Below are 72,089 nucleotides of genomic sequence, written 5' to 3'. Positions count from 1 at the left end.
GATATAAACAGGATGCTGTTAGGTTGATATAAACAGGATGCTGTTAGGTTGATGATATAAACAGGATGCTGTTAGGTTGATATAAACAGGATGCTGTTAGGTTGATATAAACAGGATGCTGTTAGGTTGATATAAACAGGATGCTGTTAGGTTGATATAACACAGGATGCTGTTAGGTTGATATAAACAGGATGTTGTTAGGTTGATATCAACATAGTGTTGTTAGGTTGATATAAACAGGATGCTGTTAGGTTGATATCAACAGGATGCTGTTAGGTTGATATCAACATAGTGTTGTTAGGTTGATATAAACAGGATGCTTTTAGGTTGATATCAACAGGATGCTGTTAGGTTGATATAAACAGGATGCTGTTAGGGTTGATATCAACATAGTGTTGTTAGGTTGATATAAACAGGATGCTGTTAGGTTGATATCAACAGGATGCTGTTAGGTTGATATCAACAGGATGCTGTTAGGTTGATATCAACAGGATGCTGTTAGGTTGATATAAACAACAGGATGCTGTTAGGTTGATATCAACAGGATGCTGTTAGGTTGATATAAACAGGATGCTGTTAGGTTGATATCAACATAGTGTTGTTAGGTTGATATAAACAGGATGCTGTTAGGTTGATATCAACAGGATGTTGTTAGGTTGATATAAACAGGATGCTGTTAGGTTGATATAAACATAGTGTTGTTAGGTTGATATAAACAGGATGCTGTTAGGTTGATATCAACAGGATGTTGTTAGGTTGATATCAACAGGATGCTGTTAGGTTGATATAAACAGGATGCTGTTAGGTTGATATAAACAGGATGCTGTTAGGTTGATATAAACAGGATGCTGTTAGGTTGATATCAACATAGTGTTGTTAGGTTGATATCAACAGGCTGTTAGGTTGATATCAACAGGATGCTGTTAGGTTGATATCAACAGGATGCTGTTAGGTTGATATCAACAGGATGTTGTTAGGTTGATATAAACAGGATGTTGTTAGGTTGAACAGGATGCTGTTAGGTTGATATAAACATAGTGTTGTTAGGTTGATATAAACAGGATGCTGTTAGGTTGATATCAACAGGATGCTGTTAGGTTGATATAAACAGGATGCTGTTAGGTTGATATCAACATAGTGTTGTTAGGTTGATATAAACAGGATGCTGTTAGGTTGATATCAACAGGATGCTGTTAGGTTGATATCAACAGGATGCTGTTAGGTTGATATCAACAGGATGCTGTTAGGTTGATATAAACAGGATGTTGTTAGGTTGATATAAACATAGTGTTATCAAAACAGGATGCTGTTAGGTTGATATAAACAGGTTGATATCAAACAGGATGTTGTTAGGTTGATATCAACAGGATGCTGTTAGGTTGATATAAACAGGATGCTGTTAGGTTGATATAAACATAGTGTTGTTAGGTTGATATCAACATAGTGTTGTTAGGTTGATATAAACAGGATGCTGTTAGGTTGATATAAACAGGATGCTGTTAGGTTGATATAAACATAGTGTTGTTAGGTTGATATAAACAGGATGCTGTTAGGTTGATATCAACAGGATGTTGTTAGGTTGATATCAACATAGTGTTGTTAGGTTGATATAAACAGGATGTTGTTAGGTTGATATCAACAGGATGTTGTTAGGTTGATATAAACAGGATGCTGTTAGGTTGATATAAACATAGTGTTGTTAGGTTGATATAAACAGGATGTGTTAGATATAAACAGGATTGATATATCAACAGGATGCTGTTAGGTTGATATCAACAGGATGCTGTTAGGTTGATATCAACAGGATGTTGTTAGGTTGATATAAACATAGTGTTGTTAGGTTGATATAAACAGGATGCTGTTAGGTTGATATCAACAGGATGTTGTTAGGTTGATATAAACATAGTGTTGTTAGGTTGATATAAACATAGTGTTGTTAGGTTGATATAAACAGGATGCTGTTAGGTTGATATAAACAGGATGCTGTTAGGTTGATATCAACAGGATGCTGTTAGGTTGATATAAACAGGATGCTGTTAGGTTGATATCAACAGGATGCTGTTAGGTTGATATAAACAGGATGTTGTTAGGTTGATATCAACAGGATGCTGTTAGGTTGATATAAACAGGATGCTGTTAGGTTGATATCAACATAGTGTTGTTAGGTTGATATCAACATAGTGTTGTTAGGTTGATATAAACAGGATGCTGTTAGGTTGATATAAACAGGATGCTGTTAGGTTGATATAAACATAGTGTTGTTAGGTTGATATAAACAGGATGCTGTTAGGTTGATATCAACAGGATGTTGTTAGGTTGATATCAACATAGTTGATTGATATAACAGGATGTTGTTAGGTTGATATCAACAGGATGTTGTTAGGTTGATATAAACATAGTGTTGTTAGGTTGATATAAACATAGTGTTGTTAGGTTGATATAAACAGGATGCTGTTAGGTTGATATCAACAGGATGTTGTTAGGTTGATATCAACAGGATGCTGTTAGGTTGATATAAACAGGATGCTGTTAGGTTGATATCAACAGGATGCTGTTAGGTTGATATAAACAGGATGTTGTTAGGTTGATATAAACATAGTGTTGTTAGGTTGATATAAACATAGTGTTGTTAGGTTGATATAAACAGGATGCTGTTAGGTTGATATAAACAGGATGCTGTTAGGTTGATATCAACAGGATGCTGTTAGGTTGATATAAACAGGATGCTGTTAGGTTGATATAAACAGGTATAAACAGGATGCTGTTAGGTTGATATAAACAGGATGCTGTTAGGTTGATATCAACAGGATGCTGTTAGGTTGATATCAACAGGATGCTGTTAGGTTGATATAAACAGGATGCTGTTAGGTTGATATCAACAGGATGTTGTTATAAACATAGGTTGAATATAACAGGATGTTGTTAGGTTGATATAAACAGGATGTTGTTAGGTTGATATAAACAGGATGCTGTTAGGTTGATATCAACAGGATGCTGTTAGGTTGATATCAACAGGATGCTGTTAGGTTGATATAAACATAGTGTTGTTAGGTTGATATAAACAGGATGCTGTTAGGTTGATATCAACAGGATGCTGTTAGGTTGATATAAACAGGATGTTGTTAGGTTGATATCAACAGGATGCTGTTAGGTTGATATCAACAGGATGCTGTTAGGGTTGATATCAACATAGTGTTGTTAGGTTGATATCAACAGGATGCTGTTAGGTTGATATCAACAGGATGTTGTTAGGTTGATATCAACAGGATTGATATAAACAGGATGCTGTTAGGTTGATATAAACAGGATGCTGTTAGGTTGATATAAACAGGATGCTGTTAGGTTGATATCAACAGGATGCTGTTAGGTTGATATAAACAGGATGCTGTTAGGTTGATATAAACAGGATGCTGTTAGGTTGATATAAACAGGATGCTGTTAGGTTGATATAAACATAGTGTTGTTAGGTTGATATAAACATAGTGTTGTTAGGTTGATATCAACAGGATGCTGTTAGGTTGATATCAACAGGATGCTGTTAGGTTGATATCAACAGGATGCTGTTAGGTTGATATAAACAGGATGCTGTTAGGTTGATATCAACAGGATGTTGTTAGGTTGATATCAACAGGATGCTGTTAGGTTGATATAAACAGGATGCTGTTAGGTTGATATCAACAGGATGCTGTTAGGTTGATATCAACAGGATGCTGTTAGGTTGATATCAACAGGATGCTGTTAGGTTGATATAAACAGGATGCTGTTAGGTTGATATAAACAGGATGCTGTTAGGTTGATATAAACAGGATGCTGTTAGGTTGATATAAACAGGATGTTGTTAGGTTGATATAAACAGGATGCTGTTAGGTTGATATAAACAGGATGTTGTTAGGTTGATATAAACAGGATGATATAAACAGGATGTTTAGGTTGATATAAACAGGATGCTGTTAGGTTGATATAAACAGGATGCTGTTAGTTGATATAAACAGGATGCTGTTAGGTTGATATCAACAGGATGCTGTTAGGTTGATATAAACAGGATGCTGTTAAACAGGTTGATATATCAACAGGATGCTGTTAGTGTTGATATAAACAGGATGCTGTTAGGTTGATATCAACATAGGATTGTTAGGTTGATATAAACAGGATGCTGTTAGGTTGATATAAACAGGATGCTGTTAGGTTGATATAAACATAGGATTGTTAGGTTGATATCAACAGGATGTTGTTAGGTTGATATCAACAGGATGCTGTTAGGTTGATATCAACAGGATGCTGTTAGGTTGATATAAACAGGATGTTGTTAGGTTGATATAAACATAGTGTTGTTAGGTTGATATAAACAGGATGCTGTTAGGTTGATATCAACAGGATGCTGTTAGGTTGATATCAACAGGATGCTTAGTTGATATCAACAGGATGCTGTTAGGTTGATATCAACAGGATGCTGTTAGGTTGATATAAACATAGTGTTGTTAGGTTGATATAAACAGGATGCTGTTAGGTTGATATCAACAGGATGTTGTTAGGTTGATATAAACAGGATGCTGTTAGGTTGATATCAACAGGATGCTGTTAGGTTGATATCAACAGGATGCTGTTAGTTGATATAAACAGGATGCTGTTGATATAAACAGGATGCTGTTAGGTTGATATAAACAGGATGTTGTTAGGTTGATATAAACAGGATGCTGTTAGGTTGATATAAACAGGATGCTGTTAGGTTGATATAAACAGGATGCAATATAAACAGGATGCTGTTAGGTTGATATCAACAGGATGATATATAAACAATGTTGTTAGGTTGATATAAACAGGATGATTGTTAGGTTGATATAAACAGGATGCTGTTAGGTTGATATCAACAGGATGCTGTTAGGTTGATATAAACAGGATGTTGATATCAACAGGATGCTGTTAGGTTGATATCAACAGGATGCTGTTAGGTTGATATAAACAGGATGCTTGTTAACAGGTTGATATATATCAACAGGATGTTGTTAGGTTGATATCAACAGGATGCTGTTAGGTTGATATAAACATATGTTGTTAGGTTGATATAAACAGGATGCTGTTAGGTTGATATAAACAGGATTGTTATATATCAACAGGATGCTGTTAGGTTGATATCAACATAGGTTGTTATGATATAAACATAGTTTGATATAGGTTGATATAAACAGGATGCTGTTAGGTTGATATCAACAGGATGCTGTTAGGTTGATATAAACAGGATGTGTTGTTAGGTTGATATAAACAGGATGCTGTTAGGTTGATATCAACAGGATGCTGTTAGGTTGATATCAACAGGATGTGTTAGGTTGATATCAACAGGATGCTGTTAGGTTGATATAAACAGGATGCTGTTAGGTTGATATAAACATAGGATGCTGTTAGGTTGATATCAAACAGGATGCTGTTAGGTTGATATCAACATAGATGTTGTTAGGTTGATATAAACAGGATGCTGTTAGGTTGATATCAACAGGATGCTGTTATGATATGTTAGGTTGATATAAACAGGATGTTGTTAGGTTGATATCAACAGGATGCTGTTAGGTTGATATAAACATGTGTTAGGTTGATATAAACAGGATGCTGTTAGGTTGATATATCAACAGGATGTGTTGTTAGGTTGATATCAACAGGATGCAGGTTGATGTGTTGTTAGGTTGATATAAACAGGATGCTGTTAGGTTGATATCAACAGGATGCTGTTAGGTTGATATAAACAGGATGCTGTTAGGTTGATATAAAGAGGATGTTGTTAGGTTGATATAAACAGGATGTTGTTAGGTTGATATAAACAGGATGCTGTTAGGTTGATATAAACAGGATGCTGTTAGGTTGATATAAACAGGATGCTGTTAGGTTGATATAAACAGGATGCTGTTAGGTTGATATCAACAGGATGCTGTTAGGTTGATATAAACAGGATGCTGTTAGGTTGATATCAACAGGATGCTGTTAGGTTGATATCAACAGGATGCTGTTAGGTTGATATAAACATAGTGTTGTTAGGTTGATATAAACAGGATGCTGTTAGGTTGATATCAACATAGTGTTGTTAGGTTGATATCAACAGGATGCTGTTAGGTTGATATCAACAGGATGCTGTTAGTTGATATAAACAGGATAGGTTGATATAAACAACAGTGTTGTTAGGTTGATATAAACAGGATGTTGTTAGGTTGATATAAACAGGATGTTGTTAGGTTGATATAAACAGGATGCTGTTAGGTTGATATCAACAGGATGCTGTTAGGTTGATATCAACAGGATGCTGTTAGGTTGATATCAACAGGATGTTGTTAGGTTGATATAAACATAGTGTTGTTAGGTTGATATAAACAGGATGCTGTTAGGTTGATATCAACCGGATGCTGTTAGGTTGATATAAACAGGATGCTGTTAGGTTGATATAAACAACAGGATGCTGGATGCTGTTAGGTTGATATCAACAGGATGCTGTTAGGTTGATATCAACAGGATGCTGTTAGGTTGATATCAACAGGATGCTGTTAGGTTGATATCAACAGGATGCTGTTAGGTTGATATAAACAGGATGCTGTTAGGTTGATATCAACAGGATGCTGTTAGGTTGATATCAACAGGATATCAACATATGCTGTTAGGTTGATATCAACAGGATGCTGTTAGGTTGATATAAACAGGATGCTGTTAGGTTGATATCAACAGGATGCTGTTAGGTTGATATAAACAGGATGCTGTTGATATCAACAGGATGCTGTGATATATCAACAGGATGCTGTTAGGTTGATATAAACATAGTGTTGTTAGGTTGATATAAACAGGATGCTGTTAGGTTGATATAAACAGGATGCTGTTAGGTTGATATCAACAGGATGCTGTTAGGTTGATATAAACATAGTGTTGTTAGGTTGATATAAACATAGTGTTGTTAGGTTGATATAAACAGGATGCTGTTAGGTTGATATCAACAGGATGCTGTTAGGTTGATATAAACAGGATGCTGTTAGGTTGATATCAACAGGATGCTGTTAGGTTGATATCAACAGGATGTTGTTAGGTTGATATCAACAGGATGCTGTTAGGTTGATATCAACAGGATGCTGTTAGGTTGATATCAACAGGATGCTGTTAGGTTGATATAAACATAGTGTTGTTAGGTTGATATCAACAGGATGCTGTTAGGTTGATATAAACAGGATGTTGTTAGGTTGATATCAACAGGATGTTGTTAGGTTGATATAAACAACAGGATGCTGTTAGGTTGATATCAACAGGATTGTTAGGTTGATCAACAGGATGTGTTGTTAGGTTGATATCAAACATAGTGTTGTTAGGTTGATATCAACAGGATGCTGTTAGGTTGATATCAACAGGATGCTGTTAGGTTGATATCAAACAGGATGCTGTTAGGTTGATATAAACAGGATGCTGTTAGGTTGATATAAACAGGATGTTGTTAGGTTGATATAAACAACAGGATGATATAAACATGTTTGTTAGGTTGATATAAACAGGATGCTGTTAGGTTGATATAAACAGTGTTGTTAGGTTGATATCAACAGGATGCTGTTAGGTTGATATAAACAGGAGTGTTGTTAGGTTGATATAAACAGGATGCTGTTAGGTTGATATAAACAGGATGTTGTTAGGTTGATATAAACAGGATGCTGTTAGGTTGATATAAACAGGATGCTGTTAGGTTGATATAAACAGGATGCTGTTAGGTTGATATCAACAGGATGCTGTTAGGTTGATATCAACAGGATGCTGATATAAACAGGATGCTGTTAGGTTGATATCAACAGGATGCTGTTAGGTTGATATCAACAGGATGCTGTTAGGTTGATATAAACAGGATGTTGTTAGGTTGATATAAACAGGATGCTGTTAGGTTGATATAAACAGGATGTTGTTAGGTTATTGATATAAACAGGATGCTGTTAGGTTGATATCAACAGGATGTTGTTAGGTTGATATAAACAGGATGCTGTTGATATCAGGTTGATATCAACAGGATGCTGTTAGGTTGATATAAACAGGATGCTGTTAGGTTGATATCAACAGGATGCTGTTAGGTTGATATCAACATGCTGTTAGGTTGATATAAACAGGATGCTGTTAGGTTGATATAAACAGGTTGATATCAACAGGATGTTGATATAAACATAGTGGATGTTGGTTGATATCAACAGGATGCTGTTAGGTTGATATAAACAGGATGTTGTTAGGTTGATATAAACAGGATGTTGTTAGGTTGATATAAACAGGATGCTGTAGGTTGATATATCAACAGGATGTTGTTAGGTTGATATCAACAGGATGCTGTTAGGTTGATATAAACAGGATGTTGTTAGGTTGATATAAACATAGTGTTGTTAGGTTGATATAAACAGGATGCTGTTAGGTTGATATAAACAGGATGCTGTTAGGTTGATATCAACAGGATGCTGTTAGGTTGATATAAACAGGATGTTGTTGATATAAACATATGTTGATATAAACAGGATGTTGTTAGGTTGATATAAACAGGATGTTGTTAGGTTGATATCAACAGGATGCTGTTAGGTTGTATAAACAGGATGCTGTTAGGTTGATATAAACAGGATGCTGTTAGGTTGATATAAACAGGATGCTGTTAGGTTGATATAAACAGGATGCTGTTAGGTTGATATAAACAGGATGCATGTTTGTTAGGTTGATATAAACAGGATGCTGTTAGGTTGATATAAACAGGATGCTGTTAGGTTGATATCAACAGGATGCTTTTAGGTTAGGTTGATATAAACAGGATGCTGTTAGGTTGATATCAACAGGATGCTGTTAGGTTGATATAAACAGGATGATATGGATGCTGTTAGGTTGATATCAACAGGATGCTGTTAGGTTGATATAAACAGGATGCTGTTAGGTTGATATCAACATAGTGATGTTAGGTTGATATCAAACAGGATGCTGTTAGGTTGATATCAACAGGATGCTGTTAGGTTGATATCAACAGGATGCTGTTTGTTATATATCAACAGGATGCTGTTAGGTTGATATAAACAGGATGCTGTTAGGTTGATATCAACAGGATGCTGTTAGGTTGATATAAACAACAGGATGCTGTTAGGTTGATATCAACAGGATGCTGTTAGGTTGATATAAACAGGATGCTGTTAGGTTGATATCAACAGGATGTTAGGTTGATATCAACAGGATGCTTGTTAGGTTGATATAAACATAGTGTTGTTAGGTTGATATAAACAGGATGCTGTTAGGTTGATATCAACAGGATGCTGTTAGGTTGATATCAACAGGATGCTGTTAGGTTGATATAAACAGGATGCTGTTAGATATAAACAGCTGTTAGGTTGATATCAACAGGATGTTGTTAGGTTGATATCAACAGGATGCTGTTAGGTTGATATAAACATATGTTGTTAGGTTGATATCAACAGGATGCTGTTAGGTTGATATGATATCATATAAACAGGATGTTGTTAGGTTGATATAAACAGGATGTGTTAGGTTGATATCAACAGGATGCTGTTAGGTTGATATCAACAGGATGCTGTTAGGTTGATATAAACATAGGATGCTGTTAGGTTGATATCAAAGGATGTTGTTAGGTTGATATCAACAGGATGCTGTTAGGTTGATATCAACATGATGTTGTTAGGTTGATATAAACAGGATGTTGTTAGGTTGATATCAACAGGATGCTGTTATCAGGTTGATATAAACAGGATGTTGTTAGGTTGATATCAACAGGATGCTGTTAGGTTGATATAAACATAGTGTTGTTAGGTTGATATAAACAGGATGTTGTTAGGTTGATATAAACAGGATGCTGTTAGATGATATGTTAGGTTGATATCAACAGGATGCTGTTAGGTTGATATAAACACATAGGTTGATATAAACAGGATTGTTAGGTTGATATCAACAGGATGCTGTTAGGTTGATATAAACAGGATGCTGTTAGGTTGATATAAACAGGATGCTGTTAGGTTGATATAAACAGGATGCTGTTAGGTTGATATATAAACAGGATGCTGTTAGGTTGATATAAACAGGATGTTGTTAGGTTGATATAAACAGGATGCTGTTAGGTTGATATCAACAGGATGTTGTTAGGTTGATATAAACAGGATGCTGTTAGGTTGATATCAACAGGATGCTGTTAGGTTGATATAAACATAGTGTTGTTAGGTTGATATAAACAGGATGCTGTTAGGTTGATATCAACAGGATGCTGTTAGGTTGATATCAACAGGATGTTGTTAGGTTGATATAAACATAGTGTTGTTAGGTTGATATAAACAGGATGCAGGATGTGTTAGGTTGATATAAACAGGATGCTGTTAACAACATGTTGTTAGGTTGATATCAACAGGATGCTGTTAGGTTGATATAAACAGGATGCTGTTAGGTTGATATAAACAGGATGCTGTTAGGTTGATATCAACAGGATGTTGTTAGGTTGATATAAACATAGGTTGTTAGGTTGATTATAAACATAGAGGTTGATATCAACAGGATGCTGTTAGGTTGATATAAACAGGATGCTAGGTTGATATCAACAGGATGCTGTTAGGTTGATATAAACAGGATGCAACAGGATGTTTAGGTTGATATAAACAGGATGCTGTTAGGTTGATATCAACAGGATGCTGTTAGGTTGATATCAACAGGATGCTGTTAGGTTGATATAAACAGGATGATATCAACTGTTTAGGTTGATATAAACAGGATTGCTGTTAGGTTGATATAAACAGGATGCTGTTAGGTTGATATCAACAGGATGCTTGTTAGGTTGATATAAACAGGATGCTGTTAGGTTGATATAAACAGGATGCTGTTAGGTTGATATCAAACAGGATGTTGTTAGGTTGATATAAACAGGATGCTGTTAGGTTGATATAAACAGGATAGTGGATTGTTAGGTTGATATAAACAGGATGCTGTTAGGTTGTTAACAGGTTGATATAAACATAGGATGTTGTTAGGTTGATATCAACAGGATGCTGTTAGGTTGATATCAACAGGATGCTGTTAGGTTGATATAAACAGGATGCTGTTAGGTTGATATCAACAGGATGCTGTTAGGTTGATATAAACAGGATGTTGTTAGGTTGATATCAACATAGTGTTGTTAGGTTGATATAAACAGGATGCTGTTAGGTTGATATCAACAGGATGTTGTTAGGTTGATATAAACATAGTGTTGTTAGGTTGATATAAACATAGTGTTGTTAGGTTGATATAAACAGGATGTTGTTAGGTTGATATCAACAGGATGCTGTTAGGTTGATATAAACAGGATGCTGTTAGGTTGATATAAACAGGATGCTGTTAGGTTGATATCAACAGGATGCTGTTAGGTTGATATAAACAGGATGCTGTTAGGTTGATATAAACAGGAGTGTTGTTAGTTGATATCAACAGTTAGGTTGATATAAACATAGTGTTGTTAGGTTGATATCAACAGGATGCTGTTAGGTTGATATCAACAGGATGCTGTTAGGTTGATATCAACAGGATGCTGTTAGGTTGATATAAACAGGATGCTGTTAGGTTGATATCAACAGGATGTTGTTAGGTTGATATAAACAGGATGCTGTTAGGTTGATATAAACAGGATGCTGTTAGGTTGATATCAACAGGATGTTGTTAGGTTGATATCAACAGGATGCTGTTAGGTTGATATAAACAGGATGCTTGTTGATATCAACAGGTTGATATCAACAGGATGCTGTTAGGTTGATATCAACAGGATGCTGTTAGGTTGATATAAACAGGATGAGGTTGATATAAACATAGATGCTGTTAGGTTGATATCAAAGGATGCAGGTTGATATAAACAGGATGCTGTTAGGTTGATATATCAACAGGATGCTGTTAGGTTGATATCAACAGGATGCTGTTAGGTTGATATCAACAGGAGTGTTGTTAGGTTGATATCAACAGGATGCTGTTAGGTTGATATAAACATAGGATGTTGTTAGGTTGATATCAACAGGATGTGATGATAAAACATAGTGTTGTTAGGTTGATATCAACAGGATGCTGTTAGGTTGATATCAACAGGATGCTGTTAGGTTGATATCAACAGGATGCTGTTAGGTTGATATAAACATAGTGTTGTTAGGTTGATATAAACAGGATGTTGTTAGGTTGATATAAACAGGATGTTGTTAGGTTGATATAAACAGGATGCTGTTAGGTGATATAAACAGGATGTGTTAGGTTGATATCAAACAGGATGCTGTTAGGTTGATATCAACAGGTTATGATATCAACTGTTAGGTTGATATCAACAGGATGCTGTTAGGTTGATATAAACAGGATGTTGTTAGGTTGATATCAACAGGATGCTGTTAGGTTGATATCAACATGGATGATATAAACTGTTTGTTAGTTGATATAACAGGTTGATATAAACAGGATGCTGTTAGGTTGATATCAACAGGATGCTGTTAGGTTGATATCAACATAGTGTTGTTAGGTTGATATAAACTGTTAGGTTGATATCAACAGGATGCTGTTAGGTTGATATAAACATAGATGCTGTTAGGTTGATATCAACAGGATGCTGTTAGGTTGATATAAACATAGTTGATATCAACATAGGATGTTGTTAGGTTGATATAAACAGGATGCTGTTAGGTTGATATCAACATAGTGTTGTTAGGTTGATATAAACATATGTTGTTAGGTTGATATCAACAGGATGTTGTTAGGTTGATATAAACAGGATGTTGTTATATCAACAGGTTGATATATCAACAGGATGCTGTTAGGTTGATATCAACAGGATGCTGTTAGGTTGATATCAACAGGATGTTGTTAGGTTGATATAAACATAGTGTTGTTAGGTTGATATAAACAGGATGCTGTTAGGTTGATATAAACATATGGATTGTTAGGTTGATATCAACAGGATGTGTGTTAGGTTGATATCAACATAGATGCTGTTAGGTTGATATTGATATCAACAGGATGCTGTTAGGTTGATATCAACAGGATGCTGTGTTGTTAGGTTGATATCAAACAGGATGTTGTTAGGTTGATATCAACAGGATGTTGTTAGGTTGATATCAACAGGATGTTGTTGATATATCAACATAGGATGTGTTGTTAGGTTAGTTAGGTTGATATCAACAGGATGCTGTTAGGTTGATATCAACAGGATGCTGTTAGGTTGATATCAACAGGATGTTGTTAGGTTGATATCAACAGGATGCTGTTAGGTTGATATCAACAGGATGCTGTTAGGTTGATATAAACATAGGATGCTGTTAGGTTGATATAAACATAGTGTTGTTAGGTTGATATAAACATAGTGTTGTTAGGTTGATATCAACAGGATGTTGTTAGGTTGATATAAACAGGATTGATATGCTTTAGGTTGATATAAACAGGATGCTGTTAGGTTGATATCAACAGGATGCTGTTAGGTTGATATAAACAGGATGTTGTTAGGTTGATATAAACAGGATGCTGTTAGGTTGATATCAACATAGTGTTGTTAGGTTGATATCAACATAGTGTTGTTAGGTTGATATCAACAGGATGCTGTTAGGTTGATATCAACAGGATGCTGTTAGGTTGATATCAACAGGATGTTGTTAGGTTGATATAAACAGGATGTTTTTAGGTTGATATCAACATAGTGTTGTTAGGTTGATATCAACATAGTGTTGTTAGGTTGTTAGGTTGATATCAACATAGTGTTGTTAGGTTGATATCAACATAGTGTTGTTAGGTTGATATCAACAGGATGCTGTTAGGTTGATATAAACAGGATGCTGTTAGGTTGATATCAACAGGATGCTGTTAGGTTGATATAAACATAGTGTTGTTAGGTTGATATAAACAGGATGCTGTTAGGTTGATATAAACAGGATGCTGTTAGGTTGATATAAACATAGTGTTGTTAGGTTGATATCAACAGGATGCTGTTAGGTTGATATAAACAGGATGTTGTTAGGTTGATATCAACAGGATGCTGTTAGGTTGATATCAACCGGATGCTGTTAGGTTGATATCAACAGGATGTTGTTAGGTTGATATCAACAGGATGCTGATATCAACAGGATGCTGTTAGGTTGATATAAACAGGATGCTGTTAGGTTGATATAAACAGGATGCTGTTAGGTTGATATCAACAGGATGTTAGGTTGATATAAACATAGTTTGATATAAACAGGATGCTGTTAGGTTGATATAAACATAGTGTGATATATCAACAGGATGCTGTTAGGTTGATATAAACATTGATATATCAACAGGATGCTGTTAGGTTGATGTCAACAGGATGCTGTTAGGTTGATATAAACATAGTGTTGTTAGGTTGATATCAACAGGATGCTGTTAGGTTGATATCAACAGGATGCTGTTAGGTTGATATAAACATAGTGTTGTTAGGTTGATATAAACATAGTGTTGTTAGGTTGATATCAACAGGATGCTGTTAGGTTGATATCAACAGGATGCTGTTAGGTTGATATCAACAGGATGTTGTTAGGTTGATATAAACATAGTGTTGTTAGGTTGATATAAACAGGATGCTGTTAGGTTGATATCAACAGGATGCTGTTAGGTTGATATAGGTGTGTTAGGTTGATATCAACAGGATGCTGTTAGGTTGATATCAAACAGGATGCTGTTAGGTTGATATCAACATAGTGTTGTTAGGTTGATATAAACATAGTGTTGTTAGGTTGATATCTGATATCAACAGGATGCTGTTGATATCAACAGGATGTTGTTAGGTTGATATAAACATAGTGTTGTTAGGTTGATATAAACAGGATGCTGTTAGGTTGATATAAACATAGTGTTGTTAGGTTGATATCAACAGGATGCTGTTAGGTTGATATCAACAGGATGTTGTTAGGTTGATATAAACATAGTGTTGTTAGGTTGATATAAACATAGTGTTGTTAGGTTGATATAAACAGGATGCTGTTAGGTTGATATCAACAGGATGCTGTTAGGTTGATATCAACAGGATGCTGTTAGGTTGATATAAACAGGATGCTGTTAGGTTGATATAAACAGGATGCTGTTAGGTTGATATAAACAGGATGCTGTTAGGTTGATATCAACAGGATGTTGTTAGGTTGATATCAACATAGTGTTGTTAGGTTGATATCAACAGGATGCTGTTAGGTTGATATCAACAGGATGCTGTTAGGTTGATATCAACAGGATGCTGTTAGGTTGATATAAACAGGATGCTGTTAGGTTGATATAAACATAGTGTTGTTAGGTTGATATCAACATAGTGTTGTTAGGTTGATATCAACATAGTGTTGTTAGGTTGATATCAACATAGTGTTGTTAGGTTGATATCAACAGGATGCTGTTAGGTTGATATCAACAGGATGCTGTTAGGTTGATATCAACAGGATGTTGTTAGGTTGATATAAACAGGATGTTTTTAGGTTGATATAAACATAGTGTTGTTAGGTTGATATCAACATAGTGTTGTTAGGTTGATATCAACATAGTGTTGTTAGGTTGATATCAACATAGTGTTGTTAGGTTGATATCAACAGGATGCTGTTAGGTTGATATAAACAGGATGCTGTTAGGTTGATATCAACAGGATGCTGTTAGGTTGATATCAACAGGATGCTGTTAGGTTGATATAAACATAGTGTTGTTAGGTTGATATAAACAGGGTCTGCGTTCATAAATTGCCTCCAGCGTGTCAGAGTACGCTGGGTCATCCGTAAATTTAGCGCATTATCAGATTTTTATTAGTTATTTCAAAGCCTTTTGCTCTCGGAGCGTTCAGAGAGCTCACTGGATGCTCCGGTCGAGGATTAGGGTTGATCTGAGCGTTCAGAGAGCTCACTGGAAGCTCCGGTCGAGGAGTAGGGTTGATCTGAGCGTTCAGAGAGCTCACTGGAAGCTCCGGTCGAGGAGTAGGGTTGATCTGAGCGTTCAGAGAGCTCACTGGAAGCTCCGGTCGAGGAGTAGGGTTGATCTGAGCGTTCAGAGAGCTCACTGGAAGCTCCGGTCGAGGAGTAGGGTTGATCTGAGCGTTCAGAGAGCTCACTGGAAGCTCCGCTCGAGGAGTAGGGTTGATCTGAGCGTTCAGAGAGCTCACTGGAAGCTCCGGTCGAGGAGTAGGGTTGATCTGAGCGTTCAGAGAGCTCACTGGAAGCTCCGGTCGAGGAGTAGGGTTGATCTGAGCGTTCAGAGAGCTCACTGGAAGCTCCGGTCGAGGAGTAGGGTTGATCTGAGCGTTCAGAGAGCTCACTGGAAGCTCCGGTCGAGGAGTAGGGTTGATCTGAGCGTTCAGAGAGCTCACTGGAAGCTCCGGTCGAGGAGTAGGGTTGATCTGAGCGTTCAGAGAGCTCACTGGAAGCTCCGGTCGAGGAGTAGGGTTGATCTGAGCGTTCAGAGAGCTCACTGGAAGCTCCGGTCGAGGAGTAGGGTTGATCTGAGCGTTCAGAGAGCTCACTGGAAGCTCCGGTCGAGGAGTAGGGTTGATCTGAGCGTTCAGAGAGCTCACTGGAAGCTCCGGTCGAGGAGAAGGGTTGATCTGAGCGTTCAGAGAGCTCACTGGAAGCTCCGGTCGAGGAGAAGGGTTGATCTGAGCGTTCTGACCTCACAACGTCAGTCAAGCGCTCAAGCTAACTGGCTAAAGTTGGCTAGCTTGCTTGCTACTTCGAAAAACAAAATGAGAGTACACCTCACTCTGACCATTTTACTCATTCTCGCAGAGCTGGTTATCTAGAGGGTTCTGAAACTTTTGCACTCAGGTCACCTTTCAGCATCATATCTTTTCCCATAAGGAAAAGGCACTATGCATGACACAAACTGTTCACACCCCTCTTGTTGTCAGATAAACATTTTTGCAGGTTTTAAAGCTTATTTCCTGCAATTCTACAAAATATGCAGTTATAAAGCTCATATTTTTGCAATTCTATACATATTTCCATGTCTATTGTATATTGCTGTGATATTTGAGCGATTCAAACGTTACAACAAAACCTACGGGCAAAAAAACCTAGCAAAAAAATATATATGCTGACATGGGCTAGTTGATCTGGAAATTTCTGACAAGTTATAAATATCTCTCCAAGGTTTGTAATGACTGACATGACAAGAGGATTCTACTACTGCAACTTTCAAGAGGAAGTTGAAAGCAAGACTGAGTTCCAGAAAACAAATTAAAATGTTTTTGCCGAGGCCCGCAGTTTGGGAACCACTGATCTAGAGGGTTAGTGACTGTAACTGTAATGCTGGCCTTATTTTTACGATGTTTACTGACACCTGTCATATTCAACAGGTGTTGGACGTTTGTAAACTCATACATTATTCTGCTCTCTGGCACTCTCTCAAACCACAAGAACGCAATGACCAAGCCAATACACCCATATAGTGCTGTGTCATTGTCACTGATAATACGGCCATCCTTGGTAAAAGCAGGGTACAATGCAAGTGATCTCATGTTTATAAACTCAGCAAAAATAGAAACGTCCCTATTTCAGGACCCTGTCGTTCAAAGATAATTTGTAAAAAATCCAAATAACTTCACAGATCTTCAGTGTAAAAGGTTTAAACACTGTTTCCCATGCTTGTTCAATGAACCATAAAGAATTCATGAACATGCACCTTTGGAACGGTCGTTAAGACACTAACAGATTACAGACGGTAGGCAATTAAGGTCACAGTTATGAAAACTTAGGACACTAAAAAGGCCTTTCTACTGACTCTGAAAAACACCAAAAGAAAGATGCCCAGGGTCCCTGCTCATCTGCGTGAACGTGCCTTAGGCATGCTGCAAGGAGGCATGAGGACTGCAGATGTGGCCAGGGCAATAAATTGCAATGTCCGTACTGTGAGACGCCTAAGACAGAGCTACAGGGAGACAAGATGAACAGCTGATCGTCATAGCAGTTTCAGACCACATGTAACAACACCTGCACAGGATCGGTACATCCAAACATCACACCTGCGGGACAGGTGCAGGAGGGCAACAACAACAGCCCGAGTTACACCAGGAATGCACAATCCCTCCATCAGTGCTCAGACTGTACTCAATAGGCTGAGAGAGGCTGGACTGAGGGCTTGTAGGCCTGTTGTAAGGCAGGTCCTCTCCAGACATCACCGGCAACAACGTCGCCTATGGGCACAAACCCACCGTCGCTGGACCAGACAGGACTGGCAAAAGTGCTCTTCACTAACGTGTCGTGGTTGTGTCTCGCAAGGGGTGCAGCTGGTGGCCACACCAGATACTGACTGTTACTTTTGATTTTGACCCTCCCCTTTGTTCAGGGACACATTATTCCATTTCTGTTAGTCACATGTCTGTGGAACTTGTTCAGTTTATGTCTCAGTTGTTCAATATTTTTATGCTCATACAAATATTTACACACGTTAAGTTTGCTGAAAATAAACGCAGTTGACAGTGAGAGGATGTTTCTTTTTTGCTGAGTTTATCATATGTTTTTACACTTAAACACATCATGGACCCACGTACTGACAGTTGTGGCTGCTTAGTGTGATATATTGTTGTCTCTACATGCTTGTCCTTTGTGCTGTTGTCCATGCCCAATCATTGTTATACCTTATTTTGTGCTGCTACCATGTTGTTGTCATGTTGTGTTGCAACCATGTTGTTGTCATGTTGTGTTGCTAGCATGTTGTTGTCATGTTGTGTTGCTACCATGTTGTTGTCATGTTGTGTTGCTACCATGTTGTTGTCATGGTGTGTTGCTACCATTTTGTTATCATGTTGTGTTGCTACCATGTTGTTGTCATGGTGTGTTGCTACCATTTTGTTGTCATGGTGTGTTGCCACCATGTTGTTGTCATGTTGTGTTGCAACCATGTTGTTGTCATGGTGTGTTGCTACCATGTTGTTGTCATGTTGTGTTGCTACCATGTTGTTGTCATGTTGTGTTGCTACCATGTTGTTGTCATGTTGTGTTGCTACCATGTTGTTGTCATGGTGTGTTGCTACCATGTTGTTGTGATGTTGTGTTGCTACAATGTTGTTGTCATGGTGTGTTGCTACCATGTTGTTGTCATGTTGTGTTGCTACCATGTTGTTGTCATGTTGTGTTGCTACCATGTTGTTGTCATGTTGTGTTGCTACCATGTTTTGCTGCCTTGCTAAGTTGTTGTCTTTAGGTCTCTCTTCATGTAGTGTTGTGTTGTCTTTCTTGTGTTGATATGTGTTTTGTCCTATATTTAAATTGTATTTATTTAAAAAGACCCCGTCCCCGCAGGAGGAGGCCTTTTGCCTTTTCATTGTAAATAACAATTTGTTCTTACATTTTTTTTGATTGCTTAAGCACGATTTTCAAAACAGGGCCCGTGTTTTCAAAACACTACACACAATTAGCACAACCACACACCCAATTAGCACAACCACACACCCAATTAGCAAAACACTACAGATCCTTTGCAAAATTAAACACTCTTGTAAAAACCACACTTTGTTCCCACATGAAACACACACGTTTCTCATTACTATACTCTGTTTGCACGAGTTACACTCTGCTGTGATAAACCTAAAACACTTTTAGCACTTCTACTTCTACTTCCATATGATTAGAGTAGGCTACTATCAACAAATATAATGTCAATTCACCAAACACTACACAAGACCAATGTTGCAGACTGAAGAAACTCATTTATTTCTCAACACGCCCAAAATGTTGACATGGAGATTCATAATACTGTAACCAAACGTCACTTTACGTATTGTAAGTTCTAAAAAAATTTTTTTAAATAACTAGACATTGTCTCTTCGCTTAGCTGGATCTGGCCAGAGAATTTCATCAACATCGCAGGCAATGTTGTCATTAGCAAGACACCTTGGAAAGAAACGTCTTGAATGACGAATCCATCCTTGCATTGCTGCTACCTCCATCTGGTCACAGGCCTCCTCCATGGCTTGGATGAGGGGTACCTCAGCCTGGAGACGGAGATCATATACCTTCCACCGCCATGCCGAGAAAAACTCTTCTATAGGGTTGAGGAATGGAGAGTATGGTGGAAGATATAGGACGGTGAAATGTGGATGTTGCTGAAACCAGATCTGAACCAGAGCAGAGGGTGGAAAGACACATTGTCCCAGACAACAATGTATTTCATATGATCGATTTGATTTGCTGCTGTTATGTTGTGCAATTAGTCCAAGAATGTAAGTATAAGTGCTGTGTTGTAAGGGCCCATATGGGCATGGCGGTGGAGGACCCCATTCTGTGTAATGGCTGCACAGAGTGTTATATTACCCCCACATTGCCCTGTGGCCAATGATGTTTCTTCCCCTCCTTCGTGTTCTCGTCAGGTTGAACCCAGCCTCATCTACGTAAATGAACTCATGCTGGATCTCCTCTCCATCCATTCGTAAAACTCTCTGAAAAACAGTGTCGGGCAAAATTGTGTAGTTCAGTGTAGATCTAGTATACATATTACAGTACAGTAAAAGATTATGAGACAGTATGCAAGATCACACTGCTAAAGTGAATACATACCTCTGCATAATCATGCCGCAGTCGTTTCACCCTTTCAGAATTGCGCTAAAAAGGCATATGGTTATGGCATATAAATATGAATATGAATATGTTTTTTTTTTAGGATGCGTGCCAGTGTTGATGTTGAGACCTGATGGATATCGTTGAAAATGGCGTGGTTATTGACAATGTTAGCTTGGAGCTGCTTGAGTGTTATAGCATTGTTGGCCAAAACCATGTTTACTATCTCACTCTCTTGCTGTTCTGTGAACATAGGAGGCCTTGCCCCTTGTCGTCCCTGACCCTCAATCGTATGTAGAAAAAAAACAGTATACAATAGTACTTATAGTTGTGCAAATATGGGCTGATGTTTTGCTTCTTGGGTGTAAGGTTTTGCTAATAGGGTGTAAGGTTTTGCTAATAGTAGTGTACTACTTTTAATTTTAGTGTGTAAGCAATCCAAAAAAAACTGTAACAGTGGCAGTTAACCCACTGTTCCTAGGCAGTTAACCCACTGCTCCTAGGCAGTTAACCCACTGTTCCTAGGCAGTTAACCCACTGCTCCTAGGCAGTTAACCCACTGTTCCTAGGCCGTCATTGAAAATAAGAATTCTTAACTGTTCTTAACTGACTTGCCTAGTTAAATAAAGGTTAAATAAATAAAACATCACAATAACCTCTGAACATGGACTGGAAATTTTAGCTCCAGACACTTACTATAGTGAAAGCATTTCTACAATGAGCAAATACAGTATAGCTGCTGATATTCAGCATCGCAGAATCATTAACAAGCATCCAATATACTATTCAGCGTCCGGATAGTTTAAATGCTATTCAGTACCCAAAGTGCTAAGACAGAGCATAATTACGTATAAAACATTAGTCTAGAGGTATTTCTAAGGCGCTGGCTGGCTTTATGTAACTTGCGATGACATTCATGCCGACACCATTGGCATTTTCTATATCGACTAAAATGAAATTGGGCTTCAAAGTCAATATCATAATTCACATCTCCACATAGAGTAATCGAGGGAATCCAACATGGCCCATTCCCTGGATCGCAACAGAATGAGAACATTAACTTATTATGTCACAAAGTTCATTTCAAAGCTAAGATTAAGCTGAATGCCATTTGACGAGGTACATGACAGTTGATGAGGAACATGTTGTCTAAGAACAGTGACTTCTGTCATCGTGACATTATAGAAACGTAGCAGGAGGAAGAGAGAAGCATGACGCTGTTTTACCCACGTTAGGCTGTCAACTACGTCCAATCTCCATTCCCATGTTTCAAAAGACAATCATGTAGAAGTGTTCATTATTTGGAACAAGGACACAGCCTATAGCGTCGCCCCCCTCCGTCTCTGACATTTGTAAGATCGTTTCAATATTCAAATTTCATCTCCAGCTGTTGCATAGTAATGAACGTGTTGGGAGTTGGGATGAGACAGACAGGCAAGCAGGCAGCTTTTCTCAGCCAGTCGAAATCATGAAACAGCCTAATTTATATGGATATATATACAGAAATATCATAAATATCAATAGAAAACAAAACAAAGTGCAGCTATTTGGCAGTGTTTCCAGCTTTGAAGTGATTGTGTTAGCTGTATTGTTGGCTAGCTCCTCTAAACAACAGTATCCTGACGAGAGAGCATATATTCTATGCCAGGTGAAATCGTGCCTCATTAGCTCATTGTTATGGATGTATCCAAATAAATGTCACTAGAAAACAGCTTTAACAAATGCAGCTACTGTTGTTATTCTGTTTGCACTGTTTGATGTGACTAAGTTAGCCATAGTTGGCTAGCAAGGGATAATTTTATTTTTATTATTATTTATATATTTTTTCACCTTTATTTAACCAGGTAGGCTAGTTGAGAACAAGTTCTCATTTGCAACTGCGACCTGGCCAAGATAAAGCATAGCAGTGTGAACAGACAACACAGAGTTACACATGGAGTAAACAATTAACAAGTCAATAACACAGTAGAAAAAAAGGGGCAGTCTATATACAATGTGTGCAAAAGGCATGAGGAGGTAGGCGAATAATTACAATTTTGCAGATTTACACTGGAGTGATAAATGATCAGATGGTCATGTACAGGTAGAGATATTTGTGTGCAAAAGAGCAGAAAAGTAAATAAATAAAAACAGTATGGAGATGAGGTAGGTAAAAATGGGTGGGCTATTTGCCGATAGACTATGTACAGCTGCAGCGATCGGTTAGCTGCTCAGATAGCAGATGTTTGAAGTTGGTGAGGGAGATAAAAGTCTCCAAACTCAGCGATTTTTGCAATTTGTGCCAGACAGTATTGTAATAGAACATTTAGAACGAACGTCTGGGCCGCGTCCATAGTTACAGAACAAATATACTTAACGTCTGGGCCGCGTCCATAGTTACAGAACAAATATACTTAACGTCTGGGCCGCGTCCATAGTTACAGAACAAATATACTTAACGTCTGGGCAGCGTCCATAGTTACAGAACAAATATACTTAATGACTGGGTCGCGTCCATAGATACAGAACAAATATACTTAACGTCTGGGCCGCGTCCATAGTTACAGAACAAATATACTTAACGACTGAGGCGACCCAGTCGTTCAGTATATTTGTTCTGTATAGATATCATTGGTTAATTATCAAATATTAAAATGGCATATAAGGAACAGCATACAAACAACAAATGGATAGCATACGATCATAAATTCATTTGACTACACAAGCTTACAAACAATTACAATGGCAAAGTCACAATAATCACAAGAATGGGAGCAAGGGTCTTTATAGATACAGAACAAATATACTTAACGACTGGACCGCGTCCATAGATACAGAACAAATATACTTAACGACTGGGTCGCGTCTCTGGCAACCGAACCAATAGAACGAACAACCAGCTGGCTTGGGTAGCAACCCTAGATTTAATTTAACATAATCGCTACATTAACTCACGTGCTCTTAAATTCACCAATGTGAAAAATAGCATCACCTATGGAGACTATAGTGGTTGTCAAGAAATATTATTTCCGGTCGAGGTGAGATTCGAACTGGGGACCTTCAGATCCACTGTTCCCCTTCCTCAAACCCAGGATAAAACAACAATTTCATTGTTTTTGAGCTTATAATATATAGAATAATAATATACCCATAGTTGACATGTTAGAGTGGTGTGTTACTAACTGTTTTGTTAGGTCCTCCTGTGGCAGCACAGAGCTCGTATTAGACTACAGCTCCCTCTAGTGGGCTAAAATGAAAACTGCTTGTTAGAATAGTTTGGTTGGACACCAAACGGTAGAGCAGGAGAGGGGAGAGGTGAGAGGAGGAGGAGGAGAGGGGAGGGGTGAGGAGAGGGGAGAGGAGAGGGGAGAGGAGGAGAGGGGAGGGGTGAGGAGAGGGGAGAGGGGAGGGGCGAGGAGAGGAGAGGGGAGAGGAGTTGTGTGTTTCATCTGTCTAAGAGGAGGAAGTCATTATCATTCTCTAGAAGGGTGGAGCTGAGACATACACTCACTCACACCACACACACAGGAAACAGACCACTCTGCATAATAAAAAGGAACATCATAGATCCAAGGGAAGAGCACGTTCACTACTGAAGAAGTTATACAGAGAAACAAGCAGATAATGAGTCACCCCACACAACTTTAGATTGATAGAGGGATGAAGAGGGATAGAGGGATGAAGTGAACCTATAGAGTTCCATTGTAGTCCCCTGGGGCTGTGGCCACCAGCCGCCTGCGCTTCATGATGCTGACCCCGCCCTGGGAGGCCGAGTCTCCTGATGAGGTCACAGAGGTCATTGCCGAGGTAACGGGGGGCATCTTGCATGGCGTGGAGGACAGAATGGGGGCGAGTGGTGTGGCCAGGAACAGGGTTTCCCACACCAGAGCAGGGGTCAGGAACATGGTCTCCCTCTCCAGAGGCCTACGGACCGACACAGGAAGTAGAAGAGACAAGACAGGAAGTGAACACCTGTAGACCTCTGGATTGACCAATCAAAACTGGTATACTTCAGGACTGACCAATTAAAATGGGACTATTTCTGGACTGGAAAATAAAAGAGAACCGCACACTCTAGGAGCTCAGATGCAAAAATGTAATTACCAACGTTTCGACAGCCAAGCTGTCTTCATCAGGGTATAATCACTAACACTACGGGATGACTCGTTTATGTAGTGTCAAAAGATACAGGTGTCTGTAATCATGGCCAAGAGTGGCCTAATATCATTGGTTAATTATAAAATATTAAAATGGCATACAAAGAACAGCATACAAACAACAAATGGAGAGCATACGATCATAAATTCATTTGACTACACAAGCTTACAAACAATTACAATGGCAAAGTCACAATAATCACAAGAATGGCTTCAGATCAAAGTCTACATTGAGACCGAAGGGAGCAAGGGTCTTTAAGTTAAAGATCCAGGCAGCCTCTCGTTTTAACAATAAATTATCAATGTCACCCCCTCTGGATTGACCAATCAAAACAGGTATACTTCAGGATTGACCAATTAAAATGGGACTATTTCTGGACTAACCAATAAAACCTAGTCAGATCTATGTTGTTCTTGGAGCTGGTCTCCTTGAACGGACCGGTTCCAACAGTATGCTAGCAGAGGTCCAGCTTGTCCTGTCTGCCTGAACAATGGACACTTTGGACAAAACCAGTAGGAATGTCAACAACAACACACTATTGATCACGAAGACATTTCAGCACAATGGTCTGAATAACCAGTGCTTGTGTCCCAAATGCCCCCCTATTCCCTATATAGTGCACTACTTTTGACCTAGGCCCATAGGGCTCTGGTAAAAGTAGTGCACTATGTAGGGAATAGGGTGCCATTTGGGATATAACAGTGAATTAGAAAACACTGCTTTGGATTTTTTTGATAAGCAATTAGACTGAAATAAAGGAGCACTCACATTAGACCAGTGAAGCACGACTACATCTAATCATCCCTTTAACTGCTGTAACTTCTCCTCTGAGGTGTCAATGGCCTTGGGTGCATCCCCAATGGCACTCTATTCCCTATTTAGTGCACTACTCTTGACCAGGGCCAATAGGGCTCTGATCAACAGTAGTGAACTACATGGACTTGGGTGCCATTGGGGACGAAGCCTAGTATTTAACACTGTTTACACACTGAGGAGCGATTATAATTAGGGATGTGATACATTTTAATTTTCTTTTTTTTTCTTTCCAGAGCTCTTGAGTGACACTAATAGTGCTTAATTTGCATCGTGGCAGTTTGACACACACACACACACACACACACACACACACACACACACACACACACACGGTACTCTAATAGCATGAGCTAAAACATTCAAGATATGGAAAAAAGGAGACAAGGAGATAGCAGTCTATGAAACGTTCAGTGATGAGGAATAAGTTCTACTGTCAACGCTTCCTCTTATCTTCTGTCATCTATGCCAAAGACACTTTTTGATATTCCCGAAAATACAGTGTAAACAGTGAACGGGCCCTGAAATACCCACTATCCAGATAACTTGAATAGCCTTTCCCAAACTATAAGGTAGATGACATGACATCTGTGAGCATTAAGCATAGTCCTAGTCCAAAGCATACGGATGATTCACAACGGAGACCGCATAGCTTTAGCCTTTACAGTGCAATTTGGCATTCTTGATCTGCACCACCTATAGTCAAATACAAGCTTGGACATGACAATTTACAAACAGTGGTAATTCATTGTTAGTAACTGCTTATGAGATATGATCTATTACCTAGTTTTGCCTTTATCCCCCTACAGTACCTGACCTCAGTGATGTTGTAACTGCGGCTCCTCCATGATCCACTATGGGCTCCTGTCTTTATCCTCCACAACTACACTACCATCTCCGACCTGAACATAGATCTGTACCCCAGTAACACAACATAGATCTGTACCCCAGTAACTCAACATAGATCTGTACCCCAGTAACACAACATAGATCTGTACCCCAGTAACACAACATAGATCTGTACCCCAGTAACTCAACATAGATCTGTACCCCAGTAACTCAACATAGATCTGTACCCCAGTAACACAACATAGATCTGTACCCCAGTAACACAACATAGATCTGTACCCCAGTAACTCAACATAGATCTGTACCCCAGTAACTCAACATAGATCTGTACCCCAGGAACTCAACATAGATCTGTACCCCAGTAACTCAACATAGATCTGTACCCCAGTAACTCAACATAGATCTGTACCCCAGTAACTCAACATAGATCTGTACCCCAGTAACTCAACATAGATCAACTCAACATAGATCTTTACCCCAGTAACTCAACATAGATCTGTACCCCAGTAACTCAACATAGATCTGTACCCCAGTAACTCAACATAGATCTGTACCCCAGTAACTCAACATAGATCTGTACCCCAGTAACTCAACATAGATCAACTCAACATAGATCTTTACCCCAGTAAATCAACATAGATCTGTACCCCAGTAACTCAACATAGATCTGTACCCCAGTAACTCAACATAGATCTGTACCCCAGTAACTCAACATAGATCTTTACCCCAGTAACTCAACATAGATCAACTCAACATAGATCTTTACCCCAGAAATCAACATCTTTACCCCAGTAACTCAACATAGATCTGTACCCCAGTAACTCAACATAGATCTGTACCCCAGTAACTCAACATAGATCTGTACCCCAGTAACTCAACATAGATCTCAACATAGATCTTTACCCCAGATAACTCAACATAGATCAACCCCAGTAACATAGATCTTTACCCCAGTAACTCAACATAGATCTTTACCCCAGTAACTCAACATAGATCTGTACCCCAGTAACTCAACATAGATCTGTACCCCAGTAACTCAACATAGATCTGTACCCCAGTAACACAACATAGATCTGTACCCCAGTAACTCAACATAGATCTTTACCCCAGTAACTCATCAACTCAACATAGATCTGTACCCCAGTAACACAACATAGATCTGTACCCCAGTAACACAACATAGATCTGTACCCCAGTAACTCAACATAGATCAACTCAACATAGATCTTTACCCCAATAACACAACATAGATCTTTAACCCAGTAACACAACATAGATCTGTACCCCAGTAACACAACATAGATCTGTACCCCAGTAACTCAACATAGATCAACTCAACATAGATCTTTACCCCAGTAACACAACATAGATCTTTACCCCAGCAACTCAACATAGATCTGTACCCCAGTAACTCAACATAGATCTGTACCCCAGTAACTCAACATAGATCTTTACCCCAGTAACTCAACATAGATCTGTACCCCAGTAACACAACATAGATCAACTCAACATAGATCTGTACCCCAGTAACTCAACATAGATCTGTACCCCAGTAACTCAACATAGATCTGTACCCCAGTAACACAACATAGATCTGTACCCCAGTAACTCAACATAGATCTAACTCAACATAGATCTTTACCCCAGTAACTCAACATAGATCAACTCAACATAGATCTTTACCCCAGTAACCCCTTTAGTAACACAACATAGATCTGTACCCCAGTAACACAACATAGATCTGTACCCCAGTAACTCAACATAGATCTTAGATCTTTACCCCAGTAACTCAACATAGATCTTTACCCCAGCAACTCAACATAGATCTGTACCCCAGTAACTCAACATAGATCTTTACCCCAGTAACTCAACATAGATCTGTACCCCAGTAACACAACATAGATCAACTCAACATAGATCTGTACCCCAGTAACTCAACATAGATCTGTTAACTCAACATAGATCTGTACCCCAGTAACACAACATAGATCTGTACCCCAGTAACACAACATAGATCTGTACCCCAGTAACTCAACATAGATCTTTACCCCAGTAACTCAACATAGATCTTTACCCCAGTAACTCAACATAGATCTTTACCCCAGTAACTCAACATAGATCTGTACCCCAGTAACTCAACATAGATCTTTACCCCAGTAACTCAACATAGATCAACTCAACATAGATCTGTACCCCAGTAACTCAACATAGATCTTTACCCCAGTAACACAACATAGATCTTTACCCCAGTAACTCAACATAGATCTTTACCCCAGTAACTCAACATAGATCTTTACCCCAGTAACTCAACATAGATCTTTACCCCAGTAACTCAACATAGATCTTTACCCCAGTAACTCAACATAGATCTTTACCCCAGTAACTCAACATAGATCTGTACCCCAGTAACTCAACATAGATCTTTACCCCAGTAACTCAACATAGATCAACTCAACATAGATCTTTACCCCAGTAACTCAACATAGATCTGTACCCCAGTAACTCAACATAGATCTTTACCCCAGTAACTCAACATAGATCAACTCAACATAGATATTTACCCCAGTAACTCAACATAGATCTGTACCCCAGTAACTCAACATAGATCAACTCAACATAGATCTTTACCCCAGTAACACAACATAGATCTTTACCCCAGTAACTCAACATAGATCTTTACCCCAGTAACTCAACATAGATCTTTACCCCAGCAACTCAACATAGATCTTTACCCCAGTAACTCAACATAGATCTTTACCCCAGTAACTCAACATAGATCAACACAACATAGATCTGTACCCCAGTAACACAACATACATCTGTACCCCAGTAACACAACATAGATCTGTACCCCAGTAACACAACATAGATCTTTACCCCAGTAACTCAACATAGATCTTTACCCCAGTAACACAACATAGATCTTTACCCCAGTAACTCAACATAGATCTGTACCCCAGGAACACAACATAGATCTTTACCCCAGTAACACAACATAGATCTTTACCCCAGTAACTCAACATAGATCTGTACCCCAGTAACTCAACATAGATCTTTACCCCAGTAACTCAACATAGATCTTTACCCCAGTAACTCAACATAGATCTTTACCCCAGTAACACAACATAGATCAACTCAACATAGATCTGTACCCCAGTAACTCAACATAGATCTGTACCCCAGTAACTCAACATAGATCTTTACCCCAGTAACTCAACATAGATCTGTACCCCAGTAACACAACATAGATCTTTACCCCAGTAATACAACATAGATCTTTACCCCAGTAACTCAACATAGATCTTTACCCCAGTAACACAACATAGATCTGTACCCCAGGAACACAACATAGATCTTTACCCCAGTAATACAACATAGATCTGTACCCCAGTAACTCAACATAGATCTGTACCCCAGTAACTCAACATAGATCTTTACCCCAGTAACTCAACATAGATCTGTACCCCAGTAACACAACATAGATCTTTACCCCAGTAACTCAACATAGATCTGTACCCCAGTAACTCAACATAGATCTTTACCCCAGTAACTCAACATAGATCTGTACCCCAGTAACTCAACATAGATCTTTACCCCAGTAACTCAACATAGATCTTTACCCCAGTAACTCAACATAGATCTGTACCCCAGTAGCTCAACATAGATCAACTCAACATAGATCTGTACCCCAGTAACTCAACATAGATCTGTACCCCAGTAACTCAACATAGATCTTTACCCCAGTAACTCAACATAGATCTGTACCCCAGTAACTCAACATAGATCAACTCAACATAGATCTGTACCCCAGTAACTCAACATCGAGCAATTCTCAAAACGTGTCCACTTCTCTAGACATAATTATAGTTACCAGTGTGTGTGTGTGTGTGTGTGTGAAGCCGAATCAGGGGAATCATTGACGAGGCTGGTGTATTGAGCCTTTGTGATGACTGAAACAGTAAACCACACAATGTCACCCCAGGACAGACACTTGATAGCACTAAGAGAAAACACAGCTCTTAGAGTTAAGTGCTTTAAGTGGGACACAACTGAAGCTACTCTACCTTTTAACGCTCCTACTCCAAACCCTTCCAGTGTTCCTAAACAACCGACCAACCCATTACACTTGTGACATCTGGTGTTGATCATAACCAGTACAACTTATTCAAATTGAAGTCAGACTAATATGGAAATACGTATTTGGCTCCGATACAAGGTACTAATGTACCTCCTGGTAAAAAAAAATTGGTAGTTATAAGGCCTATCTACGCAGTGATCTGTGTGGTGTGTCTGTCTCTAATGTCTCGCTGCAGGTGGAGGTGCGTGTTGTAGAGATGGAGGACTCTAGGCCCCTGGGGAGCAGTGTGGAGGGGTGTGCTGTAGAGGTGGTGGACTCTAGGCCCCTGGGGGAGCAGTGTGGAGGGGCGTGCTGTAGAGGTGGAGGTGGTGGACTCTAGGCCCCTGGGGAGCAGTGTGGAGGGGCGTGCTGTAGAGGTGGAGGACTCTAGGCCCCTGGGGAGCAGTGTGGAGGGGCGTGCTGTAGAGGTGGTGGACTCTAGGCCCCTGGGGAGCAGTGTGGAGGGGCGTGCTGTAGAGGTGGTGGACTCTAGGCCCCTGGGAGCAGTGTGGAGGGGCGTGCTGTAGAGGTGGTGGACTCTAGGCCCCTGGGGAGCAGCGTGGAGGGGCGTGCTGTAGAGGTGGTGGACTCTAGGCACCTGGGGAGCAGTGTGGAGTGGCGTGCTGAAAAGACATGAATTTGTTGCGAAAGCGAATGTAGACCTAAATATAATTAAATATGGAGTGACCTGAGAGATAAAAGATTAGAGAGAAAGATAATTAAGACAGAGACACACAGACAGACAGACAGACAGACAGGACGGACAGACAGAAAAAAGGTTCCGTTGCCAGGACCATAAATACAAATTCCACCTAGACAATGTTGCGCTAGAGTACTCTTTACGTTTGTGAGGTCTGGGGTCCACTCACCAACAAAGAATTCACCAAATGGGACAAACATCAAATTGAGACTCAGCATGCAGAATTCTACAAAAACATCCTCTGTGTACAACGTAAAACAGCAAATAATGCATGCTGAGCAGAATTAGGATGATTCCCACTAATTATCAGAATCCAGAAAAAGAGCCATTAGTTTCAACAACCATCTAAAAAGAAGTGATTTCAAACCATCCATTACAAACCCCTTACCTACAGAGAGGTGAAACTGGAGCTGAACCTCAGCCAGCTGTTATAGTGACTCCCCATCCCGCATGAGGGAGCGTAATCATCGACTGACACAAATTAGCATAACGCAACGGACATAAATATTCCTAGAAAATATTCCTATTCATGAAAATCACAAGTGAAATATATTGAGACACAGCTTAGCCTTTTGTTAATCACCCTGTCGTCTCAGATTTTCAAAATATGCTTTACAGCCAAAGCTAGACAAGCATTTGTGTAAGTTTATCGATAGCCTAGCATAGCATTTTGTCCAGCTAGCAGCAGGTAACTTGGTCATGGAAATCAGAAAAGCAATCAAATTAAATCGTTTACCTTTGATGAGCTTCAGATGTTTTCACTCACGAGACTCCCAGTTAGATAGCAAATGTTCCTTTTTTCCAAAAATATTATTTTTGTTGGCGAAATAGCTTCGTTTGTTCTTCACGTTTGGCTGAGAAATCGCCCGGAAAGTGCAGTCACGAAAACGCCGAAAAATATTCCAAATTAACTCCATAATATCGACAGAAACATGGCAAACGTTGTTTATAATCAATCCTCAAGGTATTTTTCAAATATCCATTCCATAATATATCAAGCGGGACTGGTGGCTTCTTAATAGGAAAGAGAGAAACAATGGCCGCATTTGTCCTTTACGCACCAAACACTATAAGAGACTTCAGCTGACCACTGACGCAATGTTGACGTTCAGGCTCCTTTTTCAAAATAAAAGCCTGAAACTATGTATTGTGACACTAGACACATTAGGGAACACTAGACACATTAGGGAAGCCATAGAAAAAGTAATCTGGTTGATAGCCCATTCACTGCTCAATAGGGACGCATAGGAACACAGAGCCTTCTAAAACAGAGTCCCTTCCTGTTTGGATTTTTCTCAGGCTTTCGCCTGCAACATCAGTTCTGTCATACTCATAGACACTATTTTTACAGTTTTGGAAACTGTAGAGTGTTTTCTATCCTAAGCTGTCAATTATATGCATATTCTAGCATCTTGTCCTGACAAAATATCCCGTTTACTACGGGAACGTTATTTTTCCAAAAATGAAAATACTGCCCCCTAGTCACAAAAGGATTTATGGGGAGACTGCTCACAAACACAAACAGACCCCGCAGAGCACCAGGACAGCAACACAATTATACCCAACCAAATCATGAGAAAACAAATAGATACTTCCACATTGGAAAGAATCAACAAAAAAACAGAGCGAACTCTGTCGTGTCTTTGGCTATACCGGATTAAGTGATATGACATGCTATTCTATAAAATCATTTCTCTGTAATTCATATTACCTGATTAAGCTAATCAGGTGAATGTTAGAAAGTCTAGAAAGTCAGGGCACCACGAAATAATGTTTATAGAGCTGTTATCTTCCGAATAAACTCTTAAAGACCTAGTAATCTTTTACATCAATAGCAGTCAATATTTAATCGTCACCTTGTTTCGTCTCATCTGAAAGCTGTAAATTCTTGGTTATCTTCACGAACCCTGGCTAACAAGTTGAATCAGCAATACAAAATTTGGTTGAATTATTTATTTACTAAATACTTAACTAATCACACAGAATTACATCTACACAGAATGGATCATATATTGATTACAAATTATGTCATAAAGAAAATGTCCCTGGTGGACGGAGTCGACATGACGGCTGGTTACACAACGGAAAGGGGGGGTTTGAATGAAAGAGCGGGAAGACTGAGGAACAAAGAGAGAAGCTATGCTATCGTAAATACAGTATCTTATGCATTCTAAATTACCACCCATTTGAAAAAGGTAAATGCAATAAATATTTACTCTGAGCTGCGCTTCGGTCGGGTTGTTTGTAGATGGGAGGCCGGGTTGTCCTTTGAAGAATGTCTGATGGTAGAATGGATACTTGGTAGAACCGTCGTCTTGTGGTAGAACACATATTCTGTCCGTCCTCTCCTAGCCCACGTCTACAGTTGCTGCACTAACGCGACGGCTAGGAGGTATCACTTCTTTAGAGAATAAGAGTTCAAGGTTCAAACCAAGTTGCCATGCTATATGCTCATGCTATATTATGGCTGGTACAGTCAAAATTAATCCTTCCGGCGTGTAGGAGAGAGAGAGAGAGAGAGAGAGAGAGAGAGAGAGAGAGAATTAGAGTATACCTGTCCTCCCCCACCCCTGGTAGGTCATCCATCTCATCTGCAGCCTGGTAGACACAGGAAGTTGTGTAGTTTCTTGGCAGCCTCCCACACGCCTTATCAGAGTCCAGAGACATATTCAACCATAGCTGGGGTGGAGACAAGAAGAAAACAGCCAAGAGCAATTTAGTGCTACTGTCTAATTTAGCACTGAATAGACATATATATATATATATATATATATCTGTTTGGCTGCCCATTGAACACACACACACACACACACACACACACACACACATGCAGGTATGTACACACACACACACACACAACCCTGTCAGCTTTTCAGAGGAGTTGGCAAATAAAGAGAGAATGAACAATAAAGGGAAGGACATTGCTGTCAACGTATAATATGTAGCTACTCAGCTTAGGTCTGATGAAGGTATAATGTTTGAACAGTTTGGACAGGAAAACAGGTTGGTTTTAAACTTCCTAAGTGTAGTTACTGTGTAACAAGCACGCACGCACACACTCACCTAACACTCACCTGAGACTTACCCCAGTGTTTTATCAAACATTCTGGGCCACGGCCTGTGGATCTGCTCTGACTTGTGCCAAGGCAAGGACGGACACTGGTACTTTTCAGACAGCATTTAGCTAACAATGACTATCTGAGAACATTGAGTTACCTTCCATGGTTCACACATTCTCACAAAGCAACTGTCTTGATGATGCAGAGGTAGATGATTCTGCTCTTCCTCTGTGTAACAACACTACTGACAGAAACACAGTTCTCCCCAAAACAACACTAGAGCTTACATGAACATAATCACTGACAACAAACTGGTGCTGTGATGGCAGACACACCGGTGCTGTAGTGGCAAAAGGCCAACAGTAGAATGATGTGAGCATAATGGTGCAAATCAACAATCATTTGCCAGCTTTCCTCCACGTGGCCAATGTTTTGCCTGTACAGCCTGTACAGTATGGGAAGTCCCTGGCCAGCATGTAAAAAGTTGCCTGTACAGTATGGGTAGTCCCTGGCCAGCATGTAAAAAGTTGCCTGTACAGTATGGGAAGTCCCTGGCCAGCATGTAAAAAGTTGCCTGTACAGTATGGGTAGTCCCTGGCCAGCATGTAAAAAGTTGCCTGTACAGTATGGGAAGTCCCTGGCCAGCATGTAAAAAGTTGCCTGTACAGTATGGGAAGTCCCTGGTCAGCATGTAAAAAGTTGCCTGTACAGTATGGGTAGTCCCTGGCCAGCATGTAAAAGGTTGCCTGTACAGTATGGGTAGTCCCTGGCCAGCATGTAAAAAGTTGCCTGTACAGCCTGTACAGTATGGGTAGTCCCTGGCCAGCATGTAAAGAGTTGCCTGTACAGTCTGTACAGTATGGGAAGTCCCTGGCCAGCATGTAAAAAGTTGCCTGTACAGTCTGTACAGTATGGGAAGTCCCCGGCCAGCATGTAAAAAGTTGCCTGTACCGTATGGGTAGTCCCTGGCCAGCATGTAAAAAGTTGCCTGTACAGCCTGTACAGTATGGAAAGTCCCTGGCCAGCATGTAAAAAGGTGCTTGTACAGTATGGGCAAGTACCTGGCCAGCATGTAAAAAGTTGCCTGTACAGTACAGGAAAGTCCCTGGCCAGCATGTAAAAAGTTGCCTGTACAGTATGGGTAGTCCCTGGCCAGCATGTAAAAAGTTGCCTGTACAGTACAGGATGGGTAGTCCCTGGCCAGCATGTAAAAAGTTGCCTGTACAGTATGGGAAGTCCCTGGCCAGCATGTAAAAAGTTGCCTGTACAGTATGGGTAGTCCCTGGCCAGCATGTAAAAAGTTGCCTGTACAGCCTGTACAGTATGGGAAGTCCCTGGCCAGCATGTAAAAAGTTGCCTGTACAGTATGGGTAGTCCCTGGCCAGCATGTAAAAAGTTGCCTGTACAGTATGGGAAGTCCCTGGCCAGCATGTAAAAAGTTGCCTGTACAGTATGGGTAGTCCCTGGCCAGCATGTAAAAAGTTGCCTGTACAGTATGGGTAGTCCCTGGCCAGCATGTAAAAAGTTGCCTGTACAGCCTGTACAGTATGGGAAGTCCCTGGCCAGCATGTAAAGAGTTGCCTGTACAGTCTGTACAGTATGGGAAGTCCCTGGCCAGCATGTAAAAAGTTGCCTGTACAGCCTGTACAGTATGGGTAGTCCCTGGCCAGCATGTAAAAAGGTGCTGCTGTACAGTATGGGAAGTCCCTGGCCAGCATGTAAAAAGTTGCCTGTACAGTATGGGAAGTCCCTGGCCAGCATGTAAAAAGTTGCCTGTACAGTATGGGAAGTCCCTGGCCAGCATGTAAAAAGGTGCTTGTACAGTATGGGTAGTCCCTGGCCAGCATGTAAAAAGGTGCTTGTACAGTATGGGCAAGTACCTGGCCAGCATGTAAAAAGTTGCCTGTACAATATGGGAAGTCCCTGGCCAGCATGTAAAAAGTTGCCTGTACAGTATGGGTAGTCCCTGGCCAGCATGTAAAAAGTTGCCTGTACAGCCTGTACAGTATGGGTAGTCCCTGGCCAGCATGTAAAAAGTTGCCTGTACAGTATGGGAAGTCCCTGGCCAGCATGTAAAAAGTTGCCTGTACAGTATGGGTAGTCCCTGGCCAGCATGTAAAAAGTTGCCTGTACAGCCTGTACAGTATGGGAAGTCCCTGGCCAGCATGTAAAAAGTTGCCTGTACAGTACAGGAAAGTCCCTGGCCAGCATGTAAAAAGTTGCCTGTACAGTATGGGAAGTCCCTGGCCAGCATGTAAAAAGTTGGCTGTACTGCCTGTACAGTATGGGAAGTCCCTGGCCAGCATGTAAAAAGTTGCCTGTACAGTATGGGAAGTCCCTGGCCAGCATGTAAAAAGTTGCCTGTACAGCCTGTACAGTATGGGAAGTCCCTGGCCAGCATGTAAAAAGTTGCCTGTACAGTATGGGAAGTCCCTGGCCAGCATGTAAAAAGTAAAAAGTTGCCTGTACAGTATGGGAAGTCCCTGGCCAGCATGTAAAAAGTTGCCTGTACAGTATGGGAAGTCCCTGGCCAGCATGTAAAAAGTTGCCTGTACAGTATGGAAGTCCCTGGCCAGCATGTAAAAAGTGCCTGTACAGTATGGGAAGTCCCTGGCCAGCATGTAAAAAGTTGCCTGTACAGCCTGTACAGTATGGGAAGTCCCTGGCCAGCATGTAAAAAGTTGCCTGTACAGTATGGGCAAGTCCCTGGCCAGCATGTAAAAAGTTGCCTGTACAGTACAGGAAGTCCCTGGCCAGCATGTAAAAAGTTGCCTGTACAGCAGTATGGGAAGTCCCTGGCCAGCATGTAAAAAGTTGCCTGTACAGCCTGTACAGTATGGGAAGTCCCTGGCCAGCATGTAAAAAGTTGCCTGTACAGCCTGTACAGTATGGGAAGTCCCTGGCCAGCATGTAAAAAGTTGCCTGTACAGCCTGTACAGTATGGGAAGTCCCTGGCCAGCATGTAAAAAGTTGCCTGTACAGTATGGGAAGTCCCTGGCCAGCATGTAAAAAGTTGCCTGTACAGTATGGGAAGTCCCTGGCCAGCATGTAAAAAGTTGCCTGTACAGCCTGTACAGTATGGGAAGTCCCTGGCCAGCATGTAAAAAGTTGCCTGTACAGTATGGGAAGTCCCTGGCCAGCATGTAAAAAGTTGCCTGTACAGTACAGGAAAGTCCCTGGCCAGCATGTAAAAAGTTGCCTGTACAGTATGGGAAGTCCCTGGCCAGCATGTAAAAAGTTGCCTGTACAGTATGGGAAGTCCCTGGCCAGCATGTAAAAAGTTGCCTGTACAGTATGGGAAGTCCCTGGCCAGCATGTAAAAAGTTGCCTGTACAGTATGGGAAGTCCCTGGCCAGCATGTAAAAAGTTGCCTGTACAGCCTGTACAGTATGGGAAGTCCCTGGCCAGCATGTAAAAAGTTGCCTGTACAGTATGGGTAGTCCCTGGCCAGCATGTAAAAAGTTGCCTGTACTGTACAGTATGGGAAGTCCCTGGCCAGCATGTAAAAAGTTGCCTGTACAGTACAGGAAAGTCCCTGGCCAGCATGTAAAAAGTTGCCTGTACAGTATGGGAAGTCCCTGGCCAGCATGTAAAAAGTTGCCTGTACTGCCTGTACAGTATGGGAAGTCCCTGGCCAGCATGTAAAAAGTTGCCTGTACAGCCTGTACAGTATGGGAAGTCCCTGGCCAGCATGTAAAAAGTTGCCTGTACAGCCTGTACAGTATGGGAAGTCCCTGGCCAGCATGTAAAAAGTTGCCTGTACAGTATGGGAAGTCCCTGGCCAGCATGTAAAAAGTTGCCTGTACAGCCTGTACAGTATGGGAAGTCCCTGGCCAGCATGTAAAAAGTTGCCTGTACAGTATGGGAAGTCCCTGGCCAGCATGTAAAAAGTTGCCTGTACAGTACAGGAAAGTCCCTGGCCAGCATGTAAAAAGTTGCCTGTACAGTATGGGAAGTCCCTGGCCAGCATGTAAAAAGTTGCCTGGGACATGTAAAACAGTTGCCTGTAGTATGGGAAGTCCCTGGCCAGCATGTAAAAAGTTGCCTGTACAGTATGGGAAGTCCCTGGCCAGCATGTAAAAAGTTGCCTGTACAGTATGGGTAGTCCCTGGCCAGCATGTAAAAAGTTGCCTGTACAGCCTGTACAGTATGGGAAGTCCCTGGCCAGCATGTAAAAAGTTGCCTGTACAGTATGGGAAGTCCCTGGCCAGCATGTAAAAAGTTGCCTGTACAGTATGGGCAAGTCCCTGGCCAGCATGTAAAAAGTTGCCTGTACAGCCTGTACAGTATGGGAAGTCCCTGGCCAGCATGTAAAAAGTTGCCTGTACAGTATGGGAAGTCCCTGGCCAGCATGTAAAAAGTTGCCTGTACAGCCTGTACAGTATGGGAAGTCCCTGGCCAGCATGTAAAAAGTTGCCTGTACAGTATGGGAAGTCCCTGGCCAGCATGTAAAAAGTTGCCTGTACAGTATGGGAAGTCCCTGGCCAGCATGTAAAAAGCCTGTGCCTGTACAGTATGGGAAGTCCCTGGCCAGCATGTAAAAAGTTGCCTGTACAGTATGGGAAGTCCCTGGCCAGCATGTAAAAAGTTGCCTGTACAGTATGGGAAGTCCCTGGCCAGCATGTAAAAAGTTGCCTGTACAGTATGGGAAGTCCCTGGCCAGCATGTAAAAAGTTGCCTGTACAGTATGGGAAGTCCCTGGCCAGCATGTAAAAAGTTGCCTGTACAGTATATGGGAAGTCCCTGGCCAGCATGTAAAAAGTTGCCTGTACAGTATGGGTAGTCCCTGGCCAGCATGTAAAAAGTTGCCTGTACAGTATGGGAAGTCCCTGGCCAGCATGTAAAAAGTTGCCTGTACAGCCTGTACAGTATGGGAAGTCCCTGGCCAGCATGTAAAAAGTGCCTGTACAGTATGGGAAGTCCCAGCCTGTACAGTATGGCCAGCATGTAAAAAGTTGCCTGTACAGCCTGTACAGTATGGGAAGTCCCTGGCCAGCATGTAAAAAGTTGCCTGTACAGTACAGTATGGGAAGTCCCTGGCCAGCATGTAAAAAGTTGCCTGTACAGTATGGGAAGTCCTGTACAGTATGGGAAGTCCCTGGCCAGCATGTAAAAAGTTGCCTGTACAGTATGGGAAGTCCTGTAGCATGTAAAAAGTGGGGAAAGTCCCTGGCCAGCATGTAAAAAGTTGCCTGTACAGCCTGTATATGGGAAGTCCCTGGCCAGCATGTAAAAAGTTGCCTGTACAGTATGGGAAGTCCCTGGCCAGCATGTAAAAAGTTGCCTGTACAGTGTACAGTATGGGAAGTCCCTGGCCAGCATGTAAAAAGTTGCCTGTACAGTATGGGAAGTCCCTGGCCAGCATGTAAAAAGTTGCCTGTACAGTATGGGAAGTCCCTGGCCAGCATGTAAAAAGTTGCCTGTACAGTGTACAGTATGGGAAGTCCCTGGCCAGCATGTAAAAAGTTGCCTGTACAGTATGGGAAGTCCCTGGCCAGCATGTAAAAAGTTGCATGTAAGTATGGGAAGTCCCTGGCCAGCATGTAAAAAGTTGCCTGTACAGTATGGGTAGTCCCTGGCCAGCATGTAAAAAGTTGCCTGTACAGCCTGTACAGTATGGGAAGTCCCTGGCCAGCATGTAAAAAGTTGCCTGTACAGTATGGGAAGTCCCTGGCCAGCATGTAAAAAGTTGCCTGTACAGCCTGTACAGTATGGGTAGTCCCTGGCCAGCATGCAAAAAGTTGCCTGTGTACAGTATGGGAAGTCCCTGGCCAGAATGTAAAAAGTTGCCTGTACAGTATGGGTAGTCCCTGGCCAGCATGTAAAAAGTTGCCTGTACAGTATGGGAAGTCCCTGGCCAGCATGTAAAAAGTTGCCTGTACAGTATGGGAAGTCCCTGGCCAGCATGTAAAAAGTTGCCTGTACAGCCTGTACAGTATGGGAAGTCCCTGGCCAGCATGTAAAAAGTTGCCTGTACAGTATGGGAAGTCCCTGGCCAGCATGTAAAAAGTTGCCTGTACAGTATGGGAAGTCCCTGGCCAGCATGTAAAAAGTTGCCTGTGTACAGTATGGGAAGTCCCTGGCCAGCATGTAAAAAGTTGCCTGTACAGTATGGGAAGTCCCTGGCCAGCATGTAAAAAGTTGCCTGTACAGTATGGGAAAGTCCCTGGCCAGCATGTAAAAAGTTGCCTGTACAGTATGGGAAGTCCCTGGCCAGCATGTAAAAAGTTGCCTGTACAGTGTATATGGGAAGTCCCTGGCCAGCATGTAAAAAGTTGCCTGTACAGTATGGGAAGTCCCTGGCCAGCATGTAAAACAGTTGGGTAGTGTACAGCCTGTACAGTATGGGAAGTCCCTGGCCAGCATGTAAAAAGTTGCCTGTACAGTATGGGAAGTCCCTGGCCAGCATGTAAAAAGTTGCCTGTACAGTATGGGAAGTCCCTGGCCAGCATGTAAAAAGTTGCCTGTACAGCCTGTACAGTATGGGAAGTCCCTGGCCAGCATGTAAAAAGTTGCCTGTACAGTATGGGAAGTCCCTGGCCAGCATGTAAAAAGTTGCCTGTACTGTACAGTATGGGAAGTCCCTGGCCAGCATGTAAAAAGTTGCCTGTACAGTATGGGAAGTCCCTGGCCAGCATGTAAAAAGTTGCCTGTACAGCCTGTACAGTATGGGAAGTCCCTGGCCAGCATGTAAAAAGTTGCCTGTACAGTATGGGGGAAGTCCCTGGCCAGCATGTAAAAGTTGCCTGTACAGTGTACAGTATGGGAAGTCCCTGGCCAGCATGTAAAAAGTTGCCTGTACAGTATGGTATGGGCAAGTCCCTGGCCAGCATGTAAAAAGTTGCCTGTACAGCCTGTACAGTATGGGAAAGTCCCTGGCCAGCATGTAAAAAGTTGCCTGTACAGTATGGGAAGTCCCTGGCCAGCATGTAAAAAGTTGCCTGTACAGTATGGGTAGTCCCTGGCCAGCATGTAAAAAGTTGCCTGTACAGCCTGTACAGTATGGGAAGTCCCTGGCCAGCATGTAAAAAGTTGCCTGTACAGTATGGGAAGTCCCTGGCCAGCATGTAAAAAGTTGCCTGTACAGTATGGGAAGTCCCTGGCCAGCATGTAAAAAGTTGCCTGTACAGTATGGGAAGTCCCTGGCCAGCATGTAAAAAGTTGTGTGCCTGTACAGTATGGGAAGTCCCTGGCCAGCATGTAAAAAGCCTGTACAGCCTGTACAGTATGGGAAGTCCCTGGCCAGCATGTAAAAAGTTGCCTGGGAAGTCCCTGGCAGTATATGGGAAGTCCCTGGCCAGCATGTAAAAAGTTGCCTGTACAGTGTACAGTATGGGAAGTCCCTGGCCAGCATGTAAAAAGTTGCCTGTACAGTATGGGAAGTCCCTGGCCAGCATGTAAAAAGTTGCCTGTACAGCCTGTACAGTATGGGAAGTCCCTGGCCAGCATGTAAAAAGTTGCCTGTACAGTATGGGAAGTCCCTGGCCAGCATGTAAAAAGTTGCCTGTACAGCCTGTACAGTATGGGAAGTCCCTGGCCAGCATGTAAAAAGTTGCCTGTACAGTATGGGAAGTCCCTGGCCAGCATGTAAAAAGTTGCCTGTACAGTATGGGAAGTCCCTGGCCAGCATGTAAAAAGTTGCCTGTACAGTATGGGAAGTCCCTGGCCAGCATGTAAAAAGTTGCCTGTACAGTATGGGAAGTCCCTGGCCAGCATGTAAAAAGTTGCCTGTACAGCCTGTACAGTATGGGAAGTCCCTGGCCAGCATGTAAAAAGTTGCCTGTACAGTATGGGAAGTCCCTGGCCAGCATGTAAAAAGTTGCCTGTACAGTATGGGTAGTCCCTGGCCAGCATGTAAAAAGTTGCCTGTACAGCCTGTACAGTATGGGAAGTCCCTGGCCAGCATGTAAAAAGTTGCCTGTACAGTACAGGAAAGTCCCTGGCCAGCATGTAAAAAGTTGCCTGTACAGTATGGGAAGTCCCTGGCCAGCATGTAAAAAGTTGCCTGTACAGTATGGGAAGTCCCTGGCCAGCATGTAAAAAGTTGCCTGTACAGTATGGGCAAGTCCCTGGCCAGCATGTAAAAAGTTGCCTGTACAGTATATGGGAAGTCCCTGGCCAGCATGTAAAAAGTTGCCTGTACAGCCTGTACAGTATGGGAAGTCCCTGGCCAGCATGTAAAAAGTTGCCTGTACAGTATGGGAAGTCCCTGGCCAGCATGTAAAAAGTTGCCTGTACAGCCTGTACAGTATGGGTAGTCCCTGGCCAGCCCTGCATGTAAAAGTTGCCTGTACAGTATGGGAAGTCCCTGGCCAGCATGTAAAAGTCCCTGGCCTGTAAAGCCTGTACAGTATGGGAAGTCCCTGGCCAGCATGTAAAAAGTTGCCTGTACAGTATGGGAAGTCCCTGGCCAGCATGTAAAAAGTTGCCTGTACAGTATGGGAAGTCCCTGGCCAGCATGTAAAAACCTGTACAGCCTGTACAGTATGGGCAAGTCCCTGGCCAGCATTTAAAAAGTTGCCTGTACAGTATGGGAAGTCCCTGGCCAGCATGTAAAAAGTTGCCTGTACAGTATGGGTAGTCCCTGGCCAGCATGTAAAAAGTTGCCTGTACAGCCTGTACAGTATGGGAAGTCCCTGGCCAGCATGTAAAAAGTTGCCTGTACAGTATGGGAAGTCCCTGGCCAGCATGTAAAAAGTTGCCTGTACAGTATGGGAAGTCCCTGGCCAGCATGTAAAAAGTTGCCTGTACAGTGTACAGTATGGGGTAGTCCCTGGCCAGCATGTAAAAAGTTGCCTGTACAGTATGGGTAGTCCCTGGCCAGCATGTAAAAAGTTGCCTGTACAGCCTGTACAGTATGGGAAGTCCCTGGCCAGCATGTAAAAAGTTGCCTGTACAGTACAGGAAAGTCCCTGGCCAGCATGTAAAAAGTTGCCTGTACAGTATGGGAAGTCCCTGGCCAGCATGTAAAAAGTTGCCTGTACAGCCTGTACAGTATGGGAAGTCCCTGGCCAGCATGTAAAAAGTTGCCTGTACAGTATGGGAAGTCCCTGGCCAGCATGTAAAAAGTTGCCTGTACAGTATGGGAAGTCCCTGGCCAGCATGTAAAAAGTTGCCTGTACAGTATGGGAAGTCCCTGGCCAGCATGTAAAAAGTTGCCTGTACAGCCTGTACAGTATGGGTAGTCCCTGGCCAGCATGTAAAAAGTTGCCTGTACAGTATAGGAAGTCCCTGGCCAGAATGTAAAAAGTTGCCTGTACAGCCTGTACAGTATGGGTAGTCCCTGGCCAGCATGTAAAAAGTTGCCTGTACAGTATGGGAAGTCCCTGGCCAGCATGTAAAAAGTGTACAGCCTGTACAGTATGGGAAGTCCCTGGCCAGCATGTAAAAAGTTGCCTGTACAGTATGGGAAGTCCCTGGCCAGCATGTAAAAAGTTGCCTGTACAGTATGGGTAGTCCCTGGCCAGCATGTAAAAAGTTGCCTGTACAGTACAGGAAAGTCCCTGGCCAGCATGTAAAAAGTTGCCTGTACAGTATGGGGAAGTCCTGGCCAGCATGTAAAAAGTTGCCTGTACAGTATGGGAAGTCCCTGGCCAGCATGTAAAAAGTTGCCTGTACAGCCTGTACAGTATGGGAAGTCCCTGGCCAGCATGTAAAAAGTTGCCTGTACAGTATGGGAAGTCCCTGGCCAGCATGTAAAAAGTTGCCTGTACAGCCTGTACAGTATGGGAAAGTCCCTGGCCAGCATGTAAAAAGTTGCCTGCCTGTACAGTATGGGAAGTCCCTGGCCAGCATGTAAAAAGTTGCCTGTACAGTATGGGAAGTCCCTGGCCAGCATGTAAAAAGTTGCCTGTGCCTGTACAGTATGGGAAGTCCCTGGCCAGCATGTAAAAAGTTGCCTGTACAGTATGGGAAGTCCCTGGCCAGCATGTAAAAAGTTGCCTGTACAGCCTGTACAGTATGGGAAGTCCCTGGCCAGCATGTAAAAAGTTGCCTGTACAGTATGGGAAGTCCCTGGCCAGCATGTAAAAAGTTGCCTGTACAGCCTGTACAGTATGGGAAGTCCCTGGCCAGCATGTAAAAAGCCTTGCCTGTACAGTATGGGAAGTCCCTGGCCAGCATGTAAAAAGTTGCCTGTACAGCCTGTACAGTATGGGAAGTCCCTGGCCAGCATGTAAAAAGTTGCCTGTACAGTATGGGAAGTCCCTGGCCAGCATGTAAAAAGTTGCCTGTACAGTGTATATGGGAAGTCCCTGGCCAGCATGTAAAAGTTGCCTGTACAGTATGGGTAGTCCCTGGCCAGCATGTAAAAAGTGCCTGTACAGTATGGGTAGTCCCTGGCCAGCATGTAAAAAGTGTACAGCCTGTACAGTATGGGAAGTCCCTGGCCAGCATGTAAAAAGTTGCCTGTACAGTATGGGAAGTCCCTGGCCAGCATGTAAAAAGTTGCCTGTACAGTATGGGAAGTCCCTGGCCAGCATGTAAAAAGTTGCCTGTACAGCCTGTACAGTATGGGAAGTCCCTGGCCAGCATGTAAAAAGTTGCCTGTACAGTATGGGAAGTCCCTGGCCAGCATGTAAAAAGTTGCCTGTACAGTATGGGAAGTCCCTGGCCAGCATGTAAAAAGTTGCCTGTACAGTATGGGAAGTCCCTGGCCAGCATGTAAAAAGTTGCCTGTACAGTATGGGTAGTCCCTGGCCAGCATGTAAAAAGTTGCCTGTACAGCCTGTACAGTATGGGAAGTCCCTGGCCAGCATGCATGTAAACAGTATGGGAAGTTGCCTGTACAGTCTGTACAGTATGGGAAGTCCCTGGCCAGCATGTAAAAAGGTGCTTGTACAGTATGGGTAGTCCCTGGCCAGCATGTAAAAAGTTGCCTGTACAGTATGGGAAGTCCCTGGCCAGCATGTAAAAAGTTGCCTGTACAGTATGGGTAGTCCCTGGCCAGCATGTAAAAAGTTGCCTGTACAGTATGGGAAGTCCCTGGCCAGCATGTAAAAAGTTGCCTGTACAGTATGGGAAGTCCCTGGCCAGCATGTAAAAAGTTGCCTGTAGCAGTATGGGAAGTCCCTGGCCAGCATGTAAAAAGTTGCCTGTACAGTATGGGAAGTCCCTGGCCAGCATGTAAAAAGTTGCCTGTACAGTATGGGAAGTCCCTGGCCAGCATGTAAAAAGTTGCCTGTACAGTATGGGAAGTCCCTGGCCAGCATGTAAAAAGTTGCCTGTACAGTATGGGAAGTCCCTGGCCAGCATGTAAAAAGTTGCCTGTACAGTGGCCAGCATGTAAAAAAGTTGGTACAGTAAAGTCCCTGGCCAGCATGTAAAAAGTTGCCTGTACAGTATGGGTAGTCCCTGGCCAGCATGTAAAAAGTGCCTGTACAGCCTGTACAGTATGGGAAGTCCCTGGCCAGCATGTAAAAAGTTGCCTGTACAGTATGGGAAGTCCCTGGCCAGCATGTAAAAGACAGTATGGGTCCCTGGCCAGCATGTAAAAAGTTGCCTGTACAGTATGGGAAGTCCCTGGCCAGCATGTAAAAAGTTGCCTGTACAGCCTGTACAGTATGGGAAGTCCCTGGCCAGCATGTAAAAAGTTGCCTGTACAGTGTACAGTATGGAAGTCCCTGGCCAGCATGTAAAAAGTTGCCTGTACAGTATGGGAAGTCCCTGGCCAGCATGTAAAAAGTTGCCTGTACAGTATGTACAGTATGGGAAGTCCCCAGCATGGCCAGCATGTAAAAAAAGTTGCCTGTACAGTATGGGAAGTCCCTGGCCAGCATGTAAAAAGCCTGTACAGCCTGTACAGTATGGGAAGTCCCTGGCCAGCATGTAAAAAGTTGCCTGTACAGTATGTGGAAGTCCCTGGCCAGCATGTAAAAAGTTGCCTGTACAGTATGGGTAGTCCCTGGCCAGCAAAAAGTTGCCTGTAAAGTGTGGGGGAAGTCCCTGGCCAGCATGTAAAAAGTGCCTGTACAGTATGGGAAGTCCCTGGCCAGCATGTAAAAAGTTGCCTGTACAGTATGGGAAGTCCCTGGCCAGCATGTAAAAAAGTATGGGAAGTCCCTGGCCAGCATGTAAAAAGTTGCCTGTACAGTATGGGAAGTCCCTGGCCAGCATGTAAAAAGTTGCCTGTACAGTATGGGAAGTCCCTGGCCAGCATGTAAAAGTTGCCTGTACAGCCTGTACAGTATGGGAAGTCCCTGGCCAGCATGTAAAAGTTGCCTGTACAGTATGGGAAGTCCCTGGCCAGCATGTAAAAAGTTGCCTGTACAGTATGGGAAGTCCCTGGCCAGCATGTAAAAAGTTGCCTGTACAGTATGGGAAGTCCCTGGCCAGCATGTAAAAAGTTGCCTGTACAGTATGGGAAGTCCCTGGCCAGCATGTAAAAAGTTGCCTGTACAGTGGCCATAAAAAGGGAAGTCCCTGGCCAGCATGTAAAAAGTTGCCTGTACAGTATGGGAAGTCCCTGGCCAGCATGTAAAAAGTTGCCTGTACAGGGAAGTAGTATGGGAAGTCCCTGGCCAGCATGTAAAAAGTTGCCTGTACAGTATGGGAAGTCCCTGGCCAGCATGTAAAAAGTTGCCTGTACAGTATGGGAAGTCCCTGGCCAGCATGTAAAAAGTTGCCTGTACAGTATGGGAAGTCCCTGGCCAGCATGTAAAAAGTTGCCTGTACAGCCTGTACAGTATGGGAAGTCCCTGGCCAGCATGTAAAAAGTTGCCTGTACAGTATATGGGAAGTCCCTGGCCAGCATGTAAAAAGTTGCCTGTACAGTATATGGGAAGTCCCTGGCCAGCATGTAAAAAGTTGCCTGTACAGTATGGGAAGTCCCTGGCCAGCATGTAAAAAGTTGCCTGTACAGCCTGTACAGTATGGGAAGTCCCTGGCCAGCATGTAAAAAGTTGCCTGTACAGTATGGGAAGTCCCTGGCCAGCATGTAAAAAGTTGCCTGTACAGTATGGGTAGTCCCTGGCCAGCATGTAAAAAGTTGCCTGTACAGCCTGTACAGTATGGGAAGTCCCTGGCCAGCATGTAAAAAGTTGCCTGTACAGTATGGGAAGTCCCTGGCCAGCATGTAAAAAGTTGCCTGTACAGCCTGTACAGTATGGGAAGTCCCTGGCCAGCATGTAAAAAGTTGCCTGTACAGTATGGGAAGTCCCTGGCCAGCATGTAAAAAGCCTGTACAGTGTACAGTATGGGAAGTCCCTGGCCAGCATGTAAAAAGTTGCCTGTACAGTATGGGAAGTCCCTGGCCAGCATGTAAAAAGTTGCCTGTTGCCTGTACAGTATGGGAAGTCCCTGGCCAGCATGTAAAAAGTTGCCTGTACAGTATGGGAAGTCCCTGGCCAGCATGTAAAAAGTTGCCTGTACAGTATGGGAAGTCCCTGGCCAGCATGTAAAAAGTTGCCTGTACAGTATGGGTAGTCCCTGGCCAGCATGTAAAAAGTTGCCTGTACAGTGTACAGTATGGGAAGTCCTGGCCAGCATGTAAAAAGTTGCCTGTACAGTATGGGTAGTCCCTGGCCAGCATGTAAAAAGTTGCCTGTACAGTATGGGAAGTCCCTGGCCAGCATGTAAAAAGTTGCCTGTACAGTATGGGAAGTCCCTGGCCAGCATGTAAAAAGTTGCCTGTACAGTATGGGAAGTCCCTGGCCAGCATGTAAAAAGTTGCCTGTACAGCATATACAGTATGGGAAGTCCCTGGCCAGCATGTAAAAAGTTGCCTGTACAGCCTGTACAGTATGGGAAGTCCCTGGCCAGCATGTAAAAAGTTGCCTGTACAGCCTGTACAGTATGGGAAGTCCCTGGCCAGCGTGTAAAACTTTGCCTGTACAGTATGGGAAGTCCCTGGCCAGCATGTAAAAAGTTGCCTGTACAGTATGGGAAGTCCCTGGCCAGCATGTAAAAAGTTGCCTGTACAGTATGGGAAGTCCCTGGCCAGCATGTAAAAAGTTGCCTGTACTATGGGAAGTCCCTGGCCAGCATGTACAGTATGGGAAGTCCCTGGCCAGCATGTAAAAAGTTGCCTGTACAGTATGGGAAGTCCCTGGCCAGCATGTAAAAAGTTGCCTGTACAGTATGGGCAAGTCCCTGGCCAGCATGTAAAAAGTTGCCTGTACAGTATGGGAAGTCCCTGGCCAGCATGTAAAAAGTTGCCTGTACTGCCTGTACAGTATGGGAAGTCCCTGGCCAGCATGTAAAAAGTTGCCTGTACAGTATGGGAAGTCCCTGGCCAGCATGTAAAAAGTTGCCTGTACAGTATGGGAAGTCCCTGGCCAGCATGTAAAAAGTTGCCTGTACAGTATGGGTAGTCCCTGGCCAGCATGTAAAAGTTGCCTGTACAGCCTGTACAGTATGGGTAGTCCCTGGCCAGCATGTAAAAAGTTGCCTGTACAGTATGGGAAGTCCCTGGCCAGCATGTAAAAAGTTGCCTGTACAGCCTGTACAGTATGGGTAGTCCCTGGCCAGCATGTAAAAAGTTGCCTGTACAGTATGGGAAGTCCCTGGCCAGCATGTAAAAAGTTGCCTGTACAGCCTGTACAGTATGGGAAGTCCCTGGCCAGCATGTAAAAAGTTGCCTGTACAGTACAGGAAAGTCCCTGGCCAGCATGTAAAAAGTTGCCTGTACAGTATGGGAAGTCCCTGGCCAGCATGTAAAAGTTGCCTGTACAGTGTACAGTATGGAAGTCCCTGGCCAGCATGTAAAAAGTTGCCTGTACAGTATGGGAAGTCCCTGGCCAGCATGTAAAAAGTTGCCTGTACAGTATGGGAAGTCCCTGGCCAGCATGTAAAAAGTTGCTGTACAGTATGGGAAGTCCCTGGCCAGCATGTAAAAAAAAGTTGCCTGTACAGTATGGGAAAGTCCCTGGCCAGCATGTAAAAAGTTGCAGCCTGTACAGTATGGGTAGTCCCTGGCCAGCATGTAAAAGTTGCCTGTACTGCCTGTACAGTATGGGAAGTCCCTGGCCAGCATGTAAAAAGTTGCCTGTACAGTATGGGAAGTCCCTGGCCAGCATGTAAAAAGTTGCCTGTACAGCCTGTACAGTATGGGAAGTCCCTGGCCAGCATGTAAAAAGTTGCCTGTACAGTATGGAAGTCCCTGGCCAGCATGTAAAAAGTTGCCTGTACAGTATGGGTAGTCCCTGGCCAGCATGTAAAAAGTTGCCTGTACAGTATATGGGTAGTCCCTGGCCAGCATGTAAAAAGTGTGTGTACAGTATGGGAAGTCCCTGGCCAGCATGTAAAAAGTTGCCTGTACAGTATGGGTAGTCCCTGGCCAGCATGTAAAAAGTTGCCTGTACAGTATGGGAAGTCCCTGGCCAGCATGTAAAAAGTTGCCCTGGCCAGCATGTAAAAAGTTGCCTGTACAGTATGGGAAGTCCCTGGCCAGCATGTAAAAAGTTGCCTGTACAGTATGGGAAGTCCCTGGCCAGCATGTAAAAAGTTGCCTGTACAGTATGGGCAAGTCCCTGGCCAGCATATAAAAAAGTTGCCTGTACAGTATGGGAAGTCCCTGGCCAGCATGTAAAAAGTTGCCTGTACAGTATGGGAAGTCCCTGGCCAGCATGTAAAAAGTTGCCTGTACAGTATGGGAAGTCCCTGGCCAGCATGTAAAAAGTTGCCTGTACAGTATGGGAAGTCCCTGGCCAGCATGTAAAAAGTTGCCTGTACAGCCTGTACAGTATGGGTAGTCCCTGGCCAGCATGTAAAAAGTTGCCTGTACAGTATGGGAAGTCCCTGGCCAGCATGTAAAAAGTTGCCTGTACAGTATGGGAAGTCCCTGGCCAGCATGTAAAAAGTTGCCTGTACAGTATGGGAAGTCCCTGGCCAGCATGTAAAAAGTTGCCTGTACAGTATGGGAAGTCCCTGGCCAGCATGTAAAAAGTTGCCTGTACAGTATGGGAAGTCCCTGGCCAGCATGTAAAAAGTTGCCTGTACAGTATGGGAAGTCCCTGGCCAGCATGTAAAAAGTTGCCTGTACATGTACAGTATGGGAAGTCCCTGGCCAGCATGTAAAAAGCCTGTACAGTATGGGAAGTCCCTGGCCAGCATGTAAAAAGTTGCCTGTACAGTATGGGAAGTCCCTGGCCAGCATGTAAAAAGTTGCCTGTACAGTATGGGAAGTCCCTGGCCAGCATGTAAAAAGTTGCCTGTACAGTATGGGAAGTCCCTGGCCAGCATGTAAAAAGTTGCCTGTACAGTATGGGTAGTCCCTGGCCAGCATGTAAAAAGTTGCCTGTACAGCCTGTACAGTATGGGAAGTCCCTGGCCAGCATGTAAAAAGTTGCCTGTACAGCCTGTACAGTATGGGCAAGTCCCTGGCCAGCATGTAAAAAGTTGCCTGTACAGCCTGTACAGTATGGGAAGTCCCTGGCCAGCATGTAAAAAGTTGCCTGTACAGTATGGGAAGTCCCTGGCCAGCATGTAAAAAGTTGCCTGTACAGTATGGGAAGTCCCTGGCCAGCATGTAAAAAGTTGCCTGTACAGCCTGTACAGTATGGGAAGTCCCTGGCCAGCATGTAAAAAGTTGCCTGTACAGTATGGGAAGTCCCTGGCCAGCATGTAAAAAGTTGCCTGTACAGCCTGTACAGTATGGGAAGTCCCTGGCCAGCATGTAAAAAGTTGCCTGTACAGTATGGGAAGTCCCTGGCCAGCATGTAAAAAGTTGCCTGTACAGTATGGGAAGTCCCTGGCCAGCATGTAAAAAGTTGCCTGTACAGTATGGGAAGTCCCTGGCCAGCATGTAAAAAGTTGCCTGTACAGTATGGGAAGTCCCTGGCCAGCATGTAAAAAGTTGCTGTACAGTATGGGAAGTCCCTGGCCAGCATGTAAAAAGTTGCCTGTACAGTATGGGCAAGTCCCTGGCCAGCATGTAAAAAGTTGCCTGTACAGTCCTGGCCAGCATGTAAAAAGTTGCCTGTACAGGTAGGGAAGTCCCTGGCCAGCATGTAAAAAGTTGCCTGTACAGTATGGGAAGTCCCCTGGCCAGCATGTAAAAAGTTGCCTGTACAGTATGGGAAGTCCCTGGCCAGCATGTAAAAAGTTGCCTGTACAGTATGGGTAAGTCCCTGGCCAGCATGTAAAAAGTTGCCTGTACAGTATGGGAAGTCCCTGGCCAGCATGTAAAAAGTTGCCTGTACAGTATGGGAAGTCCCTGTGTAAAAAGTTGCCTGTACAGTATGGGGGCAAGTCCCTGGCCAGCATGTAAAAAGTACAGCCTGTACAGTATGGGAAGTCCCTGGCCAGCATGTAAAAAGTTGCCTGTACAGTATGGGAAGTCCCTGGCCAGCATGTAAAAAGTTGCCTGTACAGTATGGGAAGTCCCTGGCCAGCATGTAAAAGTTGCCTGTACAGCCTGTACAGTATGGGAAGTCCCTGGCCAGCATGTAAAAAGTTGCCTGTACAGTATGGGAAGTCCCTGGCCAGCATGTAAAAAGTTGCCTGTACAGTATGGGTAAGTCCCTGGCCAGCATGTAAAAAGTTGCCTGTAGTCAGTATGGGAAGTCCCTGGCCAGCATGTAAAAAGTTGCCTGTACAGTATGGGAAGTCCCTGGCCAGCATGTAAAAAGTTGCCTGTACAGTACAGTATGGGAAGTCCCTGGCCAGCATGTAAAAAGTTGCCTGTACAGTATGGGAAGTCCCTGGCCAGCATGTAAAAAGTTGCCTGTGCCTGTACAGTATGGGAAGTCCCTGGCCAGCATGTAAAAAGTTGCCTGTACAGTATGGGAAGTCCCTGGCCAGCATGTAAAAAGTTGCCTGTACAGTATGGGTAGTCCCTGGCCAGCATGTAAAAAGTTGCCTGTACAGTATGGGAAGTCCCTGGCCAGCATGTAAAAAGTTGCCTGTACAGCCTGTACAGTATGGGAAGTCCCTGGCCAGCATGTAAAAAGTTGCCTGTACAGTATGGGAAGTCCCTGGCCAGCATGTAAAAAGTTGCCTGTACAGTATGGGAAGTCCCTGGCCAGCATGTAAAAAGTTGCCTGTACAGTGTACAGTCCCTGGCCAGCATGTAAGTTGCCTGTACAGTATGGGAAGTCCCTGGCCAGCATGTAAAAACAGTTGCCTGTACAGTAAAGTCCCTGGCCAGCATGTAAAAAGTTGCCTGTACAGTATGGGAAGTCCCTGGCCAGCATGTAAAAAGTTGCCTGTACAGTATGGGAAGTCCCTGGCCAGCATGTAAAAAGTTGCCTGTACAGTATGGGAACCTGTAGTATGGGTAGTCCCTGGCCAGCATGTAAAAAGTTGCCTGTACAGTATGGGAAGTCCCTGGCCAGCATGTAAAAAGTTGCCTGTACAGTATGGGAAGTCCTGTAGCAGTATGGGTAGTCCCTGGCCAGCATGTAAAAAGTTGCCTGTACAGTATGGGAAGTCCCTGGCCAGCATGTAAAAAGTTGCCTGTACAGCCTGTACAGTATGGGAAGTCCCTGGCCAGCATGTAAAAAGTTGCCTGTACAGTATGGGAAGTCCCTGGCCAGCTGTACAGTATGGGAAGTCCCTGGCCAGCATGTAAAAAGTTGCCTGTACAGTATGGGAAGTCCCTGGCCAGCATGTAAAAAGTTGCCTGTACAGTATGGGTAGTCCCTGGCCAGCATGTAAAAGAGTTGCCTGTACAGCCTGTACAGTATGGGAAGTCCCTGGCCAGCATGTAAAAAGTTGCCTGTACAGCCTGTACAGTATGGGAAGTCCCTGGCCAGCATGTAAAAAGTTGCCTGTACAGTATGGGAAGTCCCTGGCCAGCATGTAAAAAGTTGCCTGTACAGCCTGTACAGTATGGGTAGTCCCTGGCCAGCATGTAAAAAGTTGCCTGTACAGTATGGGAAGTCCCTGGCCAGCATGTAAAAAGTTGCCTGTACAGCCTGTACAGTATGGGAAGTCCCTGGCCAGCATGTAAAAAGTTGCCTGTACAGTATGGGAAGTCCCTGGCCAGCATGTAAAAAGTTGCCTGTACAGTATGGGAAGTCCCTGTAAAAAGTTGCCAGCATGTAAAAAGTTGCCTGTACAGTATGGGAAGTCCCTGGCCAGCATGTAAAAAGTTGCCTGTACAGTATGGGAAGTCCCTGGCCAGCATGTAAAAAGTTGCCTGTACAGCCTGTACAGTATGGGAAGTCCCTGGCCAGCATGTAAAAAGTTGCCTGTACAGTATGGGAAGTCCCTGGCCAGCATGTAAAAAGTTGCCTGTACAGCCTGTACAGTATGGGAAAGTCCCTGGCCAGCATGTAAAAAGTTGCCTGTACAGTATGGGAAGTCCCTGGCCAGCATGTAAAAAGTTGCCTGTACAGTATGGGAAGTCCCTGGCCAGCATGTAAAAAGTTGCCTGTACAGTATGGGAAGTCCCTGGCCAGCATGTAAAAAGTTGCCTGTACAGTATGGGAAGTCCCTGGCCAGCATGTAAAAAGTTGCCTGTACAGTATGGGAAGTCCCTGGCCAGCATGTAAAAAGTTGCCTGTACAGCCTGTACAGTATGGGAAGTCCCTGGCCAGCATGTAAAAAGTTGCCTGTACAGCCTGTACAGTATGGGAAGTCCCTGGCCAGCATGTAAAGTTGCCTTGCCTGTACAGTATGGGAAGTCCCTGGCCAGCATGTAAAAAGTTGCCTGTACAGGGTAGTCCCTGGCCAGCATGTAAAAAGTCCCTGTACAGTATGGGTAGTCCCTGGCAGCATGTAAAACAGTTGCCTGTACAGTATGGGAAGTCCCTGGCCAGCATGTAAAAAGTTGCCTGTACAGTATGGGAAGTCCCTGGCCAGCATGTAAAAAGTTGCCTGTACAGTATGGGTAGTCCCTGGCCAGCATGTAAAAAGTTGCCTGTACAGCCTGTACAGTATGGGCAAGTCCCTGGCCAGCATGTAAAAAGTTGCCTGTACAGTATGGGAAGTCCCTGGCCAGCATGTAAAAAGTTGCCTGTACAGTACAGTATGGGAAGTCCCTGGCCAGCATGTAAAAAGTTGCCTGCCTGTACAGTATGGGAAGTCCCTGGCCAGCATGTAAAAAGTTGCCTGTACAGTATGGTATGGGAAGTCCCTGGCCAGCATGTAAAAAGCCTGTACAGTATGGGAAGTCCCTGGCCAGCATGTAAAAAGTTGCCTGTACAGCCTGTACAGTATGGGAAGTCCCTGGCCAGCATGTAAAAAGTTGCCTGTACAGTATGGGAAGTCCCTGGCCAGCATGTAAAAAGTTGCCTGTACAGTATGGGAAGTCCCTGGCCAGCATGTAAAAAGTTGCCTGTACAGTACAGTATGGGAGTCCCTGGCCAGCATGTAAAAAGTTGCCTGTACAGTACAGTATGGGAAGTCCCTGGCCAGCATGTAAAAAGTTGCCTGTACAGTATGGGAAGTCCTGTACAGTAAAAAGTCCCAGTATGGGAAGTCCCTGGCCAGCATGTAAAAAGTTGCCTGTACAGTATGGGAAGTCCCTGGCCAGCATGTAAAAAGTTGCCTGTACAGTACAGTATGGGAAGTCCCTGGCCAGCATGTAAAAAGTTGCCTGTACAGCCTGTACAGTATGGGAAGTCCCTGGCCAGCATGTAAACAGTATGGGAAGTCCCTGGCCAGCAAAAAGTTGCCTGTACAGCCTGTACAGTATGGGAAGTCCCTGGCCAGCATGTAAAAAGTTGCCTGTACAGCCTGTACAGTATGGGAAGTCCCTGGCCAGCATGTAAAAAGTTGCCTGTACAGTATGGGAAGTCCCTGGCCAGCATGTAAAAAGTTGCCTGTACAGTATGGGAAGTCCCTGGCCAGCATGTAAAAAGTTGCCTGTACAGTATGGGAAGTCCCTGGCCAGCATGTAAAAAGTTGCCTGTACAGTATGGGAAGTCCCTGGCCAGCATGTAAAAAGTTGCCTGTACAGCCTGTACAGTATGGGAAGTCCCTGGCCAGCATGTAAAAAGTTGCCTGTACAGTATGGGAAGTCCCTGGCCAGCATGTAAAAGTATGGTTGCCTGTACAGCCTGTACAGTATGGGAAGTCCCTGGCCAGCATGTAAAAAGTTGCCTGTACAGTATGGGAAGTCCCTGGCCAGCATGTAAAAAGTTGCCTGTACAGTATGGGTAGTCCCTGGCCAGCATGTAAAAAGTTGCCTGTACAGTATGGGAAGTCCCTGGCCAAGTCCCTGGGAAGTCCCTGCCAGCATGTAAAAAGTTGCCTGTACAGTATGGGAAGTCCCTGGCCAGCATGTAAAAAGTTGCCTGTACAGTATGGGTAGTCCCTGGCCAGCATGTAAAAAGTTGCCTGTACAGCCTGTACAGTATGGGAAGTCCCTGGCCAGCATGTAAAAAGTTGCCTGTACAGTATGGGAAGTCCCTGGCCAGCATGTAAAAAGTTGCCTGTACTGCCTGTACAGTATGGGAAGTCCCTGGCCATCGTGTAAAAAGTTGCCTGTACAGCATATACAGTATGGGAAGTCCCTGGCCAGCATGTAAAAAGTTGCCTGTACAGCCTGTACAGTATGGGAAGTCCCTGGCCAGCATGTAAAAAGTTGCCTGTACAGTATGGGAAGTCCCTGTAGCATGTAAAAAGTTGGTACAGTACAGGGGAAGTCCCTGGCCAGCATGTAAAAAGTTGCCTGTACAGCCTGTACAGTATGGGAAGTCCCTGGCCAGCATGTAAAAAGTTGCCTGTACAGTATGGGAAGTCCCTGGCCAGCATGTAAAAAGTTGCCTGTACAGCCTGTACAGTATGGGAAGTCCCTGGCCAGCATGTAAAAACAGTATGGGAAGTCCCTGGCCAGTGTAAAAAGTTGCCTGTACAGTATGGGAAGTCCCTGGCCAGCATGTAAAAAGTTGCCTGTACAGTATGGGAAGTCCCTGGCCAGCATGTAAAAAGTTGCCTGTACAGTGTACAGTATGGGAAGTCCCTGGCCAGCATGTAAAAGTTGCCTGTACAGCCTGTACAGTATGGGAAGTCCCTGGCCAGCATGTAAAAAGTTGCCTGTACAGTATGGGAAGTCCCTGGCCAGCATGTAAAAAGTTGCCTGTACAGTATGGGAAGTCCCTGGCCAGCATGTAAAAAGTTGCCTGTACAGTATGGGAAGTCCCTGGCCAGCATGTAAAAAGTTGCCTGTACAGTACAGGATGGGAAGTCCCTGGCCAGCATGTAAAAAGTTGCCTGTACAGTGTACAGTATGGGAAGTCCCTGGCCAGCATGTAAAAAGTTGCCTGTACAGTATGGGAAGTCCCTGGCCAGCATGTAAAAAGTTGCCTGTACAGTATGGGTAGTCCCTGGCCAGCATGTAAAAAGTTGCCTGTACAGTATAGGAAGTCCCTGGCCAGAATGTAAAAAGTTGCCTGTACAGTATGGGTAGTCCCTGGCCAGCATGTAAAAAGTTGCCTGTACAGCCTGTACAGTATGGGAAGTCCCTGGCCAGCATGTAAAAAGTTGCCTGTACAGTATGGGAAGTCCCTGGCCAGCATGTAAAAAGTTGCCTGTACAGTATGGGAAGTCCCTGGCCAGCATGTAAAAAGTTGCCTGTACAGTATGGGAAGTCCCTGGCCAGCCCTGTACAGTATGGGAAGTCCCTGGCCAGCATGTAAAAAGTTGCCTGTACAGTATGGGAAGTCCCTGGCCAGCATGTAAAAAGTTGCCTGTACAGTATGGGAAGTCCCTGGCCAGCATGTAAAAAGTTGCCTGTACAGTATGGGAAGTCCCTGGCCAGCATGTAAAAAGTTGCCTGTACAGTATGGGAAGTCCCTGGCCAGCATGTAAAAAGTTGCCTGTACAGTATGGGAAGTCCCTGGCCAGCATGTAAAAAGTTGCCTGTACAGTATGGGAAGTCCCTGGCCAGCATGTAAAAAGTTGCCTGTACAGTATATGGGAAGTCCCTGGCCAGCATGTAAAAAGTTGCCTGTACAGCCTGTACAGTATGGGAAGTCCCTGGCCAGCATGTAAAAAGTTGCCTGTACAGTATGGGAAGTCCCTGGCCAGCATGTAAAAAGTTGCCTGTACAGTATGGGCCTGTACAGTCCCTGGCCAGCATGTAAAAAGTTGCCTGTACAGTGTACAGTATGGGAAGTCCCTGGCCAGCATGTAAAAAGTTGCCTGTACAGTATGGGAAGTCCCTGGCCAGCATGTAAAAAGTTGCCTGTACAGCCTGTACAGTATGGGAAGTCCCTGGCCAGCATGTAAAAAGTTGCCTGTACAGTATAGGAAAGTCCCTGGCCAGCATGTAAAAAGTTGCCTGTACAGCCTGTACAGTATGGGTAAGTCCTGGCCAGCATGTAAAAAGTTGCCTGTACAGTATGGGAAGTCCCTGGCCAGCATGTAAAAAGTTGCCTGTACAGTATGGGAAGTCCCTGGCCAGCATGTAAAAAGTTGCCTGTACAGGGAAGTCCCTGGCCAGCATGTAAAAAGTTGCCTGTAGTATGGGAAGTCCCTGGCCAGCATGTAAAAAAGTTGCCTGTACAGTATGGGAAGTCCTGGCCAGCATGTAAAAAGTTGCCTGTACAGTATGGGAAGTCCCTGGCCAGCATGTAAAAAGTTGCCTGTACAGTGTACAGTATGGGAAGTCCCTGGCCAGCATGTAAAAAGTTGCCTGTACAGTGTACAGTATGGGAAGTCCCTGGCCAGCATGTAAAAAGTTGCCTGTACAGTATGGGAAGTCCCTGGCCAGCATGTAAAAAGTTGCCTGTACAGTATGGGTAGTCCCTGGCCAGCATGTAAAAAGTTGCCTGTACAGTATGGGAAGTCCCTGGCCAGCATGTAAAAAGTTGCCTGTACAGCCTGTACAGTATGGGAAGTCCCTGGCCAGCATGTAAAAAGTTGCCTGTACAGTATGGGAAGTCCCTGGCCAGCATGTAAAAAGTTGCCTGTACAGTATGGGTAGTCCCTGGCCAGCATGTAAAAAGTTGCCTGTACAGCCTGTACAGTATGGGAAGTCCCTGGCCAGCATGTAAAAAAAGTTGCCAGCATGTAAAGTGCCTGTACAGTATGGGAAGTCCCTGGCCAGCATGTAAAAAGTTGCCTGTGTACAGTATGGGAAGTCCCTGGCCAGCATGTAAAAAGTTGCCTGTACCCTGGCCAGCATGTAAAAAGTTGCCTGTACAGTATGGGTAGTCCCTGGCCAGCATGTAAAAAGTTGCCTGTACAGCCTGTACAGTATGGGAAGTCCCTGGCCAGCATGTAAAAAGTTGCCTGTACAGTATGGGAAGTCCTGGCCAGCATGTAAAAAGTTGCCTGTACAGCCTGTACAGTATGGGAAGTCCCTGGCCAGCATGTAAAAAGTTGCCTGTCCCTGGCAGTATGGGTATGGGAAGTCCCTGGCCAGCATGTAAAAAGCCTTGCCTGTACAGTATGGGAAGTCCCTGGCCAGCATGTAAAAAGTTGCCTGTACAGTATATGGGAAGTCCCTGGCCAGCATGTAAAAAGTTGCCTGTACAGTATGGGAAGTCCCTGCCAGCATGTAAAGTTGCCTGTACAGTATGGGAAGTCCCTGGCCAGCATGTAAAAAGTTGCCTGTGTACAGTATGGGAAGTCCCTGGCCAGAATGTAAAAAGTTGCCTGTACAGTATGGGCAAGTCCCTGGCCAGCATGTAAAAAGTTGCCTGTACAGCCTGTACAGTATGGGAAGTCCCTGGCCAGCATGTAAAAAGTTGCCTGTACAGTATGGGAAGTCCCTGGCCAGCATGTAAAAAGTTGCAGCTGTACAGTATGGGAAGTCCCTGGCCAGCATGTAAAAAGTTGCCTGTACAGTCTGTACAGTATGGGAAGTCCCTGGCCAGCATGTAAAAAGTTGCCTGTACAGTATGGGAAGTCCCTGGCCAGCATGTAAAAAGTTGCCTGTACAGTATGGGAAGTCCCTGGCCAGCATGTAAAAAGTTGCCTGTACAGTACAGGAAAGTCCCTGGCCAGCATGTAAAAAGTTGCCTGTACAGTATGGGAAGTCCCTGGCCAGCATGTAAAAAGTTGCCTGTACAGTATGGGAAAGTCCCTGGCCAGCATGTAAAAGTTGCCTGTACAGTATGGTATGGGAAGTCCCTGGCCAGCATGTAAAAAGTTGCCTGTACAGTGTACAGTATGGGAAGTCCCTGGCCAGCATGTAAAAAGTTGCCTGTACAGTACAGTATGGGAAGTCCCTGGCCAGCATGTACAGTATGGGAAGTCCCTGGCCAGCATGTAAAAAGTTGCCTGTACAGTATATGGGAAGTCCCTGGCCAGCATGTAAAAAGTTGCCTGTACAGTATGGGAAGTCCCTGGCCAGCATGTAAAAAGTTGCCTGTACAGCCTGTACAGTATGGGAAGTCCCTGGCCAGCATGTAAAAAGTTGCCTGTACAGTATGGGAAGTCCCTGGCCAGCATGTAAAAAGTTGCCTGTACAGTATGGGAAGTCCCTGGCCAGCATGTAAAAAGTTGCCTGTACAGCATGTAAAAAGTTGCCTGTACAGTATGGGAAGTCCCTGGCCAGCATGTAAAAGTTGCCTGTACAGTGTACAGTATGGGAAGTCCCTGGCCAGCATGTAAAAAGTTGCCTGTACAGTATGGGAAGTCCCTGGCCAGCATGTAAAAAGTTGCCTGTACAGTATGGGAAGTCCCTGGCCAGCATGTAAAAAGTTGCCTGTACAGTATGGGAAGTCCCTGGCCAGCATGTAAAAAGTTGCCTGTACAGTCTGTACAGTATGGGAAGTCCCTGGCCAGCATGTAAAAAGTTGCCTGTACAGTATGGGAAGTCCCTGGCCAGCATGTAAAAAGTTGCCTGTACAGTATGGGAAGTCCCTGGCCAGCATGTAAAAAGTTGCCTGTACAGCCTGTACAGTATGGGAAGTCCCTGGCCAGCATGTAAAAAGTTGCCTGTACAGTATGGGAAGTCCCTGGCCAGCATGTAAAAAGTTGCCTGTACAGTATGGGAAGTCCCTGGCCAGCATGTAAAAAGTTGCCTGTACAGTATGGGAAGTCCCTGGCCAGCATGTAAAAAGTTGCCTGTACAGTATGGGAAGTCCCTGGCCAGCATGTAAAAAGTTGCCTGTACAGTGTACAGTATGGGAAGTCCCTGGCCAGCATGTAAAAAGTTGCCTGTACAGTATGGGAAGTCCCTGGCCAGCATGTAAAAAGTTGCCTGTACAGTGTACAGTATGGGAAGTCCCTGGCCAGCATGTAAAAGTTGCCTTGTCCCCTGGCCAGCATGTAAAAAGTTGCCTGTACAGTATGGGAAGTCCTGTACAGTATGGGAAGTCCCTGGCCAGCATGTAAAAAGTTGCCTGTACAGTATGGGAAGTCCCTGGCCAGCATGTAAAGTTGCCTGTACAGCCTGTACAGTATGGGAAGTCCCTGGCCAGCATGTAAAAAGTTGCCTGTACAGTATGGGAAGTCCCTGCATGCCAGCATGTAAAAAGTTGCCTGTACAGTATGGGAAGTCCCTGGCCAGCATGTAAAAAGTTGCCTGTACAGCCTGTACAGTATGGGTAGTCCCTGGCCAGCATGTAAAAAGTTGCCTGTACAGTATGGGAAGTCCCTGGCCAGCATGTAAAAAGTTGCCTGTACAGTATGGGAAGTCCCTGGCCAGCATGTAAAAAGTTGCCTGTACAGTACAGGAAAGTCCCTGGCCAGCATGTAAAAAGTTGCCTGTACAGTATGGGAAGTCCCTGGCCAGCATGTAAAAAGTTGCCTGTACAGTATGGGCAAGTCCCTGGCCAGCATATAAAAAGTTGCCTGTACAGTCTGTACAGTATGGGAAGTCCCTGGCCAGCATGTAAAAAGTTGCCTGTACAGTATGGCAAGTCCCTGGCCAGCATATAAAAAGTTGCCTGTACAGTCTGTACAGTATGGGAAGTCCCTGGTCAGCATGTAAAGAGTTGCCTGTACAGTATGGGAAGTCCCTGGCCAGCATGTAAAAAGTTGCCTGTACAGCCTGTAAAAGTACAGTATGGGAAGTCCCTGGCCAGCATGTAAAAAGTTGCCTGTGCCTGTACAGTATGGGAAGTCCCTGGCCAGCATGTAAAAAGTTGCCTGTACAGTATGGGAAGTCCCTGGCCAGCATGTAAAAAGTTGCCTGTACAGTATGGGGGAAGTCCCTGGCCAGCATGTAAAAAGTTGCCTGTACAGTATGGGAAGTCCCTGGCCAGCATGTAAAAGTTGCCTGTACAGCCTGTACAGTATGGGAAGTCCCTGGCCAGCATGTAAAAAGTTGCCTGTACAGTATGGGAAGTCCCTGGCCAGCATGTAAAAAGTTGCCTGTACAGTATGGGTAGTCCCTGGCCAGCATGTAAAAAGTTGCCTGTACAGCCTGTACAGTATGGGAAGTCCCTGGCCAGCATGTAAAAAGTTGCCTGTACAGCCTGTACAGTATGGGAAGTCCCTGGCCAGCATGTAAAAAGTTGCCTGTACAGTATGGGAAGTCCCTGGCCAGCATGTAAAAAGTCCCTGCCTGCATGTAAAAAGGCCTGTACAGTATGTACAGAAGTCCCTGGCCAGCATGTAAAAAGTTGCCTGTACAGTATGGGAAGTCCCTGGCCAGCATGTAAAAAGTTGCCTGTACAGTACAGTATGGGAAGTCCCTGTGTAAAAAAGTTGCCTGTACAGTATGGGAAGTCCCTGGCCAGCATGTAAAAAGTTGCCTGTACAGTATGGGAAGTCCCTGGCCAGCATGTAAAAAGTTGCCTGTACAGTGTACAGTATGGGAAGTCCCTGGGAAGTCCCTGGCCAGCATGTAAAAAGTTGCCTGTACAGTATGGGAAGTCCCTGGCCAGCATGTAAAAAGTTGCCTGTACAGTATGGGAAGTCCCTGGCCAGCATGTAAAAAGTTGCCTGTACAGTATGGGAAGTCCCTGGCCAGCATGTAAAAGTTGCCTGTACAGCCTGTACAGTATGGGAAGTCCCTGGCCAGCATGTAAAAAGTTGCCTGTACAGTCTGTACAGTATGGGAAGTCCCTGGCCAGCATGTAAAAAGTTGCCTGTACAGTATGGGAAGTCCCTGGCCAGCATGTAAAAAGTTGCCTGTACAGTATGGGAAGTCCCTGTAGCATGTAAAAAGTTGCCTGTACAGTATGGGAAGTCCCTGGCCAGCATGTAAAAAGTTGCCTGTACAGTATGTATGGGAAGTCCCTGGCCAGCATGTAAAAAGTTGCCTGTACAGTATGGGAAGTCCCTGGCCAGCATGTAAAAAGTTGCCTGTACAGCCTGTACAGTATGGGAAGTCCCTGGCCAGCATGTAAAAAGTTGCCTGTACAGTATGGGAAGTCCCTGGCCAGCATGTAAAAAGTTGCCTGTACAGTATGGGTAGTCCCTGGCCAGCATGTAAAAAGTTGCCTGTACAGCCTGTACAGTATGGGAAGTCCCTGGCCAGCATGTAAAAAGTTGCCTGTACAGTATGGGAAGTCCCTGGCCAGCATGTAAAAAGTTGCCTGTACAGCCTGTACAGTATGGGAAGTCCCTGGCCAGCATGTAAAAAGTTGCCTTGCAGTATGGGAAGTCCCTGGCCAGCATGTAAAAGTTGCCTGTACAGTATGGGAAGTCCCTGGCCAGCATGTAAAAAGTTGCCTGTACAGTATGGGAAGTCCCTGGCCAGCATGTAAAAAGTTGCCTGTACAGTATGGGAAAGTCCCTGGCCAGCATGTAAAAAGTTGCCTGTACAGCCTGTACAGTATGGGAAGTCCCTGGCCAGCATGTAAAAAGTTGCCTGTACAGTATGGGAAGTCCCTGGCCAGCATGTAAAAAGTTGCCTGTACAGCCTGTACAGTATGGGAAAGTCCCTGGCCAGCATGTAAAAAGTTGCCTGTACAGTATGGGAAGTCCCTGGCCAGCATGTAAAAAGTTGCCTGTACAGCCTGTACAGTATGGGAAGTCCCTGGCCAGCATGTAAAAAGTTGCCTGTACAGCCTGTACAGTATGGGAAGTCCCTGGCCAGCATGTAAAAGTTGCCTGTACAGTATGGGAAGTCCCTGGCCAGCATGTAAAAAGTTGCCTGTACAGTATGGGAAGTCCCTGGCCAGCATGTAAAAAGTTGCCTGTACAGTATGGGAAGTCCCTGGCCAGCATGTAAAAAGTTGCCTGTACAGTATGGGGGAAGTCCCTGGCCAGCATGTAAAAAGTTGCCTGTGCCTGTACAGTATGGGCAAGTCCCTGGCCAGCATGTAAAAAGTTGCCTGTACAGTATGGGGAAGTCCCTGGCCAGCATGTAAAAAGTTGCCTGTGCCTGTACAGTATGGGAAGTCCCTGGCCAGCATGTAAAAAGTTGCCTGTACAGTATGGGAAGTCCCTGGCCAGCATGTAAAAAGTTGCCTGTACAGTATGGGAAGTCCCTGGCCAGCATGTAAAAAGTTGCCTGTACAGTATGGGAAGTCCCTGGCCAGCATGTAAAAAGTTGCCTGTACAGTATGGGTAGTCCCTGGCCAGCATGTAAAAAGTTGCCTGTACAGCCTGTACAGTATGGGAAGTCCCTGGCCAGCATGTAAAAAGTTGCCTGTACAGTATGGGAAGTCCCTGGCCAGCATGTAAAAAGTTGCCTGTACAGTATGGGAAGTCCCTGGCCAGCATGTAAAAAGTTGCCTGTACAGTATGGGAAGTCCCTGGCCAGCATGTAAAAAGTTGCCTGTACAGTATGGGAAGTCCCTGGCCAGCATGTAAAAAGTTGCCTGTACAGTATGGGAAGTCCCTGGCCAGCATGTAAAAAGTTGCCTGTACAGTACAGGAAAGTCCCTGGCCAGCATGTAAAAAGTTGCCTGTACAGTATAGGAAAGTCCCTGGCCAGCATGTAAAAAGTTGCCTGTACAGTATGGGTAGTCCCTGGCCAGCATGTAAAAGTTGCCTTGCCTGTACAGTATGGGAAGTCCCTGGCCAGCATGTAAAAAGTTGCCTGTACAGTATGGGAAGTCCCTGGCCAGCATGTAAAAAGTTGCCTGTACAGCCTGTACAGTATCCCTGGGTAAGTCCCTGGCCAGCATGTAAAAAGTTGCCTGTACAGTATGGGAAGTCCCTGGCCAGCATGTAAAAAGTTGCCTGTACAGTATGGGATGGTCCCTGGCCAGCATGTAAAAAGTTGCCTGTACAGTATGGGAAGTCCCTGGCCAGCATGTAAAAAAGCCTGTACAGCCTGTACAGTGGGAAGTCCCTGGCCAGCATGTAAAGTTGCCTGTACAGTATGGAAAGTCCCTGGCCAGCATGTAAAAAGTTGCCTGTACAGCCTGTACAGTATGGGAAGTCCCTGGCCAGCATGTAAAAAGTTGCCTGTACAGTATGGGAAGTCCCTGGCCAGCATGTAAAAAGTTGCCTGTACAGCCTGTACAGTATGGGAAGTCCCTGGCCAGCATGTAAAAAGTTGCCTGTACAGTATGGGAAGTCCCTGGCCAGCATGTAAAAAGTTGCCTGTACCCTGGCCAGCCTGTACAGTATGGGAAGTCCCTGGCCAGCATGTAAAAAGTTGCCTGTACAGTATGGGAAGTCCCTGGCCAGCATGTAAAAAGTTGCCTGTACAGTCTGTACAGTATGGGAAGTCCCTGGCCAGCATGTAAAAAGTTGCCTGTACAGTATGTATGGGAAGTCCCTGGCCAGCATGTAAAAAGTTGCCTGTACAGTATGGGAAGTCCCTGGCCAGCATGTAAAAAGTTGCCTGTACAGTATGGGAAGTCCCTGGCCAGCATGTAAAAAGTTGCCTGTACAGTATGGGAAGTCCCTGGCCAGCATGTAAAAAGTTGCCTGTACAGTATGGGAAGTCCCTGGCCAGCATGTAAAAAGTTGCCTGTACAGTATGGGAAGTCCTGGCCAGCATGTAAAAAGTTGCCTGTACAGTCCCTGGCCAGCATGTAAAAAGTTGCCTGTACAGTCTGTACAGTATGGGAAGTCCCTGGCCAGCATGTAAAAAGTTGCCTGTACAGTATGGGAAGTCCCTGGCCAGCATGTAAAAAGTTGCCTGTACAGTATGGGAAGTCCCTGGCCAGCATGTAAAAAGTTGCCTGTACAGCCCCTGTACAGTATGGGAAGTCCCTGGCCAGCATGTAAAAAGTTGCCTGTACAGTATGGGAAGTCCCTGGCCAGCATGTAAAAAGTTGCCTGTACAGTATGGGAAGTCCCTGGCCAGCATGTAAAAAGTTGCCTGTACAGTATGGGGGAAGTCCCTGGCCAGCATGTAAAAAGTTGCCTGTACAGTATGGGTAGTCCCTGGCCAGCATGTAAAAAGTTGCCTGTACAGCCTGTACAGTATGGGAAGTCCCTGGCCAGCATGTAAAAAGTTGCCTGTACAGTATGGGAAGTCCTGTAGCATGTAAAAAGTATGTTGGCCAGCATGTAAAAAGTTGCCTGTACAGGGGAAGTCCCTGGCCAGCATGTAAAAAGTTGCCTGTACAGTATGGGAAGTCCCTGGCCAGCATGTAAAAAGTTGCCTGTACAGTATGGGAAGTCCCTGGCCAGCATGTAAAAAGTTGCCTGTACAGTATGGGAAGTCCCTGGCCAGCATGTAAAAAGTTGCCTTGCAGTCTGTACAGTATGGGAAGTCCCTGGCCAGCATGTAAAAAGTTGCCTGTACAGTATGGGAAGTCCCTGCCAGCATGTAAAAAGTTGCCTGTACAGTATGGGTAGTCCCTGGCCAGCATGTAAAAAGTTGCCTGTACAGCCTGTACAGTATGGGAAGTCCCTGGCCAGCATGTAAAAAGTTGCCTGTACAGTATGGGAAGTCCCTGGCCAGCATGTAAAAAGTTGCCTGTACAGTACAGGATGGGAAGTCCCTGGCCAGCATGTAAAAGTTGCCTGTACAGTATGGGAAGTCCCTGGCCAGCATGTAAAAAGTTGCCTGTACAGTATGGGAAGTCCCTGGCCAGCATGTAAAAGTTGTTGCCTGTACAGTATGGGAAGTCCCTGGCCAGCATGTAAAAAGTTGCCTGTACAGCCTGTACAGTATGGGAAGTCCCTGGCCAGCATGTAAAAAGTTGCCTGTACAGCCTGTACAGTATGGGAAGTCCCTGGCCAGCATGTAAAAAGTTGCCTGTACAGTATGGGAAGTCCCTGGCCAGCATGTAAAAAGTTGCCTGTACAGTATGGGCAAGTCCCTGGCCAGCATGTAAAAAGTTGCCTGTACAGCCTGTACAGTATGGGAAGTCCCTGGCCAGCATGTAAAAAGTTGCCTGTACAGTATGGGAAGTCCCTGGCCAGCATGTAAAAAGTTGCCTGTACAGCCTGTACAGTATGGGAAGTCCCTGGCCAGCATGTAAAAAGTTGCCTGTACAGTATGGGAAGTCCCTGGCCAGCATGTAAAAAGTTGCCTGTACAGCCTGTACAGTATGGGAAGTCCCTGGCCAGCATGTAAAAAGTTGCCTGTACAGTATGGGAAGTCCCTGGCCAGCATGTAAAAAGTTGCCTGTACAGCCTGTACAGTATGGGAAGTCCCTGGCCAGCATGTAAAAAGTTGCCTGTACAGTCTGTACAGTATGGGAAGTCCCTGGCCAGCATGTAAAAAGTTGCCTGTACAGTATGGGAAGTCCCTGGCCAGCATGTAAAAAGTTGCCTGTACAGTATGGGTAGTCCCTGGCCAGCATGTAAAAAGTTGCCTGTACAGTATGGGTGAAGTCCCTGGCCAGCATGTAAAAAGTTGCCTGTACAGTATGGGAAGTCCCTGGCCAGCATGTAAAAAGTTGCCTGTACAGTGTACAGTATGGGAAGTCCCTGGCCAGCATGTAAAAAGTTGCCTGTACAGTATGGGAAGTCCCTGGCCAGCATGTAAAAAGTTGCCTGTACAGCCTGTACAGTATGGGAAGTCCCTGGCCAGCATGTAAAAAAGTTGCCTGTACAGTATGGGAAGTCCCTGGCCAGCATGTAAAAAGTATGGGAAGTTGCCTGTACAGTATGGGAAGTCCCTGGCCAGCATGTAAAAAGTTGCCTGTACAGCCTGTACAGTATGGGAAGTCCCTGGCCAGCATGTAAAAAGTTGCCTGTACAGTATGGGTACAAGTCCCTGGCCAGCATGTAAAAAGTTGCCTGTACAGTATGGGAAGTCCCTGGCCAGCATGTAAAAAGTTGCCTGTACAGCCTGTACAGTATGGGAAGTCCCTGGCCAGCATGTAAAAAGTTGCCTGTACAGTATGGGAAGTCCCTGGCCAGCATGTAAAAAGTTGCCTGTACAGCCTGTACAGTATGGGAAGTCCCTGGCCAGCATGTAAAAAGTTGCCTGTACAGTATGGGAAGCCCCTGTCCAGCATGTAAAAAGTTGCCTGTACAGTATGGGAAGTCCCTGGCCAGCATGTAAAAAGTTGCCTGTACAGTATGGGAAGTCCCTGGCCAGCATGTAAAAAGTTGCCTGTACAGCCTGTACAGTATGGGAAGTCCCTGGCCAGCATGTAAAAAGTTGCCTGTACAGCCTGTACAGTATGGGAAGTCCCTGGCCAGCATGTAAAAAGTTGCCTGTACAGTATGGGAAGTCCCTGGCCAGCATGTAAAAAGTTGCCTGTACAGTATGGGTAGTCCCTGGCCAGCATGTAAAAAGTTGCCTGTACAGTATGGGAAGTCCCTGGCCAGCATGTAAAAAGTTGCCTGTACAGCCTGTACAGTATGGGAAGTCCCTGGCCAGCATGTAAAAAGTTGCCTGTACAGTATGGGAAGTCCCTGGCCAGCATGTAAAAAGTTGCCTGTACAGCCTGTACAGTATGGGAAGTCCCTGGCCAGCATGTAAAAAGTTGCCTGTACAGTGTATATGGGAAGTCCCTGGCCAGCATGTAAAAAGTTGCCTGTACAGCCTGTACAGTATGGGAAGTCCCTGGCCAGCATGTAAAAGTTGCCTGTACAGTATGGGGAGTCCCTGGCCAGCATGTAAAAAGTTGCCTGTACAGTATGGGAAGTCCCTGGCCAGCATGTAAAAAGTTGCCTGTACAGTATGGGAAGTCCCTGGCCAGCATGTAAAAAGTTGCCTGTACAGCCTGTACAGTATGGGAAGTCCCTGGCCAGCATGTAAAAAGTTGCCTGTACAGTATGGGAAGTCCCTGGCCAGCATGTAAAAAGTTGCCTGTACTGCCTGTACAGTATGGGAAGTCCCTGGCCATCGTGTAAAACGTTGCCTGTACAGTATGGGAAGTCCCTGGCCAGCATGTAAAAAGTTGCCTGTACAGTATGGGAAGTCCCTGGCCAGCATGTAAAAAGCCTTGCCTGTACAGTATGGGAAGTCCCTGGCCAGCATGTAAAAAGTTGCCTGTACAGTATGGGAAGTCCCTGGCCAGCATGTAAAAAGTTGCCTGTACAGTATGGGAAGTCCCTGGCCAGCATGTAAAAAGTTGCCTGTACAGTTGCCTGTACAGCCTGTACAGTATGGGAAGTCCCTGGCCAGCATGTAAAAAGTTGCCTGTACAGTATGGGAAAGTCCCTGGCCAGCATGTAAAAAGTTGCCTGTACAGTATGGGAAGTCCCTGGCCAGCATGTAAAAAGTTGCCTGCAGCCTGTACAGTATGGGAAGTCCCTGGCCAGCATGTAAAAAGTTGCCTGTACAGTATGGGAAGTCCCTGGCCAGCATGTAAAAAGTATGGTTGCCTGTACAGCCTGTACAGTATGGGAAGTCCCTGGCCAGCATGTAAAAAGTTGCCTGTACAGCCTGTACAGTATGGGAAGTCCCTGGCCAGCATGTAAAAAGTTGCCTGTACAGTATGGGAAGGGAAGTCCCTGGCCAGCATGTAAAAAGTTGCCTGTACAGTATGGGAAGTCCTGTAGCATGTAAAAAGTTGCCTGTACAGTATGGGAAGTCCCTGGCCAGCATGTAAAAAGTTGCCTGTACAGTAAAAAGTTGCCTGTACTGTACAGTATGGGAAGTCCCTGGCCAGCATGTAAAAAGTTGCCTGTACAGTATGGGAAGTCCCTGGCCAGCATGTAAAAAGTTGCCTGTACAGTATGGGTAGTCCCTGGCCAGCATGTAAAAAGTTGCCTGTACAGCCTGTACAGTATGGGAAGTCCCTGGCCAGCATGTAAAAAGTTGCCTGTACAGTATGGGAAGTCCCTGGCCAGCATGTAAAAAGTTGCCTGTACAGTATGGGAAGTCCCTGGCCAGCATGTAAAAAGTTGCCTGTACAGTATGGGAAAGTCCCTGGCCAGCATGTAAAAAGTTGCCTGTACAGTATGGGAAGTCCCTGGCCAGCATGTAAAAAGTTGCCTGTACAGTCTGTACAGTATGGGAAAAAGTCCCTGGCCAGCATGTAAAAAAGTTGCCTGTACAGTATGGGAAGTCCCTGGCCAGCATGTAAAAAGTTGCCTGTACAGTATGGGTAAGTCCCTGGCCAGCATGTAAAAAGTTGCCTGTACAGCCTGTACAGTATGGGAAGTCCCTGGCCAGCATGTAAAAAGTTGCCTGTACAGTATGGGAAGTCCCTGGCCAGCATGTAAAAAGTTGCCTGTACAGTATGGGAAGTCCCTGGCCAGCATGTAAAAGTTGCCTGTACAGTATAGGAAGTCCCTGGCCAGCATGTAAAAAGTTGCCTGTACAGTATGGGAAGTCCCTGGCCAGCATGTAAAAAGTTGCCTGTACAGTACAGTATGGGAAGTCCCTGGCCAGCATGTAAAAAGTTGCCTGCCTGTACAGTATGGGAAGTCCCTGGCCAGCATGTAAAAAGTTGCCTGTACAGTATGGGAAGTCCCTGGCCAGCATGTAAAAAGTTGCCTGTACAGTAGTATGGGAAGTCCCTGGCCAGCATGTAAAAAGTTGCCTGTACAGTATGGGAAGTCCCTGGCCAGCATGTAAAAAGTTGCCTGTACAGCCTGTACAGTATGGGAAGTCCCTGGCCAGCATGTAAAAAGTTGCCTGTACAGTGGCCAGCATGTAAAAAGTTGGGAAGTCCCTGGCCAGCATGTAAAAAGTTGCCTGTACAGTATGGGAAGTCCCTGGCCAGCATGTAAAAAGTTGCCTGTACAGCCTGTACAGTATGGGAAGTCCCTGGCCAGCATGTAAAAAGTTGCCTGTACAGTATGGGAAGTCCCTGGCCAGCATGTAAAAAGTTGCCTGTACAGCCTGTACAGTATGGGAAGTCCCTGGCCAGCATGTAAAAGTTGCCTGTACAGCCTGTAAGTATGGGAAGTCCCTGGCCAGCATGTAAAAGTTGCCTGTACAGTATGGGAAGTCCCTGGCCAGCATGTAAAAAGTTGCCTGTACAGTATGGGAAAGTCCCTGGCCAGCATGTAAAAAGTTGCCTGTACAGTATGGGAAGTCCCTGGCCAGCATGTAAAAAGTTGCCTGTACAGTATGGGTAGTCCCTGGCCAGCATGTAAAAAGTTGCCTGTACAGTATGGGAAGTCCCTGGCCAGCATGTAAAAAGGTGCTTGTACAGTATGGGCAAGTACCTGGCCAGCATGTAAAAAGCCTTGCCTGTACAGTATGGGAAGTCCCTGGCCAGCATGTAAAAAGCCTGTACAGCCTGTACAGTATGGGAAGTCCCTGGCCAGCATGTAAAAAGTTGCCTGTACAGTATGGGAAGTCCCTGGCCAGCATGTAAAAAGTTGCCTGTACAGCCTGTACAGTGGGGAAGTCCCTGGCCAGCATGTAAAAAGTTGCCTGTACAGTATGGGAAGTCCCTGGCCAGCATGTAAAAAGTTGCCTGTACAGTACAGGATGGGCAAGTCCCTGGCCAGCATGTAAAAAGTTGCCTGTACAGTATGGGAAGTCCCTGGCCAGCATGTAAAAAGTTGCCTGTACAGCCTGTACAGTATGGGAAGTCCCTGGCCAGCATGTAAAAAGTTGCCTGTACAGTACAGTATGGGAAGTCCCTGGCCAGCATGTAAAAAGTTGCCTGTACAGTATGGGAAGTCCCTGGCCAGCATGTAAAAAGTTGCCTGTACAGTATGGGAAAGTCCCTGGCCAGCATGTAAAAAGTTGCCTGTACAGTATGGGAAGTCCCTGGCCAGCATGTAAAAGTTGCCTGTACAGTCCTGTACAGTATGGGAAGTCCCTGGCCAGCATGTAAAAAGTTGCCTGTAATGGGTAGTCCCTGGCCAGCATGTAAAGTGTGCCTGTACAGTATGGGAAGTCCCTGGCCAGCATGTAAAAAGTTGCCTGTACAGTCTGTACAGTATGGGAAGTCCCTGGCCAGCATGTAAAAAGTTGCCTGTACAGCCTGTACAGTATGGGAAGTCCCTGGCCAGCATGTAAAAAGTTGCCTGTACAGTATGGGAAGTCCCTGGCCAGCATGTAAAAAGTTGCCTGTACAGTATGGGAAGTCCCTGGCCAGCATGTAAAAAGTTGCCTGTACAGTATGGGAAGTCCCTGGCCAGCATGTAAAAAGTTGCCTGTACAGTATGGGAAGTCCCTGGCCAGCATGTAAAAAGTTGCCTGTACAGTACAGGAAAGTCCCTGGCCAGCATGTAAAAAGTTGCCTGTACAGTATGGGAAGTCCCTGGCCAGCATGTAAAAAGTTGCCTGTACAGTATGGGAAGTCCCTGGCCAGCATGTAAAAAGTTGCCTGTACAGCCTGTACAGTATGGGAAGTCCCTGGCCAGCATGTAAAAAGTTGCCTGTACAGTATGGGAAGTCCCTGGCCAGCATGTAAAAAGCCTTGCCTGTACAGTATGGGAAGTCCCTGGCCAGCATGTAAAAAGCCTTGCCTGTACAGTATGGGAAGTCCCTGGCCAGCATGTAAAAAGTTGCCTGTACAGTATGGGTAGTCCCTGGCCAGCATGTAAAAAGTTGCCTGTACAGCCTGTACAGTATGGGAAGTCCCTGGCCAGCATGTAAAAAGTTGCCTGTACAGTATGGGAAGTCCCTGGCCAGCATGTAAAAAGTTGCCTGTACAGCCTGTACAGTATGGGAAGTCCCTGGCCAGCATGTAAAAAGTTGCCTGTACAGCCTGTACAGTATGGGAAGTCCCTGGCCAGCATGTAAAAAAGTTGCCTGTACAGTATGGGAAGTCCCTGGCCAGCATGTAAAAAGTTGCCTGTACAGCCTGTACAGTATGGGAAGTCCCTGGCCAGCATGTAAAAAAGCCTGTACAGCCTGTACAGTATGGGAAGTCCCTGGCCAGCATGTAAAAAGTTGCCTGTACAGCCTGTACAGTATG

This window comes from Oncorhynchus nerka, linkage group LG16 (genome assembly GCF_034236695.1).
Source record: "Oncorhynchus nerka isolate Pitt River linkage group LG16, Oner_Uvic_2.0, whole genome shotgun sequence".
Classification (NCBI taxonomy): domain Eukaryota; kingdom Metazoa; phylum Chordata; class Actinopteri; order Salmoniformes; family Salmonidae; genus Oncorhynchus; species Oncorhynchus nerka.
The sequence above is the reverse complement of the archived record's forward strand: the minus strand, read 5'-3'. Positions refer to the sequence as shown.